Source organism: Dipodomys spectabilis, unplaced genomic scaffold, assembly GCF_019054845.1.
Source record: "Dipodomys spectabilis isolate Male_0828 unplaced genomic scaffold, ASM1905484v1 ptg000058l, whole genome shotgun sequence".
In the NCBI taxonomy this organism is placed as follows: domain Eukaryota; kingdom Metazoa; phylum Chordata; class Mammalia; order Rodentia; family Heteromyidae; genus Dipodomys; species Dipodomys spectabilis.
The window spans coordinates 1,801,813-1,873,901 of NW_024870735.1; the positions used below are offsets into that span (position 1 = coordinate 1,801,813).

General features: G+C 43.1%; 1 non-coding gene and 1 pseudogene across 1 annotated transcript; one reads left to right on the forward strand and one right to left on the reverse strand.

The window, feature by feature from the left end:
• The first annotated feature begins 6,937 nt into the window (after positions 1-6,937).
• Positions 6,938-32,147, forward strand: LOC122108364 (annotated as a pseudogene).
• LOC122108380 lies at positions 10,707-10,869 on the reverse strand. Its single transcript, XR_006147556.1, has one exon. It is a non-coding gene; the product is annotated as a U1 spliceosomal RNA (small nuclear RNA).
• Positions 32,148-72,089: the final 39,942 nt, after the last annotated feature.

Below are 72,089 nucleotides of genomic sequence, written 5' to 3' on the forward strand. Positions count from 1 at the left end.
AATACAAACACACACACACACACACACACAAACATACACACACACACACACATACACCCAAAGTTTCCTGGATTTTGCTTCTTGACCTGGCCTTGAAAGTTGATCCTCAGGGGTTGGGAAGATGGCTCAGAGGTAGAGCGCTTGCCTTGCATGCATGAAGCCCTGGGTTCAATTCCTCAGCACCACATAAGAAAAAAGAAAAAAGCCAGAAGTGGCGTTGTGGCTCAAGTGGTAGAGCACTAGCCTTGAGCTGAAGAGCTAAGGGACAGTGCCCAGGCCCAGAGTTCTTGCCCCGCGTCTGGACCCAAAAAAAAAAGAAAAAGAAAAAAAGAAAGTTGATCCTCAGATTTCTGCCTCCACGATCAACAAGCACCAGGCTTATGTTTCAATTTACAATTGGCCTTTCTTCTCTTTTCCTACATTTTTTTAGCACCAGGAATTGATCTCTGGATCAATAAACAAGTTTTTTTTTTTTTTAGCTTTTTCAACAAATACAATGTTTTACAACTACAGTGATATCTACACTGGGTAGTTGGGTAAAAGAGTCTCATGTACTTTCTTGCCCAGTCTAGCTTTGAACCTTGAATAGCTAGGAATACACATATGAACCAAAACCAATGCTCATTTTGAAACTGGCTTTCTCTTTTCCCATCATTTTTAGTTTGTGTTTTTTTTTGTTTTTTGAAATGTGTGTCTAGGATTTCAACTTAGTGCTTAGGTGCTGTTCCAAGCTTACTGTTTGAGACTACCACTCAACCGCACGAGCCAAAGTACAGCTTGTAGCTTATTTTTGGTGGCAAATTAGATAGATAAGTCTCATGAGTCTCATGGACTCTCCTGCCTTGGCTGGTCATGAACTGTGATCCTTAGATTTCATCCTCCTGAGTACCTCATATAACATGTGTGAGCAACCAATGTTTGATTCATTTCAACCTCTATCACTGATAGAGGTTTTGTACTTCTATCCTCCTTTTCTTTTATTTCTTCTGTGTTTGTCCTGCAGCTTGAACTCAGGGTCTGAGTGCTGTACCAGATACTATTGCCCAGTTCTGCCAGTTGACCACAGCTCAATTCCAGGGTTTTTGTTTTTTTTTCTGTTTTGGTGGTTAATTAGAAATGAGTAGAGCCTGTCAAGATTCATGAGGCTGAAATGAGGATCAACGTTTGTAGCAGCCTGGGCAGGAAAGTCCATGATATCTCCAATTATAACCACTAAAAAGCTGAGAATAGTAGAGTCTTGAGAAAAACAGTACAAGTTCAAGCAACAGGACTCTCACACAGACATACAGACACACACACACACACGTGTCTTATGGACTTTCCTAATTGGTCTGGTCTTTAAATATTATCCTCATATTTTAGCCTCCTGAGTAACTAGAATTACAGTTATGAGCCACCAATGATTGGCTGATTGGCTCATTGAAGCCTCGGTTATTGGTTCTTCTTCTACCCTTCTTTACATTTATTCATTTCATTGTTTTGTGTGTGATGGTCCTGGAGCTAGAACTCATGCAAGGCCTGGCCTGTTTCAGGAGGCTGAAGTCTGACCATCATGGTTCAAAGCCACGCTGAGCAGAAAGTCTAAGATCCTTACCTCCAATTAACTGCCAAAAATCTGGGAGTAGTACAGTTCCAGCCCTAGGATGTGCCACAAAGAACTGTCTTCTGGGCTTTCTTGCTAAGTTTGGTCTTTACACTGGATCCCCATATTTCTGCCTACTGAGGTTCTTGAATTACAGGCATGAGTCACCAGCCCTGGGTTCTATTTTTCTTATCTTTTTTTTGTGATCCAGAGGCTGGATCTCTGAGGCACTCAGGGCACTGTTTTGTAGCTTTCTCACTCAAGGCTGGTGCTTTACAACTCCAATCACAGCCTCACTTCTGTTTTCTTGTTTGTTTGTTTTGCTGGTGATTTTATGATAAGACACCATAATCCTCAGATTTCATCTATCTTAGTTTCTAGGATTACACACATGAAACAAAAACTCATGGCTCATTTGGAAAATTTAATTGGATTTTCCAATACATTTTTTAATTTCTATTTTTTATTTCTATATGTATGCTGGGCTTTGGGCTATAAATCAGAGCCTGGGTATTGTCCCAGTACTTTTTATTTTTGCCGGTCATGGGGCCTGAACTCTGGGCTTGGGCACTGTCTCTCAACTCTTCAGCTTGAGGCTAGAGCCCTACCACTTGTTCCACAGTGCCACTTCTGGCTTTTTTTCTTATTTTTTGCTGAGGAATTGAACCCAGGGCCTCATGCATGCAAGGCAGCACTCTACTACTGAGGCAACTTCCCAGCCCCGTCACAGTACATTTTTAATACTAGCATGCTAATACGTGAGCCACAGCACAATTTGTGGATTTTTTTAAAAAAACTGTAGTTGGCTAATTAGAGATAAGTCCATGGACTCACCTGCCTTGGCTGGCCTTGAACACTGAGTCTCAGATGTGTGACCCTTGAGTAACTTTAATAACAAGTGTAAGCTACCTCAGTTTTTATTTTATCCTCTGAAATTTGCTCTCCCTTTTCTTCTTCTACCTTTCTTTTCATTTATTTATTTTATTCTTGTTTGTACTGGTCCTGAAGCTTATCTCAAGATGTGGGTGCTGTCCCAGAAATCAGTCTCATTTCTGCCATTGGAGACACAGCTCAACCTCCAGCTGTTTTTTTTCTTTTCTTTATTTTTTTCGTGGTTCATTAGAGATAAGAGTCTCATGCAATGCACAGAATACCTCAGGAAGCTGAAATCTGAGGATCACAGTTTTGAAGCCAGCCTGCAAAGGAAATTCCATGATTCTCTTTATCTCCAGTTAGCTGGTAGTGATCCCACCAAAAAGCTGAGATTGATAGAACTCCAGCCTTGAATAAAGTAGAACAAATTCAACTCTCATGACTGGCACACACAGAAAAATGGCCAAAGGATTTCCCTGCTTGGGCTTGCCTTTTAAATGGTATTTTCTGATTTTAGTCCCCTATGCAGTTAATATAACATGTGTAAGCCACCTGTGATTGATTAATTTAAAACTCTGTCACTGGCTATTACTTTTTCTACACTTCTTTATTTCTTTTGTGGTGGTCCTTAGGCTTTAACTTGGGGCTTTGGGGTTTGTCTTTTTATGTCTTCTATATAACTTGTTCCAGTTTTGTTCTAATGTTTCATTTGTTTATGTTGCTTTTTATATCTTACATAAGTAAATTTTTATATCTCACAAAAGTAACTTTTAGCTGGTGGCTCATGCCTGTTATCTTACTCAGGAGGCTGACATCGAGGATCACAGTTTGAAGCCAGCACAGGCAGAAAAATCTTGGAAATTCTTATCTCCACTACACTACCAAATGTACTAGAAGTGAAGATATGACTGAAGTAGTAAATTGCTAGACTTGAGCAAAAAACTCAGAGCCCAGGTCTCAAGTTCAAACCCTTGGACTGGCACAAAAAGAAAACTTTCATTAACTTATATTATACCAGGATTACTGGTGTGAGACACCAGTTGGTTTTAAGAACCAACTTTTGTAGCAGCTGCCACTTTTGATGTTTTCCCTAGGAACTTTTATGTTGTTTTTTTCCATGCCTTACATTTACATTCCATTAAATGGCATTCTTATTTCCTTTGTTTGGAGGGACATATCAATAATTCAATGACAAATCAAAAAAGGCATGTCTTGAATTTTTCTTTAATTTAAATAGGAAAGGGAAACGCTGAGTCTAAACCTAGCAGAGAGTGAATGACGGTTTGTTTAATGTATTCGTGAATGTGGGAGCCTGCCATTTTGGGTGCTTTCGTGGTGGGGTCATCCTACAGCTTCACAATAACTTCTATGATGTCACAACCTCTTTTTCCATCACAACGGATAGGTGTCAGCCACTGATCTCACCTTTATGTGGACTTAGATACACAAGGAGGAAAAGAATAATTAGAATAAATGACTATTAACTACAAGACCACAGCTTGATGAGTTTTCCTGACTGAATTCTGATATTACATGAGCAGAGCAGGCTCACCTCTATACAAGGGTACTAAGCATTAAGGCACATCTCTACACAAAGCTACTAAGCACTAAGGACCAGGCACTGCCGTAGGCAACTGGAGAAACATGTGAATACAGCTATGAATGGCCTTCTCCATGCAAATTTCATGCTGAAGGAGAAAACCAAAAATCCCAATGATAATATCAATGAATCAGAAAGATGGTAATCTGGGGAGACAACTTCACATTGAGGATGGGAGGAAGAGACATATGATCTAACAGCAGGGGACTTCATCCATGCTGGCACCAATCTCAATCCCAGATCTCATCCTTCTGAGTAGCCAATTATAGGTATGAAGCACCTGCAGTGGGCTCTTTGATATCAATATCTAACCAATGTGTGCTAAGTTTCTTGAGAGGAAGGTTCAAAATTAAGCATATTATGTATCCTAAACATTCATTTCATTATCTTCTAATTATTTGAATATGAGCTGTATTCCTCACTTTTTGGAAAAACCAAGACAATTTTTTTTTCATTGTTCAAATCCTGGGGAGGGAAGGAAAATCACAGCTTCTTTGCCAAACTAGAAAGTAATAGTCATTTCAACTTACCAGTTTTTCCAAATAGTATGTCTTGTCCTTGATGGATTTTTCATCTTCAACAATGTTAGATGGATGAAATTATAAATGGGAGAAAAGCAACCACATAGTAGCAAGTTTATCACAATGACATATAATCTGTCCACTTTCTATCCAATGAAAACATTTGCCACAAGAACTAAAAAACTTGAATAAAAACTTGGAGATTCTACTCTTTATACAAAGTTGTTTTTTTGTTGTTTTTTGTCAGTCGTGGGGCTTGAACGCTGGGCCGAGGGGCAGTCCCTTAGCTATTCAGCTCAAGGAAAGCACTCTAGCACTCGAGCCACAGCACAACTTCTAGTTTTCTGGTGGTTATTTGTAGATAAGCTTCATGGAGTTTCCTGCACAGGCTGGCTTTGAACTGCAATCTTCATGTCCCAGCCTCCTGAGTAGATAGGAATACAGACATGAGCCATCAGCACCTAGCCAAACTTGTATTTTCTTCAGTTTTGCTGGCTTGAATGATTACCAAGGAAAAAATAGAACCTAAAATTATTATTTTGTGCTAAAATTTGCAATAGTTTTACCACGAAGAATAGTGAAATATTTAGAATTACATATTTTGAGAAAATGTAGCTTATTAGCTTTTATTGTTCTAAAATAATAGAATCTCTTTTTTGTAGACACTGTACTCTGAGTTCAGAACTTGTACATGTTGACAGACACTCTATTCTGTGAGCCACATCCTTCTCATTTTTAAATCAATCATCACTTAAATAATTTGAAGCTCACAGGCATCTTTTGTTAAGATTAAGTAAAATAAGCCTAAACTCCTGCCTTTTGAGTAACAGAAGAAATCCTAATATCTAGAATATATAGACAAAAAATGAAACACCCTAAGAACAAATAATCTAATCAATAAATAGGCAAGGGAATTGACTAGATAGTTCCCCAAAACTGATGTAGGTATCTAAGGAATACATGAAAATATTCAACACCGTTAGTAATCAAGGAAATGCAAATCAAATCTATGTTGAAGTTCATGTCTGCCTAATCAGAATGCCTATTAAAAAAGAAAACAGAAATACTTGCAATGAGGTGGGGAAAGATACCCTACACAATGATGGCAATTAAGTGAATCATTACAGCCCCAACAGAAATCAGTGTGGAAGTTCCACACAAGAAATCCTACATATACACCTGAAGAAATGTAAGTCAGCCTTATAGTACAGCTATTTGCACACTCATTTTTTACAGCATGATTCAAAATAATCACATTCCAGAATTGGCCACCACAGGCAGAAAAGTGTGTAAAACTATTATCTCCAATTAACAATTAAAAATCTGGGAGTAGGACTGTGTACCAAGTCGCAGAGTACCAGCCTTGATGGAAGGAAGCCAATCAAGAGATTAATGTCCTAGGTTCAAGCCTCAGGACTGGCAAACACACACACACACACACACACACACACACACACAATGCTTCCTATATTTTTTAGCCAAGTTTCTTATTCCCCTAAGATTCATACATCTATGACAGATCTAAATGTAATGGGAAAGAGATATTTATAATGATAAACTTCTACTGAAGAACCCAATTTTTTCTTGTTTTTTTTTTTGTGGTCTTTGGACTTGAACTCATGGCCTGAGTGCTGTCTGTGTCCATTTTCCCTCAAGGTTGGTGCTCTACCACTTAGATACAGTGCCACTTCCAGGTTTGTGATAGTTTGTTGGAGATAAAGAGTCTCAAGAACTCTGACCTCCACACACTAATTTCTAATTGCAATTCTCAGATTTCACATTCCTGAATTGGTAGAATTAGAGGCCTGATCCACCAATGCCGGGCTAGAACCTGAGTATTTTCACCATTGCTCATTGGAAGAGTTCAATTCTTTTTCCTCCAGAACACTTACCAAGCACAGTTCTCTCTGGATGGTAATCAAGCAAATACAGAGGCACCAGTAGCTCACACCTGTAAATCCTAGCTACTGAAAAGTCTGAGATATGAGGATAGTGGTTCAAGGCCAGCCCAGACAGGAAAATCTGGGAGACTTTTAGTCCCAATTAACCACAAAAAAATGCCATATGTTGAGTTGTGGCTCAAGAAGTAGAGCTCTACCTTGATCAAATACCTCAGGGATAGACCTCAGGCCCTGAGTTCAAGGCCCAAGACCAGTGCACATGCAAACACACACAATTTAATAACATGGTTCTCAAACCTAGCAAGGTGCCATCCTAATCCATTAATGTCATGCTTTGTTATGAGAACTGGAAAAGTCTAACGTCTGGCGTGGGCTGGTAAACAGCATCTGGACATAGTAATTAGCTCACAGCCAGTCAGACCAACCCAGACCGGAAGCAAGATTGAGGTGGTGCAGGCACATGGCCCTTACTCCCCTATTCACCCAGACTGGAATCAGGAGTGAGGTGACACAGGTAAGCAGCCCCCACTCACTAAGACCGGAAGACAGAGTAAGGTGACAAGGGCACCAAGCCCAGACTTATCCAGCCAGGAAGCAGTAGTGAAGTGATGCAGGGACATGGCCCCTACCCACCCAGACCGGAGGCTGTCGTTAGGTGACACAGGCAGCATGGCCCTTACTTCCCCACTCATGCAGACCAGAAGCAGGAGTGAGGTGGTGCAGGCACACGGCTCCTACCCACCCAGACCAGAAGCAGGAGTGAGGTGACACAGGCATGCGGCCCCTATTCATCTAGCCAGGAAGCAGAAGTGAGGTGATGGTCGCATGCCACACCAGAGGCATGATCCTAGCATTCCATGGCAGCTCTCTTCTCTCCCAGCCTTTGTGAAGGGCTGCTAGGTTCCATGATGCACTCCGGAGGTCAAGGGGCTGGAGCCAAGGTTGCTGCTGCCTCCCCCAACTGTTACTCCACCTGCTGCAGCTATGGTAGCAAATTTAATAAGTTCTAATTCACAGACCATATACTATGAACTATTAGTGTCTTCATGTACCATGTTCCACTTGCTAGTCACTTAATTGTATAGTTGCCAATGTCTTAAGTGTTCACTGACTTATAAATATGCTGGAATGGAAATCCTAATATCACTGATGTCTTTTAATTTCTAGGAATGATGATTTTGAAATGACCCTTTCTGAAGAGAAGAGGAGGGGACATAGACTCAACTGTTCAAGAGTGCCTTTGGTTGACACTGTATTGGCCCAAGAATGAGTCGACACAGCTGGTATCCAGTTGTTTTGTGTTAGTCTTTGGGTCATGTTTTCTGTTTGGCCTTGGAGTCTTAGGCTTCTCTTTGTAGACACAGAAGATGGGAAAGTAATTGCCAAGGCTTATATAATCAGGAGCCATTTACTTCCTGCCCTTCTGAAATGGCATCTCACTACATAGCCAAGATGGCCTTGAACTTATTTTGCTTCTGCTTCAGCTTCCCAAGTGATGGAATTACATACCATGCCGAGCTATCTCTCATGGACCATTTGAAATAGAAAAATCATGACATGTGTGCTTTATCTACTAAGAGACTTGTGCAAAGACCAAATAATTTACAACACTGTTGTTAAGAATATAGACTCATATTCAACTGAATTTCAAATTCAATTTTGGTTTCTTACCTGCTTTGGGTTAAAGAGGTAGACACTACATCACTGAGTTTTATTCACTTGTACAGAAAAGTGGATGGTGCCAGGGACAGGTGGCTCATGCCTATAATCTTACTCAAGAGGCTGAGATGTAAGGATTGTGTTTTGAATCCAGCCCGGGCAGAAAAGTCACCATTAGAATAGGAGGACAAGAGCCAAACTGATGAGCCAGATACTCTACTGAAAAATGGTTTAATATGGTACATTGTTTCCCACATGTCAGTTTGTCATTCTGCTTCTAGTCAGAAAATTTATAAGGCTCAGAAAAGGATTCAAGCTCTCTGTTAAACCATACTGTAGCCATTTTGATTTTTATTAAAGGAATAATCAATTTAGACATTGGTAGCTCATGCCTATAATCCTTGCTGCTTACGAGGCTGAGATCTGAGGAACATGATTTCAGGCCAGCCCAAGCAGAAAGTCCATGAGACTTGTCTCCAATTAAGCAGTGATAAACCCAGAAGAAGAGGTATGCCTTAATACAGTATTATTCCTAAGGAAAAAGCTTTATTTAAGCTGCCCTAAAACTTCGGGTCATATGTTGGGACATTGCCACGTACAATGCTGCTGGACCCTGCCTTCCTTTGGTGTGTTTGCCTAGAGCCTGGCTTTCACTCCTGTGGATATAGGCTGTTTATCCCACAACCTTGGGGGTGACATCATCTGTGTATGGAATATACTGCCCAGACAAAAACCTATGATGGAAGCAATGATTGACAAGGTGTTAGTCCAAAGTTACAATGGTAAGGATGTATTCTGTTTAGCTTTTTTCTTTAGTTAATTGCTTTTTAAAGTTTATCTGCTTATTTAATGTACTCTAGGAAATCAAAAGTTAATATTTGGAATTTTTGGTGCAATTTGCAACTAGGCAAGTAAGAGCACCCATTGCCCCCAAATTCACATTTAAAATTATTAAAACTCTGTTCAGATGTTTTAGTCATCAGAAATTTGAGCCAGGGATGGGAGCTCACACTTGTAATGCTAGCTGCTGGGTCTTGACAGATACAGAGAGGATTATGATTTGATGTTAGCCCAGGAAAAACATTCAAAATATTGGATCTCAATCAATATTGAACCCAATGCATTGTGCTTCTTATTTCATCTACTCAGAAAGGGTAAAAAGAAGGATTATGGTCTATGCTGGCCTGTTCATAGACATAAAACCCACAAAAATAGCTAAAGCCAAGCCAGGCGCAGGTGGCTCATGCCTGTAATCTTAGCTACACAGGAGGCTGAAATCTGAAGATCACAGATCAAAGCCAGGCCAGGCAGCCCAGTGAGACTCATATCGCCAATAAACCACTAGAAAACCAGAAGTGGTACTGTGGCTCAAACAGTAGAGCCTTCACCTTGGGCTGAAGAACTCAGGGACAACACCCAGGCACAGAGTTCAAGTTACATAACCAACAAAAGAAAAATGTGGACTGGGAAGGTGGTCAGTGGTAGAGCGCTTGCCTTGCATGCCTGAGGCCCTGGGTTCGATTCCTCAGCACCACATAAGCAAAAAGAAAAAAGCCAGAAGTGGCGCTGTGGCTCAAGTGAAGAGTTGAGGGACAGTGCCCAGGCCTAGAGTTCAGGCCCCACGACTGGACCCCCCCCCCAAAAAAAAGAAAGAAAGAAAGAAAAATAACTAAAGCCAAAAAAAGCAGGTGTATGGCTCATCTGGTAAAATACCTACCTAAAATGCATGAGGCCCTGAGTTTAAGTTCTAGGATAGAAAGGGGGAAAGGATGTGAAGGAATAGAAGGAAGAAAAGAAGGAAGGGAGGAGTTATTCTGTATATTGTACTTGCCTAGCTATTTCATTAAGGTGGCTTCTCATTCCTTTTTTTTTTTTTTTGGTCGGTTGTTGGGCTTGAACTCAGGTCCTGGATCCTGTCCCTGATCTTTTGTGCTCAAGGATAGTGCTCTAACACTTTGAGTTACATTGTCACTTATGGTTTTCAGTGCTTAATTGGAAATAAGAATCTCATAGATTTTCCTTCCTAGGCTGGTGTTGAACCTTGATCCTCAGATCTCAGCCTTCTAACTAGCTAGAATTACAGGTATGAGCCATTGGCTCTGGTCACTCATTTGTTTTCTTTCTTTTTATTTGTAAGTCATGGGACTTGAACTCTGGGTACTGTCCCTGAGCTCTTCAGCTCAAGTGAAGTGCTCTACCACTTGAGCCAGAGCCCACTTCTGGTTTTATGGTGGTTAATTGAGGATAAGAATCTCATGAGCTTTCCTATATGGGCTGGCTTTGAACTGCAATCCTCAGATCTCACGATTACATGTGTAAGCCACCTGCACCCAAATTCCTCATTTATTTTCTCATGGTGAGTTCAAGCTGATTTCTCTACTCCTTGTAGTTCCTAGCAACTACAAAGTAGTCCTAGAGGTACCTCATCGTTTATAGTAGTCCTTAGGACCAAGTGACTGCTGAGTGCAGGAAAGCAGATGAGGCCAATATAAAATACAATGCTATCTATCTATCTATCTATCTATCTATCTATCTATCTATCTATCTATCTATCTATCTATCTATCTATCCAGTGGAGAGAACTAACACAGTCCCCCACTACCACAAATTATACAGTCGAATTTCCCACATTTGGGGAAATCTCAGGGGTCAGCACATCTGAAGTGCAATAGATAAGCCTGGCCCTGGAAAACCATCTTCATGATCATAGTATCTCCCCTGCCAGGTAAGTAACAAGTGCCAGGTAAGTAACAAGGCTGACTTGGTATTTAAAAAACTAACAAAGACATGAGAGTAGTTCACATTTGTAATCCTAGCTACTCAGAATGCTGAAATCTGAGGATTAAGCTTTAAATACTAGATAAATTTTGCTGAATTTTTATTAAAGCTCCTTTGGTGTTTTTAATTGAAGGTTTTATTTATTTTCTTATTTTACTGTTTCTTACTGTGACTACCAAAAACCTGAGTGACTTCCGTGGCTTGTATTCCTGGATTACTTTGGAGGTGCTCTAAGACTTCATCAGTGGCCAGACTTGTTCTACTCAGTGGAGTAGCCAGCCACAAAGTTGTAAGTGACAATACTTACAGTAAGCAAAATTACATAAAATTAAAAATTCAGACACACAGTTACACTAGCCATATTTCAAATAAAAATAGAATTCAAGTTTCAGTGAATGTTAGTAAAGTTATAATGCATTCATTTTATCTGTGTCCCCTGTCACACTGCCACAGAAGAATGGAATACTTAGGACATATCATGTGACTCCCAAAGCCTGGATGTACTTACTCTGTTCCTTTACAGAAAATGTTTGCCTGACCATGTACCCTAGTGAATATCATTTATTATGCAGAGCTACCCTCTTTTCTATATGCTGTTATTTCTCCCTATCCTTTTCTCCCTCCCTCTCTCTTCCCTCACCCAATCCCTCCCTTTCCTTGTTTTAGGGATCAAAACTCATGCATGGTAAGTTGCTAAGCTGAATCTCAGCCCTGTGTATGATTTTGTGTTTGGTGAGGGGGTACTTTTTCAGGGCTTGAACTTTGGCTCTGGACACTATCTCAACTTTCTTCCTCCCTCCCTCCCTTCCTTCATCCCTTCCTTTCTTCCTTCCTTCCTTCCTTCCTTCCTTCTTTCCTTCCTTCCTTCCTTCCTTCCTTCCTTCCTTCCTTCCTTCCTTCCTTCCTTCCTTCCTTCCTTCCTTCTTTCCTTCCTTCCTTCCTTCCTTCTTCCTTCCTTCCTTCCTTCCTTCCTTTCTTCCTTCCTTCCTTCCTTCCTTCCTTCCTTCCTTCCTTCCTTCCTTCCTTCCTTTTTTTCTTTCTCTCTTTCATTTTGTCAGTCATTGGGCCTGAACTCTGAAATCTGGGCCTGGTCACTGTCCCTCAGGTCTTTAGATGAAGGATAGTGCTTTACCATTTGAGCCACAGCACCACTTCTGGCTTTTTCCGACTTATGTGGTGATGAGTAATGGAACTCAGGGCCTTATGCATGCAAGACAATCACTCTACCCCTAAGCAACCTTCCCAGCCCTCATTTTATTTTAAAAATAAAATTCAAAACATGCCTTTTATGAATCCTCATTCAATTTATTGAAACATAGTATATATTCTTTAAGCTGTTTTTAAAATATTTTTAGTGTAAAAATATTGTACAGAAGGTTTACAGTTACATGAGTAAAGTAGTGGGCACATTTCCTAGTGAGCATTGTCACCTCCTCCTTTCTTTTTCCCCAAACATCCCTTCCCTTCCCACCTTCCCAACACCTCCCATCCACCACAAAAGTTGTAAAGTTTGTTTTCAACATAGTGTTTTGTACATCTCATTGTTACAATGGGTTAAACTGTATCCTTATTTAAGCATCTTGTTATGTACATATAAGACGCAGGTCACCAGAAACAAATACAGTGAATACAGAGTAATACCCTGGAGGAAGAACATACCAGAGAAACAAAAAAAATCACATAGTACATTATAAATATGTTAAAAACAATAGCAAGGAAGAAAAAAGCACTTGAGTTACTATCTTGAGGTTTATTTCACTTAACATCATCCTATATGGTCATATGTACATAGCTTTTGATTTTTTCTTCTTGTCCTAGACATATACTAGTTATTGAAAAAAAAGGGAAACTATAAGACCTACGTTTTGGGGGGGCCTGGCCTACTTCACTTAATATAATTTTTTCCAAGTCTTTCTATTTCCTAACAAGTGGGGTGATGTAATTCTAATGGAGGCATAGAATTCCATTGTGTACGTGTGTGTGTGTGTGTGTGTATAAATATGTATATATATATATATATATATGTATATGTATATATACATATATATGTCACATTTTCTTGATCCATTTATCTACTGAGGGACACCTGGGTTGGTTCCATATCCTAGCTATGGTAAATAATGCTGCAATAAACAATTGTGCTGGTAGCTTTAATATAGTCTTGTTTGCGATCATTTGGGTAAATGCTCAAAAGTGGGATTTCTGGGTCATAGGGAAGCTCTATGTGGAGTCTATTGAAGAATATCCATACTGCTTTCCAAAGGGGATGAACAAGTTTACACTCCCACCAACAATGCAGTAAGGTTCCTTTTTGACCACATCCCCTCCATCATCTGTTATTATTAGAGTTCTTGATTATAGCCATTCTAACTGGGGTGAGGTGGAATCTCAACATTGTCTTGATTTTCATTTTTATTCTTCATGTGTCTATTGGCCATTCCTATTTCCTCTTCAGAGACCTTTCTCTTTAAGTCTTTAGCCCACTTATTCATGGGGCAGTTGTTTCTTTGAGGATTTGTTTTTGGGGAATTTAATTTTTTGAGTTCTAAATATATTTTAGATATGAGACCCTTGTCCATTGTATGGCTAGTGAAGATCTTCTCCCAGTACTTGGGCTTTCTATTGATCTTGCTAGCTATGTCCTTTGCCATGCAGAAGCTCTGCAGTTTCATGCAATCCCATTTGTCCAACTTTTCTATGATTTTATGTGTTTCTTGGCCTTTATTAAGAAATTTTCGGCATGTGCCAAGGAGACCTAGAGGTTTTCCTCTTCCTTCCTGTAATGGTTTCAGGCTATCTCCTTTGACTCCAAGGTCTTTGATCCATTTGGAGTTGATTCTGTTGCAGGGTGCTATATAAGGATCTAGTTTTAGTTTTCTACAGGTGTGAAATATAGTATATATTTTATAAGTCTTTGTCCATCTCTCTAGAGGCCTCCACAAGTTTATATGTATTTGTAGCTTGGGAAGGGAAATAAGATTTAAATCAGGACAGTAGGAGGCTATGGTTTATAAGGCTCATTTGAGACCCTTTTGGAAGGAATGTTGACTTTTTCCATCTGATATCCTACAGATGACAATCTTGGTACAGGTATTGAGTAGACTGTCACAGGATGGGAAGCTTGTACTGATTTCTCCTGACTTTCCCCTGGGGACAAAGAAGGTGAAGTAGCCATAGGCATGAATCTGTAGGGGGATTGCAATTTATTTGTACTGACTGTGTATTTCTAATTACTGTTGCCACAGGCCAGTGGGTGAAAGGTTTTTTTTCCTTTCCTACTTTAGCTGTAACTAGTTATTTTTCATTTTTTAAATTTTATTTTATTGTAAAGAGTCTATAGAGGGGTTAGAGTTACATAAATAAGGCAATGAGTACATTTCTGGTCAAGCATTGTTACCCCTTCCCTTGTTTTTCTTCCACTATCCCTTACCTCCCCCACCTCCCACACTCCTCTCCTCCCCACCCGAAGTTGTAAAGTTCATTTCCAACATACTGTCTTATGGGTGTCATTGTTGCAACGGGTCATCCTGTGTCCTTGTTTTAGCATTTTGTTATTTCCCTTCCCCTCCCCAAATTAGAAAAATGTATCTACAAGATGCAGGGTATCAAAGTCAAGTACAGTGACAACAGGGGATATACCACAGGGGGAAGAATATACAAAGGAAACCAAACACTTACATAATAAATCTAAAACAAAAACAACAAATGAACCCCAAGATATAGTAATTTGTTTTTATAGGACAGTTATTCTAAAACTCCCTAGACATCTTAAGTTTGGACTATTTCTTTTTTTTCTGCCAGTCCTGTGGTTTGAATTTAGGGCACTCTACTGCTTGAGTCCCAGAGCACCACTTTGAGCTTTTTCTGAGTAGTATATCTTATATAGAGTGTCATAACTTTCCAGCTTAGGCAGGTTTCAAATAATGATCCTTAGTTCTCAGCTTCCTGAGCATCTAGGAGTACAAGTATGAGCCACTAGGACCTGCCTTGAATAATCCCATAGTTTTAACTACAGCTGTTTTCATATCCCCTACCAACAATGCTTTCTCATACTTTTTAAAGTTATCTCTAAATAGCTTAGGAAGGAGTTTGAGCATTGCTTAATCATTTTTTCACTTTCATTAGTATATACTAGTTGAACACACTGAGAGGTTTGATGGAGTTACTTCCACACACGCATATGATATACTTGCTCACATTCATCCTGACATCCCAGTGCCCAGCCCTTGAATTCAAGGCCCAGAACTACTGTGTACATGCAAACATTCACGGAGACACACACACACACACACACACACACACACACACACACACACACAGCAGAACAATTAGCAAAGGTTGTACTATGGATCAGGAACTGCAAGGAAACATGGGAAGGTAGATTGTCTTTTCCCAGTTTCTCTGTCTTCCTCCATTCTCTGCTTTTCCTCAGAACAACTCAAGCCCTCCACACCTCGCTTCTGTCTGTTTGAACACCCTGAGCCTGGCTTCCAGTATGCCATTCATAGGGAGCTGCCCTTGCCTGAATAGATGGTCCTCAAAGTAAGCAGACGGTCTCAGGTTATATTTTATTTTTCCATTTGGAGTGTGAATGCAGGCCCTGAGACCATAAGCAGCATCTTGAAGTGTATGGACAACTGTTTTGAGCTACAAAACTCACCTCAGAAAACAAGCAGAGGAAGTGGGATGCAAAATACACAACCTGAACCAATAGATCTATAGGTGACTGAGAGCCAATTTCCACATTAATGGCGTGAATATAAGGGTGAGTCCATTTGAAGACAGGTCTCCAACGATTTCATGGGACCCCATGGACAAGACACGTGTGTGTGTGTGTGTGTGTGTGTGTGTGTGTGTGTGTGTGTGTGTGTGTGCCTGAAGGCTGGGCTGAGGCTCAGGCTGAGGCTGAGTGCAACCTGCCCTTATGCCTTTTTTCCTGCTCTACCACTTCATCCACAGCTCCACTTCTGGCTTTTTTGGTAATTGATTGGAGATGAGATTCTGATGGACTCTCCTACCATGGCAGGCTTCAACTATGATCTTCAAATCCCAGCCTCATGAGTAGCTAGTATTAAAGAAGTGAGGCACTGGAACCTGTCAGGAAGCCTCTTAAATAACAGAGCTATTTTTAGGGAGACAGGAAACACCTCAGTCCAAAAGATGGTGTTGAGTTTTCATGTTTTAAAAGAAAAAAATGCACTCAATAGTGAAGTGTGAAGTAATATTGAAGGAAAGAAGACAGCAAACTTTCATAAATCTGGTGTTGTGAAAGCCCATCAGACATGAGTGTTTCATATAGGAATCAAAATAATATCTATGTGGCAACATTGAGACTCACCCATGTGGTCACGTGAACTGGTTGAAGACCTATTCTCAGACCGACTCACCTTCAAAAGTCTGGGATTCTGCTCTGTGGAAGATGTTTCCCAGTCACACTTGTAAGTCTCTTAGTTCTGTTTTTCACACTTCTCATCCCTCATTCTTAGTATTCACCAAGTATCTTTTCCATTGCTGCTCCAGAAGATGCTTTCAATGTCACTGTAAGAAGTGGCGCTGTAGCTCAAATGGTAGAGCTCTCGCCTTGAGCTGAAGAGCTGAGGGACAGCGCCCAGGCCCAGAGTTCAAGCCCCACGGCCAACCAAAAAAAAAAAAAAAAGAATCTTTGGGGCTGGGAAGGTGGCTCAGTGGTAGAGCACTTGCCTTGCATGCTCGCGGCCCTGGGTTCGATTCCTCAGCACCACATAAGAAAAAAGCTGGAAGTGGCGCTATGGCTCAAGTGGTAGAGCACTAGCCTTGAGCTGAAGAGCTGAGGGACAGCGCCCAGTCCCAGAGTTCAGGCCCCACGACTGGACCCCCCCCCAAAAAAAGAAAGTAATATCAATGTCACTGTAAGAATTCATCTAATAAGAGAAACTTGTTTGGAGAACTTTAATACTTATATTAATAATATCATTACTAATAAAGAGTATTATTCAAGAACTACTTTAAGATAAATAAAACGATTCGGAGCAGTTATGTAGTTTGGATATTAAATCTGATAACACACATATATTCCTAGGCCATTACAAATCTGTAGTTACTTCAATCTTACAATACAAATGTTCTTAAGAAAGAAAGTGTTGATAATATAAGCAACCCAGTAGTTGAATGAGATAAATATAGTGAGGACTTCTGTTGAGCTAATACACACTGGTTCTTGCTCTGAAAGCATCACCTATCTGTTCTGAGAGCCAGTCAGGCTTAAGTAGGACACATGCTTCCGGATGACAGACCTGCCTGGCATTCACTGCCTAAGTCCATTCAGGCCCACAGCCCATAGGCAATATAGAACAATCTTCAGAACAGTCATCCTGACTTTAAAGTTCAAGCCTCTAATCCTAGCTCATCAGCAGACTGATGTCTGAGGATTGTGGTTCAAAGTCACCCTGGGCAGCAAAGTCTGGAAGACTCTTACCTCCAGTTAACCACAAAAAAGCCACAGTGGAAGGGATAAACTGAGAGCAAGGGAAGGGGTGTAATTGTCCCGCAAAAATGTATTCATTACCTGACAACTGTTTAATTTAACTGACTTAACTGTTACCCCTCTGAACATCATATTCCTAATAATATTTTTTTTAAGAAAAGGAAAGATGAGTCTGTGAAGGTGGCTCAATGGTAGAGTGCTTTCCTTGCATTCATGAGGCCCTGAATTCAATTCTTCAGTACCATATAAGCAGAAAGAAAGCTGGAAGGCACACTGTGGCTCAAGTGGTAGAGCACTAGCCTTGATCTGAAGAGATGAGGGACAGTGCCCAAGCCCAGAATTCAGGCCCATAACTTACAAAAAAAATAAAGAAAAGGAAATAAAAAAGGAAGAGTATTGCTGCCAGGCTCAGTGGCCAAGCCTGTAATCCTAGCTATTCATGAGGCTGAGGATCAGTGATTGAAGCCAACTTGGGTAGGAAAGCCTGTACGACTTTTATCTCCAATTACGCACAAAAAAACCTAGAAGTAGAGTTGTGGCTCCAGTGGTAAAGCAGTAGCCTTGAGGGGAAAAACATAAACTACAGGGATAGTATCCATTTCCTGAGTGCAAGCCCCAGAAAGGCACAGAATAAAAGAAGGAAAGACACTATGAACTTGGTTTATCTGTACCTGAGATGTCCTTGTTAGAGACGATTATGGACTGAAACTCTGAACAGGGCATACTAGGTCTGGCATTTTTTCTGCACAAACTGTGTGCACAACCATCTTAACTCCTTCGCTATTCTATAGTTGCAGGTTGCATTATCTTCTCACCATGGAAGAGGTCCAGTATTTACTTTCCCTAGGGTACCTGCTTCCTTGTCTTCTGCTCTTTATTCATGGACAGCAGGATTTTAACTGAGAATGCAAGGAGGAGGATTGGCAAGGCCTTGAAAAAGAGAATTTGCTAGAAGTGGGTGAGACGGTGGTGATAATGCCCAGGACCAGGTGAGCATTTTGGTGATGATTGGGCATGGTGTGTCATTCTTTATCAATATGCTGAGGGGCCATGGGCATGAAGAGGAGGCCTCAATGCCTCCTGGGGTCATTCAGATTACACAGATATAAGCCAGCTAATCTTCCTCTCACTTTCCCAGCATGGAGTTATGGGCCCTGCCTGGAAGGGGACTCATGCCCAAGTACTGACAGCTATCCACACAACATCCAGTTGTGTCCTCTGCGTTGTTACTACATTGAGAGCAGTGCAGCACAAATCACATGGAGCATGTCTAAATCATTAAAGGGATGGGAAAGTGGTTCTATGTTATATGGACCAAGACAGACAGAGAACACCATATAAGTTCCCTTTCAGAGTCCCCACTTCTGTTCAATGGCCAAGAGAACATACAGGAAAACCTCCAGAAGGAGGAGCTATGTTCCTAACCTGGACCCTTCACTGCATGATTTCCCACAGCTTTTGGATACAATAAAACTAAATCTCTCCAAGATCAGGCATGAAGTCTCTCAGAGACCATTGCCCACATCTGTGAGGAGAGCATAGGAGGTAAAATGGACTGTCAGGGAGGGGAATAGCCACAGAGTGTCTCCGTGACATCTCTGGCATCCAGTATTCAGATAATTAGGGAAAGGTTATGAAAGCATATTTGGTGTGGATAATGAATCATTGCAGCAGGTAGCACAGAGGATGGGAAAGCTAGTTGAAGAGTACATGGGTCCCATCAAGTCCCAAGATGTGCAGATCTACCATCAAGAGAGCTGGACATTATGTTGGATATGTTACATGATAGCCTTTGCTAATGCCAGGTCTTAGACACGTGTTATACTACAGCGACTCTGCTGTCTACTACCACAAATGCATCACCAAGATCATCCTAAGGAAGAACTTCATAGACATTATCATCTGATTGTGTGTGGGGTCTGGGGTGGGGGGGGTGTATGTGTGGACACTAGAGATTCCACTTTGGGTCTGGACAGTGCCCCTGAGCCTCTTTTGCTCAAGGCTTGTACTATAGCTCTTAAGCCACAGCTCCACTTTCAGCTTTTTTGATATTTTATTGAAGTCTCACAAGTATTTACTTACAAGATAAACTTTAATTATGAGGTGATATGATTTTAAGGATGATATACTACTATGCAAATGCAATAAATAAAAATGGGAGGTAAAAAGACACTCTAAGGACTATATAGGAAGTTTTATGAAAGCCATGAAAGTATATCTTAAAAAAGTGTTATTAGTGACTTAAACAGCAGTGCTAAATTTTTTGTCCTGTATAAATGAATGAAGTCAGTTATTTCTGTTTAAATGTATAATGTTATTTTTCTCTTTTTACTGTTTGTAATCCATACTATTAATATTAATAGGTGTAGGAGACTCAAGCTGAGCTGTTGAACCTGGAAAAGGTTTGAGAGGTTGGAACATCACCTGAATAGTACTCAGAAAGCTGAGAGCTGACTATGCAAAGGTTAAAACACAGCTCTGTGAAGTAAGCCAGGCCCAAAGAAATATAAGTCCCATGGTTTCCCTTATTTGAAATAACTTGTATATGTCTGAGACAAACAGAAACTGTCAGACAAGTTGATGTTAGGTGAAATGAACCCCAAGATAAGGATTCAAATGTTTTTTTTTTTCTTTCTTGAGATTGTTTCCAACATATTTATAAAATGATTTCTTTGTTGCTTTGTATGTACCTCCCCATGGAATTAGCCCTGCTTTCACTGTAGTTGATGTTGGTATAATTTGTGGAAAGGAAGGAAAAAAAAACAAATTGTTTAAATAGGGATACTGGTGGACCCATTGCAAGAATGAGATGTACAACACGTTATGTCGAAAAGCGAAATTTACAACTTTGGGGGGGGTAGGAAGAGCTGGAGGGAGGGGTGGGGGGCACGACATGGGGAGGGATGGGAGATGGGAAGGGATAGGAAGGGAAAACCAAGGAGGAGGCAGCAATGCTTGATAAGAAATGTACTCATTATCTTGCCCACGCAATTGTAACTCCTCTGTATGGTATTTTCACAATAAAAAAAAAAAAAAAAGAAAGAAATATATAAATAAGGTTACAGGTGACCTCATTAAAACAATGAAATGTATAAGATGTTATGTTGAAAAATGAACTTTACAACTTCGGTAGGGGGTGGGGGGAAGGAAGGGGGGTTGAGAGGGGAAGGGATGGTAAGGGGAAACAAAGGAGGAGGCAACAATGTTTGATAAGAAATGTACTCACTATCTTGTCAATGTAATTGTAACTCCTCTGTATGGTATTTTCACAATTAAAAAAAAAAGCACAGCTCTGGAGAGTGTTAAGCTATTGCCCCCTTCCATAGTGCTTTAAAGGCCTTGAAGCCTGGGAGGTAAAAGAATTGACAACTTAACCTAGGAAGCTAGATAAAATAGACCAAATGTCTGGATTTTCTCTAGGTTGCATTCTCCTTTCTCAAAACAAAAAGGGAACCAGTGTTTCTCACTCACTGTGGTGGCTCTGATTGCCATATAGAAGCTTCATTTTTGCATGTATCCATGGTAACCTTCCCAGTGTGAATCCAAATAAATATGATTGCTTGTATGACCTGGGGCCCAAGTGCCAGTAAGCCTTGGGACCCCAGGTCCTCATTGATTTTTTTTTCTTTTTCTCTACACCTGTCCGTGTATTTTCTAATTTTCTTCAGCTTGGTATCCTATTGCACTGCCTTGGGTTGCAATTAGCAACAAATATGAATATTCTTGAGTTGTAAAACATAAAGGCCTTACAAACTTTCTTATCCCAGATGGCTTCACACCACAATCCTCAGATCTAAGCCTTCTGAGTAGGATTACAGGCATAAGCCACTGGCAACCAGCATGCATCTGAAGACTTGATGTCAGTGAGATCTTTCTTGGGGAATGTCTGCACATCTCAGTCCTCCTCAGCTCTGTTCCTTCCTGTTACCCAAACAGAGTCAAACACTTTCACTCCTTTATGTTCAAAATCCTTGAGGTTAGTGAACTGACTTGCCTGTCATGTAGCTCCTTTCTATAAATACAATAGTAGGTTTTACTCCTTACCATCGATTAACTAAATTAACTGGGATCCACACAGAGGTGACATGTCCTTTTCTGTATTGCACACCGTACACCTATGTTTTACTTTATCTAATAAAGTTAACATAACTTACCTTGTTTGAGGGTTCTTAGTTCCCATATTTCTTCCTTCTCATCCCTCTTTCCCTTGCACAGAGGGAAGAACCATTTGGAATTGTGAAGAGTGAGTTTTTAGTCATTTTCTGAAAAGCTTTGCCAATGGATCCTGATTTCCAAGTCCTGAGTAACTGGCCTGTAAAGCCTTGTTCTTTAATCTCTCCTCAGCTGACACAAATGACCATATATATCTAAAAAAGGCTTTGGGAAATGAGTTCAGGTTATCAGTTAGGAATCCTTATTACCTGGTCACTGTGCATAAGTTGTTTTTGTTTTTTTGTTTTGTTTTGTTTGAATAGTGTACAATTAGTACCAGAATTAGACTTCCAAGTATTTTTTTTTAATTCAAAGCTAGCAGGCTCTCTTATTTGAACCACAGATCAACTTCTGCCCCACACTCTTTATCTTTTGGTGGTAAATAGGACAGAAGTTTCCCACAGGAAGCCAAGGGCACTACACAGTATCCTCAAACCTGAGGACTGTGGTTCACAGCCAGCCTGGGCAGGAAAATCAATGAGCCTCCTATTCCCAACTAATCAGCAAAAAGAAGTGGAACTGTGGCTGAAGTGGTAGAGCAGCAACCTTGAGAATAAAAAAAGCTAAGAAAAAAAGTTTTAAAAAAGGTAAGTGAAAAACAAATCTAGCACTAAGACAACCACAAAATAAATTTTTTTAAAAAGTGCAAGAGAGCACAAAGAGTCTTAAAAATGATAAAAATTAACAAGAAACTGGTGGCTCACACTTGAAATTCTAGCTACTCAAAACACTGAAATTGAGCATTACTATTCCAAGCCAACCAGGACAGGAAAGCCCATAAAGCCCATTGTGTGTGTGTGTGTGTGTGTGTGTGTGTGTGTGTGTGTGTGTGTAAAAAGCCCATTTTGTGTGTGTGTGTGTGTGTGTGTGTGTGTATGAGTGTGTGTGATCCTTTCTGGGATATGATCTACAAGTTTTTGCTTGACCATTTCCAATCTTTTGGAGGTTAATTTGAGATAAGAGTCTCATGAATTTTCCTTGTCCCCTGACAATGAACCGCAATCAGTATAAGTCAGGACCTTGTGGGAGTGTCTATACTTACCTCCTACTAACCACCAAAACTAAAAAATGAACCAAATTGCAACTGTTACTAAAGTTTTAGAGCATTCTATCCTTCAGCAGGATTGGTGAGGCCCTAAAAACAAGACAGAGAACCAACAAATAAATAAATGTATTTGAAGAAGAAAAGAGCCAATTAGTTTTTTATAATATAGACTCATATCTTTAATCCAAGCTGAAATGTAAAGATCACAGTTCGAATCCAACCTGGGCAGGAAAGTCCAACTAACTTCTTTTTGAGTGTGCCAGACATGGGCTTGAACTTGAGGGTTTTTACTCAAGTTTAAAAATACTACTTCCTGTATCATGTGCTTAATTGGAGATGAGACTGATGGACTTTCTAGCCCAGGCTGGCTTTAATCTGTAATCCTTAGATTTTAGGATACTGTGTAGTGCCTTGGTTCCCATGGGACTCTTATTTACTATTAACCACTAAAAGAAAAATAGAGGCGGAAGTTGAGCTGAGGCTCAAGTAGTAGAGCCTGCTAGCTTTGAAATGAAAAACAAAATACCCAACACAAAACAAAACAACCCTCAGCAAGAGTCACTAGGCCTTGAATTCAAGCCTCCCCCCCCCCAAAAAAAAGACCTCAGGAGTTGAGTTTTTGTTCCTGCTAGCTTTGAGCAAAAAACAAAAGGCCAAAAATCTCATGGACAGTGAAGTAGTGTGGCCTAAATGTAGAGCCTGCTAGCTTTGATCTAAAAAAAACAAGCCAGGTGCCTCTGGCTCATGCCTGTAATCCTTGCTACTCAGGAAGCTTAGATCTGAGAATCACATTTGGAAGCCAGCCTCGGCTAAAAGGTCCCCTGGTGACTGTTTTTTCCAACTAAGTAGAAGTGGCACTATGTCTGAAAATAGTAGTGTGCCTGCTGTGTCCCTGATGGACAGTTCCTAGGCATTGAGTTCAAGCCCCACAACTGACAATATCAATAAATTAATTAATTAAATACTGAGCATAAATGAGTAGGCCCTAATAATAAAGGACATGAACTTTGAAAAAGGGGGAAGGGACAATCAAATAAATGAAAAGGTGGAAAAGGAGCATATTAAGGCCTTCTAAATCAAAACTGTAATTCTACCTGCTCAGATTACTGAAAACTGAGGACTTTGGTTCAAAGCCAGCCCAGGCAGGAAAGTACAGGAGACATATTTTACTGTGTTCAGTATGGGGGCTTGAACTTGCTATGTTTTGCTCATGGCTACAGGTCTACTTCTTCCAACCTCTCGGTGGTTATTAGAGATAATTGTCTCATTGGTTTTCTTGCCCAAGACTGGCATTGAAACATGATTCTCAGATTTCAGTCCTTTCTGTAATGCTCTTGACTTTCTGTTGATATTCTAATCCCCTATTAACCACAAAAAAATGCAAAAGTTGAGCTGTGGCCCAAGTAGTGAAACCAGCTACTATTAAGGTAAAAATAAATAAACCTCAAGGAAAGTCATCATGACTTAATTTCAAGACCTAAGAACCACCACTCAATTAAAAAAAAATAGAACCTCAGTCACTGTGACCTGAGTTTAAGCCCTAGAAAAAGAGCTGCAAAAAAGAAAAACAGCCTGTAGTTTACCTGTGGTCAAAGTTGTAGGTCATGGTAGTTTCAAGGGAAACAAAAAAACAGCATAATAGTTAGTGCCTAATAACAAATGCCAAAAAGAAAGAAATAATAAATAACTGAAAAGGTGAAAGAAGAGGTAATTAAAGATTTGTAAATGTTGACTCACACTTATAATTCTGAATGCTAAGGAAACAGAAATCTGTAGGTCATGGTTCAAAGCCATACTGGACAGGAAAGTCCATGAAACTTGCTTCAGTGTGTTCAGTCGAGGGACTTAAAATTGAAGTGTTTTGCTCAAGGCTACAGCTCTACTATCTTCCACCTATTAGGTTGACTGGAGTTAAGAGGCTCATTGACTTTCCTGCCCAGGCTGACTTTGAACTCTGATCCTCAGATTTCAAGCCTCTCTGTACTGCCCTGGACTACCCATGGAATTCTTGCCTCATATTAATCACTTAAAAAAGGCAGAAGTTTAGCTGTGGCTCAAGTAGTAGAGCCATCTACCCTTCAGTTAACTAAGTAAATCAATAAAACCTCAGAAAGAGAGGAGAGGAATGAGAGTGAAAGACAGAACATCTTACAGTAAGCAAAAGGAAAGAAATGTATATATCACCTGGAAGAAATAATTGTATTGTCAAAGCTTATAGAATTGTATTGTCAAAGCTAATAGAATTCACAAACTTTATCGACCATAATAATGACAATTTGCATTGTGAAGGTTAAAATATGTTTGTGACTTCAACTAAATATCACTATTCCACAATATTCTGAAATAAGAGAAATTTAGGTAATCACCTAATCTCAATAATAGTAAAAATCTCAGAAAGAGTCACCAGGCCTTAATTTCAAGCCCTAACACCAACGTGCCTAACTCCGGCCAAACACACACACACACACACACACACACATACACAGAGCAGGAGCTGAGTTCTCACGCTTGGAGCAGAAGCCAAATGAAACAAAAAGTAGACTGTAGTAGACCTATGGCTTAAGTAACAAAGCAAGCTGCTTTTAAGAGAAAAGAAAAGAAAACCTGAGTATGAAGGCAAGGCCCTAAGCCCCTGACTCTTCCCAGAATGGAAATCAGTCATGGAATCCAACAGAACGTGCCCCTTCAGTTCTAGGCCCTCCTATCAAAAATAGATGGTAGGCTTGTTCTTGGCTTCTGGCACAAGTACCTTGTGTAGAGGAAGCCCCTCCTCTTGCTTCCTGGATCCCAGGGTTCAGCCTCTCTTGTGAGTCAGGGTGGGAGGTGGATGGCAGTGTGGCAAGAGGTTCCAAATAGAGTGGCAGCTGTGCTAATTGACTTGAGGCTGACAGCTGGATGCCAGGGTTAAGTGATAACAAGTAGCTATCTCTGATTACCCAGCAGTAGGCAGACTGAGTTGGAACACATGCTGGCTCTGCCTATCAAGTCCACACCATCTCCTCTGCCCCGTAACAAACAGACTTTTAAATGGGGATCTGAGTTGGCTGTGTCAGATTCCTGCTCCCCAGCCCTACCTGTTTTCCTCTGTGTACACCACTGCTGAGGACACACATCCAACTCTTTGCAGCCCTACACCGTGAGGGAGATCGTGTACATACAGGCAAGCCACTGTGGCAACCAGATTGGCGCAAAGGGGAGCATGACACTGGCCTAGGATCCTAGTCTCAAATTTAGGGGGATGAGGAGGAAGAGGATGGGGTTGGAGGGTGCAGGTGGTGGTGGTCATGTCTAGGCTGAGGTAGGTGGGGCTCCATAGTAGTCCCTAACCTCCTGGAAATCAAGTCTCCCAGATAGTTTCCCCAATTTCCCTAATTTGTGTGGCCCAGGTGGGTGTGGTTTTTTAAGCAAGGCTGGGGTGGTTTCAAATCCCTTGCATGTCTTAGTCTTACCTGAGACTCAAGTCATTGTACTTAGTTTCCTGGGAATAGACTAATGCATTTTTGGTCTGATTTGAATGAAAGGAGTGCAGTGTCTTTGAGCTGACAGATACAGAGGATTCCCTTTTTGTCAACTGATGAGTATTAGATAATTGAGAACAGTTCATACACCTTAATGCAAATTTCTCTGAGTTTTCATGCCCTATCTCAGTTCCCTTAAGTGGGTGTTTTCTAAATCAGTGGTTGTCGGTGTATGATCTGAGGACCCTTGGGGTTCTGGAGACCCTTCTAGCTGAGTCTTCAAGTTACTGCTTTGGCAATTTCATGTCCATATAAGGCCAGGTTCTCATCATAGAATCCAAACAGAATATGGTATCCCGTAAGATGGAATAAACATAGGAGAACCCAGATGTCTTCTATTCAGCCAGATAGCAAAGAGATTAACAAAACTAAAATATCATCAATTTTTGTGCTTTTTTTAATTTAAAATATCTAATTTTTTTACAAAAATATTTGTGTCAACAGGACTTGGGTTTCTTATAGTTATTTTAAAATCCATTGTTTGGACAGTTAACATTCTAGGCCATAATACACTTCTAGTTCCATCTCAGTTTGGGGAAATGCTAAGCGATGAGCACAACATTGACTGCACTGGCAACTATTATGTAGACAGCAGCTTACAGCTGCAGAGAATCGAGGTATATTACAATGAGGCAGCTAGTGAGTGTCTCCTGTCCGGCTTCCAATACTGTGGCAGAATAGGTCCCTGGGGAATACTAATGACAAGGAAGGAGTTCCTGCCTTTCTTAGGGTGGTATTGTAGTTCGAATTTGGGGCCTCAATCTTGTAAGTCAAGTGCTGTATCCACCTGAGCCACTCCACCATATATTTTGTTTTAATTTTTGAGTATACACTTGTGAATTTCCTCAGGAAAGCCTTTTACTGAATTCCCCCTACCTGTACTTGCTGACTAGCCACACCTGGATTTTTTTTTTTTTTTGTCATGGGGCTTCAACTCTGGGCATAGGCATTGTCCTTCATCTCTTCAATCTTTCTTTTCCTTTTATTATCAGGGGTTCCTTTTTTTAGAACTCTCTGGGCTTCTGGGATAACTCCTTCTAGCTTAGTTTAATTCATTAATTCTGCTTGTTGTAACATATTTGCAAATTTTAAGTTTTTATGTTTACTATGCGTGAGCCGCAAAACCGCTTGTGAAGTTGTAGGAGTTTTTGGAGGCAGCGTCACATCAGATGATTGATTGGGGCATCGCCCACATTTAATCTTTGGTCCTAGTCTTTATTATTTAGAGAAGTCATCTCTATTGGACTGGAAAGAAACAACATGCTCTGTTCACGGATCAATAGAAAAATAGCCAAAACGAGAATAAAAGCAACGAATGTACAGCCAAGAAGAATATAGTAAGAATAAAGGTAGAGGCTATAAAGGTGCAGCCAAGTGTATGGGAAGCCTTGAACCAACACCCCCTTCCTGCAGGCATGCTTCCTTAAAGCTCTTTGTCTAACGCGATCTCATGCAGACTCCGCAGGAGGTGGCATGACACCAACTATTTCAGGTAGTTTCTTGGAGATGAGAGTCTCCCAGAATTTCCTGCCCCAGCTGGCTTCAATCTGCGATCCTAAGATCTCAGACTTTTGAGTAGCTAGAATTTCACCCTTCAGCAACCAGAGCCCAGTTGCATTGCCCTCTTTAAAATACAGATTAAATTTCTAAAAATAAAATTTGAAATTGAAAATTTTAAAATTTTAAAGAGGGATGTTCAGTCACTAATATATATGTGAATAGTCCAAATCATAAAGCATAAATAAAGTGTCTCACCTTGAAATCTATAACACTTCTGGACTTCAGCATTTTGAATATGAATACTTAGCCAACAATAAATTCTTTTTAAGGTTTTTAAAGTAAAAAACATTGTTGTGATGTAGAAAAACCCAATAATAATGTGTAAACACTGCTTTTAAATGATATATATTGTCTTTCCTAATACAAACAACCTTACTGAAGTCTACAGAGTAGATTGTCAGTTTTTGTAACTGTCAATGTGAAATTCATTTAATTTTATATAAAGAGTTTCCATTCTACATCATTGTATACAAACAGAATCGTAGATAATTGGTTTTCCTGTGTAATAAACCAATGAAAAAGTGCAAACAAAAGGACAGAGCTATTTAATGTATTTGAGTTTTATAGATCTACATTTGGGGATGTCCTCACCTTGGTATTTTGTGTTGATATTGCTTAAGTAAGATATAAGACTTTAATCTTGTGGTTCCTTGGTTGAGAGTCATTGTGTGGAATTGTGTCACTGCTATGAACAGTATTTTATGTTGTGTCTTTATTAGATCCTGTATATCAGGCAGGATGGCCAGTTTTCTTCATGTCATTGTTTAGGAAGGGGGCAGTCTCAAACTCATGTTTATATCATTTTAACTGATATCCCTTTTGAAAAATCAGGTTAAATGGCAAATTGCAAGTAATTGCCCAAGGTTGCTCTGAGTATTTGAATACAGGGAAATGTGCTATTTGATAACAATTATTGAAACATTATAACACAAGAAATATGAATTTTATGTATTTTCCCCAGGAAAGCATTATACTTGAATTCCCCCTACATCTACTTGCTGAAGAGCCACACCTGGCTCTTTTGTTTTGTTTGTTTGTTTTTTTTGTCGGCAGTGGCACTTAAACTCTGGGCCTATGCACTGTGCCCCAACTCTTCTGTTCAAGAGAAGCAGCCCTACCACTTAAGCCACAGTGCCATTTCTGGTTTTCTATTAGTTTATTGGAGATAAGAGTCTCACAGACTTTCCTGCCCAGGCTGGCTTTGAACAGTGATGATCTCCAACTTCAGAGTTGCTAAGATTATAGGCATGAGCCACTGGTGCTCTGCACCTAGCTACTTTTAATTGGGGAAGGGAAGGGATAGTGGGAGAACAACAAAGGAGTGGGTAACAATGTTCGACAATAAATGTTCTCATTTCCTTACTCATGTAACTGTAACTCCTCTATACAGCACCTTTACAATAAAAATAAAATTAACAAAAAAGAGAAAGCTTCTTGCTGATAGGCAATGATGACTCACACCAATAATCCTAGCTACTCAGGAGGCTGAGAAATGAGAATCATCGTTCAAATCCAGCCTGGGCAGGAAAGTCCCTGAGACCCTTATCTACAATAAACAACTCAGAAAACTGAGAGTTGGACTGTGGCTCAAGTGATAGAGGTGCTAGCCTTGAGCTGAAGAGCTGAGGGACAGTGCCCAGGCCCAGAGTTCAAGCCCCACCATGAACAACACAACAAAAAAAAAGGTGTTGTCATCTTTCTTTTGCCCCATTAGACTCAAAGCCTGATGCTCATCTTTGCCTCCTGAGTAGCTGAGATTTCAGCCACCATGCCCAAAGCAAAGGAATAAAATGCATGGAAATAGACAACTGCAAACGTCCTTAAAGTTGCTGAAGCCTCTTGCATGGTGATTCATTCTCAAGATATCTTTTCTGTTTCCATGTCTGAAATGCTGTAATTTCTATAATGAATGCTGAGAGCCACTTAGAATCATAAGCTCTGCTCCTAAGTTCCTTGTCAAGTATAGGCCCAAGTCAACTCTTGTTCCCACAGGCAACAAATATGTTCCTCGGGCCATCATGGTGGACCTAGAGCCTGGCACCTTAGACTTAGTAGGATCGGAACCATAGAGTTTCAGTCCAGACACTTCATATTTAGTATGTCAGCATGGTCCATAGAAGATGGCTAACAGGCACCCCTCCTTCCTAACATCCAGACACTCCAGTTCCCAGAGCTGAGCTGAGCCTTTATTCATCTAGATATCATCCTCACCTAACCCACCTATTTCAGTCCACAGGAGTCATGTCCCTGTCCACTCAATCAGCACAGATAAATACCAGTCTGCAAACAGCCTCTGAAGGGAATGATCAGCGAGCATGGAACGCCTCCAACAAGGTTTCAGTGCTGCTGGCCATTTCAAATACCTGGCAATAACAGGGAACCATTTCAGGACACCAGAAATCAAAGCACAGCTATGTGTGAGCAAGGTGCAGACAAGTGCCTGCAGCTTAGCTTCCCTCTGACCATTCTGTTCTCTTGTTCCTCCTGTGAAAGTAAGTACTTTTCCAGTATTGAGGCAGGCTCTGTTCATTTTTTTTGGTCGGTCGTGGGGCTTGAACTCTGGGCCTGAGCACTGTACCTCAGCTCTTCAGCACAAGGCAAGCACTCTACCGCTTGAACCACAGCATCCCTTCTGGCTTTTTCTGTTTATGTGGTGTTGAGGAATCGATCCCAGGGCCTTGTGCATGTGAGGCAAGCACTCTACCACTGAGACCCCTTCCCATCACCAGGCTCTGTTCATTTTTAGAAGTACGTGGTTTGGGTTAAAATGTATCTTCCTCCACATTGTCTTTACTTTCTTTAGAACCTGGGTGATTTGTAGGGTCCCAGATACATTGAAAACATTTCCTGGGGGCTAGGAAGGTGGCTCAGCAGTACCGTGCTTGCCTTGCATGCATGAGGCCCTGGGTTCGATTCCTCAGCACCATATAATCAGGAAAAAAAGCCAGAAGTGGTGCTGTGGCTTAAGTGGTAGAGCACTAGCCTTGAGCTGAAGAGCTGAGGGACAGCGCCCAGGCCCAGAGTTCAGGCCCACGACTAGACCCCAAAAAAGAAAACATTTCCTTTATTTCACCAGTGTATCTAAAATAATAGCCAAAGTTGCTCAGAGGAGCCTATAGTCTTCACAATGCATATAGCAAAGTCATTATTCCTGGAGTATGTGTCTCATCATGTCTTTGTGTCTGATAGGCCAGAACAGAGCAGGCAATAACTGGGCCAAGGGCCACTACACAGAGGGAACCGAGCTGGTGGAGTCTGTGCTGGAAGTGGTAAGCAGAAAGGTGTGTCTGTCTCCAGGGTTTCTAGCTGGCCTACTCCCTGGGAGGTAGCACCAGGTCAGGCATGGGCACCCTGAGTCTCAACAAGATCCGAGAGGAGTTCCCAGACAGCATCATGAACACCTTCAGTGTCATGCCCTTGCCCAAGATGTTGGACACTGGCACCTTAGACTCAGTGAGATTGGAACCATTTGGCCAGAGTTTCAGACCAGACAACTTCATATTTGATATGTCATCATAGTCCATGGGAGATGGCTAACGGGCACCCCTCCTCCCTAACATCCAGACACTCTAGTTCCCAGTGCTGGGCTGAGCCTTTATCCACCTAACCCTATCATCCTCACCTAACCCTACAACACCATCTTGTCTGTCCACCAGTTGGTGGAAAATGTAGATGAAACATTCTGCATTGACAACAAGGCCCTGTATGACATCTGCTTTTGCACCCTGAAGCTGCCCTTGCCCACCTATGGAGACCTGAACCACCTGGTGTTGGCTACCATGATCAAGGTCACCACCTGCCTGCGCTTCCCTGCCCAGCTGAATGCAGACCTGCGCAAGCTGGCTGTGAACACGGTGTCCTTGCCCTGCCTGCGCTTCTTCATGCCTGGCCTTGCACCCCTGACAAGCCGTGCCAGCCAGCAGTACAATGCTTTCTCAGTGCCCAAGCTCACCCAGTGGATGTTTACACCAAGAACACGATGGTCACCTGTGATCCCCGCCATGGCTTCTACCTGACAGCGGCTGCCATCTTCTGAGACCGCATGTCCATGAAGGAGGTGGATGAGCAGATGCTCAACTTGCAGAACAAGAACAGCAGCTACTTTGCAGAATGGATCCCCAACAACGTGAAGACACTTGTGTGTGACATTCCCACACATGGCCTCACGATGTTGGCCACATTCATTGGCAACAACACGGCCATCCAGGAACCCTTCAAGCACACCTCAGAGCAGTTCAGTGCCATGTTGCAACACAAGGCATTCTTGCACTGGTATACAAGCGAGGGCATGTATGAGATGGAGTTCACTGAGGCTGAAAGCAACATCAATGACCCGGTGTCCAAGTACCAGCAAATCAAAGATGCCACTGCTGATGAACAGGGGGAATTTGAAGAAGTCTTGTGGAAGAAGAGGTTTAAGATTTCCCATTGCTAGCAGTGCAACAGGAATGCCAGGGCCTGCCTACTGCTTCTCAAATAAATGGTGCTATCCTGAGCTACTGTTGTCCTGCAGTGGGACCTTGCTATGTATCATCATGCTCAGCCTTCTCTGTCAGGAACTCACTGACAGTGAATGTAAAAATGCAGATTTCTTTTAAATATGATTGTTTTAAAACCCTATTTGTATAAATAAAGAAGTATACATTTTATACCCTGAGCCCTTATTCTTCTTTAGAATCCTTTTTATTCTTTCAGTGTATTTGAAATATAAATTTGGACAGAAGGATTTAATCTTAGCAATATAGGATTGGTGCTCAAGAGGAGTATTAAATTCATGGTTTTTCTGCTATTTTGAAGAGGAGGATGACAAGTGCCAATGTTGTTGTTTTTCCTCCTGGCCCAGTTTTATAGTTTTCAATCTCTCAAAAGCATGCAACTAGCAAAAAAGCAGTTTGAAGAGAAAGAAAACTAGATCCAGATGCTACTTCTCCTTCAGACAACCACAGGTTCTTGTCTCATGTCCCATCAGAGGGATTTCAGTCACATTCCCCAGAAACAGTATCAGGAACACTGATCCCTGTGTTTAGAGTTCAGTTGGCAATGAAGCAGCACTCACAGGATGAGTGCAAGTTCCTGGTTGCCAGGGTAGTTTCTCAAGGTGTCTGGCAGCTTTAAGTACAGAAGTGATTCTAGATGTTTGAGGGAGTGAGAGGCTGAGAAGCTGACCAGTCCCATAGTGTATCAAGAACTGCTTGACACAGTACTTCCAAGTCAAGGAGAGGAGGGGAGACATGGCCTGTCCCAATGACCCATTCTCATGTTCATTTTTCCAGCAGTCAAAGCTGTCTGAGGCCCACAGGGTGTTATAAGGATATAAGGGATGGATGGATCTAGCCTGTTGGGTATGTTTACTTTACATGAGTGAAACAGAAATCTCAATTGCTTAGAACCTACAATGGCCAGGAAGAGGGTGAACACTTCTGTTTTCACTGGAGGCCAAATCAATCACTGGTTCTTTTTGCCAGAATCTTTCACTCTTCTTTCAGTGAGGCTCCAGGCAGGTTGTCTGTGCCAAGCATTCCTCCATGGCCACCAATAACCTGTAAGAGTACTTTTTTCTTCAGAAAAAGGGCTATGGGAATACTGCAACTTATAGAAAGCTCTAAGGAAAAGGTACTTCTGGGTGAGGTGCAAGTACCTTGTTGCTAGTAAAGTTGGGAGATGGTAAGTTCCGTAAGTTTTCCTCTACCAGGCCTGAGGTTGGGGTAGGGTAGGGAGGGGTGGGATAGAGATCTTTAAGCCAAGCTGGTCTCACTCATTAGAAAGTAAACTGTCCCAGAGAGTGATCTGTGACTAGAAGCAGGTTATTTTGTGTCCTTGCCCCAGGGAGATCAAAGTGCAAATAGCTTCCATTGTGGGAGTCCTATGGAGTAAGTATTGATACCCCTGGGTCTCTAGTCCTAGAACTGACCAGGTTGGATGAACCCAAATCTTCTAAGGCTGCTGGGTCAGAACTGAAGGCAGGCCTGGCCAAGGCACTCTCATTCCTCAGTGGGTTAAGGATTGAGGCCAAGCTGTGATGGAGGCACCACCCATCCTATCTACCAGTGTTTGACTAAGAACATTTTTGTTTTCTCTTAAGTACCCATTTATGAGTCTTTTCATGAGTCTTTTCTGGTGGCTTTGGCTTATTTCTTTACACTTTTGAAGAAGTAGTTCTTGGTTCATAATTAATGACTCATGCCTCACTCCTTAGAAAACTCCTGTTGATAATTTTACCAGTAGACCACCATGTATTTCTCAGGCATGACTTTTGTTTTCTCCTAGCCAGAGCTCTGCATTCATTGCCACACAAGCTAATGTGGAGGTGATTCCTATAGATCGGTGATTTTTTTGTCCAATTGCTAAGTGCAGCATCTCCCTTATTCTCATGTACCTTAGTAATTGTATCAAATACTTAATAGAGTTCTTGACAAGTATGATAAACAAAGTTCAGAGGTGAAGATGCAGCTCAGTAGTAGAGTACATCCCTGGCATGCACATGACTCTCAGTTCAGTCCCCAGCACCAAAAGGAGGAAAGGCAACAAATGTTAGGCTCAGGAGAGGATACATTAGGACTCATAGAACAGCAGCACCTAGATTGGCAATGAGGAGTTGTGAAATGAGGGAACATTGGTAGAATATTTGTAGAGGGAAAGAAGAGAGCCCCTTGATGTGTGTACCCTTTTAGAAAGCAGAGGTAAAAACAGGGAATGAACCTCTGGTAGTCAGCCTAGGCCGTGGAAGGAAGAAGCCATGACATGTATGTTACTCTATTGGGACCAGAGTGTAAAGTGGCACCACCATACCAGGTCATGGCCCAACAAGAACAAGTTTGTCAGAAACACATTCTTGCATTGGAGAGATGTCTTTTGACCACTTTGGCCATGTTAATATTTCCTTATGCTGCTTCTTTTTCCTTCCAACTTGTCATACCTATAGCAGATCCTGTCCAGGAGACCCATTCTCTCTAATCTTATTCTCTAAGTCTCCCAGTTTATAGCTCCATATATCCTAGACCAAAAAAGTAGGGGGTAGATACTCTGTCAGACATAGATTGAAACTGAAAGGTATCTTTGAAGTAGACTTTGACAAGGTTCAGGTATTGACAGTCTTGTGTTGATATGTGCTGTGATTGCAACCAGCTTCTGGTCTAATTCTGAGATGACAGTGGGAGAGAAATGGTGATAGGACATCATGGACCACTATGGTTTCAAAACCTTCGCAGGTACATCTCCATTCATGGATGTGCTATCAGCCAACATACAGATGTCTGTTAAAGGGATGATGGCCGGGAAAAGGAAATTTATTGGCCACAGATGAGACCAGCCTTTGGACAAGTGGTTGCCTTTCAGTGTGAGGCAAAGAATGCCTACCTATACAGAGATATTTTTCAGGAAGCAAGATGATTCACTTACATCTTCTTATCCACAAAATAATCTGAGAATAACTCTGGAAGACCAGGGGTGAGAGTCATGTGCTTTGTGTTTCTACATGACTGCTTTGCTTCATGGCTCTTTATGCTCTTCTGAAACCTCCTTCTGAGCTGGCCCACAATGTGCCCAGGAGGCAGGAATCAAAGGGGACTTGGAAGCTTGGCTGCTAATCACTCTGGCCACACTGACTTGGGGCTGTAGGCATGTGCTGGGAATCTGCTCCATTCTAATGGTATGGGCTCCAGTGGGAGCTTTGGTTCTTACCAGGAGAAGGTAACAGTGCCTCTGTTTTTGAGCCATCTCCCAGGTCAGGATGTCTTTATCTGCAGAGGCTGGAGCTTTGCCATATCTCTCATCATGACAGGTTTTTTTCTTTCGACTTTTTCTTTTTTCTTTCTTTCTTTCTCTTTCTTTCTTTCTTTCTTTCTTTCTTTCTTTCTTTCTTTTTTTCTTTCTTTCTTTCTTTCTTTCTTTCTTTCTTTCTTTCTTTCTCTCTCTCTCTCTTTCTCTCTTTCCTTTTTCCCTTTCTTTCTTTCTTTCTTTTACTTTTTTTTCCTTTATTTTGTCAGTCATGGGACTTGAACTCTAGGCCTAGGGGCTGTCTCTCTGTTCTTCAGCTCAAGTCTAGCTCTCTATCACTTGAGCCACAGTGCCACTTCCAGTTTTCTGGTGGTTTCTTGGAGATAAGTGTCTCAAGGCCTTTCCTGCCCAAGCTGGTTTTTTACTGGCATACTCATATCTCTGCCTCCTGTGTAGCTAGGTTTACAGTCAAGGGCCACTGGTGCCCAGTTTGACAGGTTAATTATTTGCTAAACATAACAATGGCCACATTCTGTCCTGGGAGAAGTTTCCCCATCATCCTACAACACTGATGGTCTTAGTGTTGTGGCAGAGCACACAGCAAGGGGGCTTTCTATGCATGCATATTGACTAATACCTGAAAAGGCAGCTTGCAAAGGCCAAGGAGATTGTTGTTGGAGAGATTGTTGTTCAAAAGCCCTTAGTGCTAGGAAGACTCTAGAAATGCATACATCTCAACTTGCACTGGGCATTTCCAAATTTTAAGTTCTAGTGTTGTTTCTTTTCCTTTGTACACAGCTTGAGTAGGTTGTTCCAGACAAGGAAAGCTACCTACAGAAGGTCTGTGTGCTAGCTACACTCATACAGAACAAGTTCAGGGCTTGATTTTTGGTACATTTTTAGACTGCAATCTGTTCACTGGTGAGGTTTTTTAATGTTTCCAAGATCATTTTAAATGATTTTGTGCCCTCTCACCATATCACTTAGGTTTCTATCCTAAGCTAAATCAGCAACAACAATAACAAAAACAACAACAAACAGACTGGACTCACTTGTAAAGTAGTTAAAAGTGCCACCTGCTGTTCAAACTGCAGAAATACCCATTTCTTGTAACCTTCAGAGAAACAAAGGCTTTCTTCTTCTTCTTCTTCTTCTTCTTATTATTATTATTATTATTATTATTATTATTATTATTATTATTATTATTGTGAAAATACCGTACAGATGGGTCTTTCTTTTCCTATGCTATTCCTCTTGTTTCATAGTTACAGTGTATTTTGTCCCCAGCACATATGTCTCTCCTTCCAGAAAATAAGCAATGTACAGACTGTTTATTGCTGTTCTATGCAAAGCAAAGCACATCAGTCTGGGCATGAGTTTTCTGTAGTCTAGTTTGTCGACTAGTAAAACGCTTATAGTAGTCTGTACCCAAAGTGGTTCTTATCATTGGAACTTATGGTGACTTCCAGGTGATAAAAGAAGTCCAGAGTGCCCTGAAAACAGCCACTGCCGATGACAGCAGGTGTATCTCAGTGCACTGGGCAGCGTCTTCTATTGTAGCCTGGATTTAACTTACTTGATAGACCATCTCACAGATGATAGAAACAGAAAAGGCACCAAGATGGCAGATGCAATCAGGTTTGCAGAGCCAATGTGTTTGCATCAGGGTTGGGGTTAGTTTTCCAAGTACTAGAACTGAAGATCACAGCCCTGCATAGGCTTCAATGTCAGTCATTTAAGTCAGTTGACTCGATTAACTCATCTGCTCTTTCTGTGAGTCTGATATTAATGACTGCTTATCAGAGGCCAACAACTGAAACCCAGCAAGTGCTCAGCATGTTGGCTAAGAGTGCTGTATAGATAATGTACAGCTGCATGGTACTTGTGCTGTACACTTCTCCTATGCTTCCCCAAATTCTAAATATTTCTAGTAGAGAGGAAAAAAGCTGAATCCAGCTAATGAGCACATCTTACATCTGTTGGGTTGTTTTAATAGTATTATCGTTTGATTGGACTCAAAGCCTCATACATGCTAGCATGCATTCTACCACCTCCTGCCCCCTTCTTGCTTTAAGTATTTTAAGTAATTTTTGGGCTTTGCTCTTCCCTCACGTACACCTCCCACAGAGCTGGGATTTCAGGAATGAACCACCTAGCCAGAAGAATTTGTTGAGATAAGGTCTTCTTGCTAACACTTTGCCTAGACTAGCCTTGGATCTCAATCCCCCCCATCTCTGTTATTCCCCAGAATAACATACCTATGGTTTGAAATATTATAATCCCATTAAATATTATAATCCCATTATTATTCTGAGTTCTCAGATTGGAGTTTTGTGGTGCTAGAAGGCACTGCTTTCTTACTTGACTTGAAATTACAAACCTTCATCAGTGGACATAATTCTGCTCTAGATTATCAGAACCTCATATCAATGTGTGACACTGCTCATTGTTAAATCATAGTTCAGGATATGTTGCATGACTTTAAGCCTCACTTTTTACACACACACACACACACACACACACACACATACACAAACACACACACATGCCATTGTCTTCAGTGGTGACTTTGTACATCTTCTGTGAGACCACCTGAGTCCTCTCCTGTGCATCTTAGAGCTTTTTTTTTTTTTACCAATCTTGCTGCTCTCCAGTCTGCTCCCTCCTCAGGTATCCAGTCTCTGCCCTTGACAGTGGCTGAGGCTTATAGTACTAGTATTAGAGAATGAGAAAAGATAGATACAGATATTTAAGTAGAAACTTCATCTCTTGCACTTTTAGGTGATTTTAGATGCTTGTTTTCATCAGATCCTCACTCCTATTATTTCTCCCAGCCTCACAATGCCATGTCCTTCTCCTAGATCCCACAGAAAGCTCAACTGATATTATAGGAAACCGAAACGTTGTGCTTCTGTGAAACCTGCATTGCTGCTGCTTTGAGTAAATGCATTTTTATCAGTGATAATTTTGCTTAATGGAATATGGGAGAATCAGAAAAAGCTACTTATTTAAAGCTGTTTCACTTAACCTTTCTCTTACTCAGTTTATTTAAATTAACTTCATATGCCTATGAGGGACATTACACAAAACAATCTTTCTATGTATTATATTTTTGCCTGTTTCTGTGGTATCATGACTCAAATTCCTTAAACTTTTTGAGGCAAAACTCTTCATTGTGGCAAATATTCAGAATGGAAGGAAAGGGAAGTGAGAATGGAGATCAATTAACATCTTACATCATCCACTGTCCAGGGCTGCTATTTCCACTATTGGAATTGATGATACCCAGTTTGCAGATTCATTGTCATGAAATGGCCCTTACATCATTGATAAAACTGAGTATCTTGGGTTCCCTTTATAGCATTGGACTTTTGATGTCTGCATACTATGTGTCTGAAGGACCCAAGAGCAAGCTTATCTCCACAGAAGTGAGGTCTCCTCTCATGATAGAGTGAGATAATGTGGGGACTTTCCAAAGGAAGAGGCTATTACTCAGCACTCCTATCTTACAGGATTTGGAGAGAGAACAAAACAAACCCATAAACTGGCCCTAGAACTTGACCTCTTCCTACTCATTCCTTTCTTCTTCAGATAATAAAGCTGAGTAAGCTGAGGAAGGAAGCACATTACCTCCTAATTCAAATTTTGTTGCCTGGTTTCCCCAGACAATTCCTACACCATTCCATGAGGGTTTGACCTAACATCTGATCTTGTCAAGTGTCTTCTCAGAAGGAATTCTATTAAATAATAATGTCTTCAAAAACTAACTTTGTGGAAAATCTTTCCTTCCCTTCCATATCTAAGACAGCCTTTAACTCAGTTCACAGATGATCCAGTGGGAACAAATACAAATTGAGTATGCTGCATTGTACACCTCTTAATGTTTATGGGCTTTCATTTTAAGTTTTAAAGGATAAGTATAAAAACCAGGAGCCTGCTGGTTCATGCCTGTAATCCTAGCTACTCAGGGGGCTGAAATCTGAGGATTGCAGTTTGAAGCCAGCTGAGACAAGAAAGTCCATGAGACCCTTATCTCCAATAAACTACTAAGAAAAAGCTGGAAGTGGTGTTGGGATTTAGTTGGTAGAACACTAGCCTTGAGCACAAAGAGGCTGAGAGACAGTGCACAGGCCCTATATTCAAGCCCCATGGCTAGCAAACACAACCACATGTATACTTACTTAACAAAACTGTACACATTTCCTCTTTAGGACCATCATGATCTCCTACCACTAGCCACACTGCCGCTGGACTTTTGTAGTACATGATCGTACAGCTTTGTGGACCGGAGAGGTCTCTCCTGACAGGTCATTTCTACAAAGATTTGGTGGGTGGCTGTGTTTTAACAAACTGAGTTTCTGTTCAACTCATGTTTACAAATGAGTTTACACATCATCATTGCACCCTTCCTCTGAGCAGGGCTGCTGGTGAATTTAGCATGGACCTCTGAAATAGAGACATAATTTCATTTGACATTATTACCATTCCAGGCAAAAATTGAAATTCCAGTTATAAAACAATATATCAATCCTATTGAAATCCTGGTATTGATTTTCCTCAAAGACTTTGAAACCAGATTTTTTTTTTAATCTTGAAAATGTAGTACAGAGGGGTTACAATTACATGAGCAAGGTAATGAGTACATTTCTTTTTTGGGGGTTGGGGAGTCCGGTCGTGGGCCTGAACTCTGGGCCTGGTCACTGTCCCTCAGCTCTTCACCTCAAGGCTAGCGCTCAACCTCTTGAGCCACAGCACCACTTCCAGCTTTTTATTTCTGCTTCTGTGGTGCTGAGGAATCAAACCAGGGCCTCATGCATGCAAGGCAAGCACTGTACCACTGAGCCACCTTCCCAGCCCAAATGAGTACATTTCTTATCAAGCATTGTTCCCTCCTCCTTTGTTTCCCCTTACCATCCCTTCCCATCTCCCTCCCCATACCACACCAGAGTTGTAAAGTTCGTTTTTCGACATAACGTCTTGTACATCTCATTGTTGCAATGGGTCCATCTGTATCCCTGTTTAAACAATTTGTTTTTTCCCTTCCCCTCCACAAATTATAGCAATATCAAATACAGTGAAAACAGGGTTTATACTGAGGAGGAGGGACATAAAAAACCACAAAGCAATCATCTTATAAATATGTTTAAAACAATAGCAAGAAAGAAAAAATATGTGAGTCCTTATCTTGGGGTTCATTTCACCTCTGAACATTTCTGCTTGTCTCAGACATATACTAGTCATTGCAAATAAGGGAAACCATGGGACCTGTGTTTCTTTGGGCTTGAGATGAGAATTTTTTATATATGTACAAATATATCATGGGAGAAGCATGGAATCGTGGACATTTTTTGATTCTTATGTGTTCATGTACCAGAGCTTTATCGTTAAACTCCATTGTGAGCTTTCGAATAATGCCTTGGGCCATCTCATTTAGAAACCTTAGATATTAGTGCAGCTTGTTCTTTTAAAGGATCAATTCTTGCATAATGCAAAACATTACTTACCTTGGGGGCAATTGGCAAGGCTGAGATGAGGTCGGCCTCACCTAACAGACAACACCTCACACCAATTGCTGGAATCTGCATCTGTAAGCCCTGTTCTCCTGTGTTCCTTACAAACCTCCCAACCTCCCTCCTTACAATATAATCTAGCTGGAAGCATTGACTCACACTTGTAATTATAGCTACTCAAAAGTCTGAGATACATCCAGAGGATTTGTGTTAAGACCAGATCAATTAGAAAAGTCTGTTAAAATTGAGCCTCCAATGATTAGTACAAACAGAACTGAAAGTGTGATTCAAGTAGTCAAGTGCCAGCCAACTAAGCAGAAGACCCTGAGTTCAACTGCAGGACTTGCAGAGGGGTGGGGTGGGGGGAGGGAAGGGGGAGGGGAGATGCAGCACTATATTCCATCTGATAGTATTCAGAGGATGAGGAACTAGTAGCAAGTGCTTCAATAGCTGTTGTCAGTCAAGCCCTGGCTTAGAACTCTGATTATGAAAAGTTGTAGTTATTCTTCAATGGTCAGGCTCAAACTACCTATAAAGAATAACTTTATATGTATGTAGGTATAAGTTTATGCTTTGATCTACTGTGTGAAATCAGAACAAGAAACTGCCTCTGAAAACAGAATCAGCTGTATGGTAGGGAGGAAGAAGCAGATTCCCTATATAGTATAGCATCAACCTCCCTGGAACTACAAAGCCTATAAAACAAATTCCAGCACAGCATTGGCTGTGTTTTATGGCAAGTGCTTGTCCCCTGCAAAGGCCACCCTCTCCCATGTCTGCTTTGCTCTCCAATTTCCTGTGGCAGTAGCATCCACCAACACATAATGGGATACAGGCATTGAGATGCTTGCTGATCTTTCTTTCCAACCTTATGTCTTAAATTAGCTTATCTCCATGTCCATAAGTTAATTTAGTCCAGTTTATAAGACCTTAGAAAATACGTGTTTCCAATTCAATGTGTAAAGTCTCCTTGCAGGGGCAGGTTATATCCCTTGGTCAATAACCCTTCAGTCAGTACCAGACAATCTTAGTGCCAAGTTCACTCTGAATTTTCCTTTTTCTTGGATACAAGAACTCCCTAAAAAAAAAAAAAAAAAAGAACTCCCTGAAATCAGTATGATCTTTGGGTCTTCAAAGAGAAAAAGTTGGAAAGGCTATATGCAATAGTCAGAGTGGCCAAGAGCCACTGTAAATACGAAAGCCGTTCTGGCTATGTCACCTGTGTAATATCCACACAGCCACACCTGTGTAATATCCAGGCTGTAGGTAAGCCTTTACAACCTGCAGCAGGTAGATCCACAGTCTACCTTTTCTGGGAGGAGGCTTTTTAAGAAATCTTAGTTTTTATGATTTGCACAGTTTCTGCTTGGCAACTTCCAATCTAGAATATATTTTTGTCATCTGCTCACATATGCAATGTTTTTACTTGTTCCCTGTGTATTGTTTTTAACTTTAGAAACTTAGTGAATACTTTCATCCAGTCTAAGAAGCCTAATTTTGTAGCAGTAAAGGGCCCAGCCATTGGACTAGAAGCATCCATATTGTCTCTTTGTGATGTGGTTTGGACTAAGGAAAAGGCTTGGTTCCAAATACCCTGTACCCCCGTAGGACAGGATTCAGATGGCTGCTCTACTGGTATCTTTCCCAAGGATATAGGAGGCACATCTGTGAGTACCTTGGTTAAAAACTTATTTTAGACAATGTCCTAAGAACCTGTGCTTTGGGTGTTGTTCCACTCAGGGTATCTTGTGTGTTCTCTGGGGACATTTCATCAAACCTACTTGGTTCATGTAGTGCTGTAATACTTCCAAGGAGAAGGCCTTTCCTCCCATGAGGAGCCTCCAGATTTACCTAAATCACACTGATATCCAGTTTTCAATCAAGAATTTTCTTTTACTCCACTTTAAAAGCTGCCCTTTTAAAGTGGCAGTGGGAGGCCATGCACTAGTTGCTCACACACACCTGTAATACTAGCCTTTTGGGAGGCTGATACCAGAATTGCAGTTTGAAGCCAGTGTAGGCAGAGAAACCCAAGAGATTCTTATTGCAATTAGCTTGGAAAAAGCCACTAGGGATCAGTGGCTGGAATGGTAGAGTGCCAGCTTTGAACAAAAAGAGCCAGGTTAAGAGCCAAAGGCCCTGAGTTCAATCCTATTATACACAATGTCCCCCACACCCGTACCCACACACCTTCCCCAACAAACACACAAGAGCAATTAGGGAGCAAACTTGCACAAATAAAAGAAGCGGGGAGAGGGGTTCAGTATAATTTTGTGGTTCATTTTTTTCACTATTTAAATTGGTCCATTCATGATGAGAGATTGTGTTTGTGGTTTCTCAATTACATATACCTTGTCCCTTAGTTCTAGAGACAGACTGAGAGTGTTGGCAGAGAGGAGAATGCACAGAGATTGAATTCTGTTGAAGGGAGGGACTGGATGTCAGATTGGATAGGGGACAAGTGCAACTCCTCCAGCTCCACCACTGAGTGTCCCATAGTTTGACCTGGCCAATTGGCATGATGCTGTCTTTGTACCCATCAGTGTGGGGAGTGTAGGAAGACCATTGTGTCATGGAAAATGACTGTAGCTGAGGGAGTTGCAGAAGGAACTGACAGCCCACAACTGAAATAACAGGATCTCCCTTTGGGGTTCACAGCTAAGTTTACCTCCTCATGTAGAAATATCCAGTATCCAAAGGTATCACTTCCTTGGGGAGCCTACAATGAGGGGAGATAGTACAATTTCAGGAGCAATCTTGGGAGCAATTAGGGTAAAATGAAAAAGAAAATGCGTGACTCCTCTCTGAAATTCCAGAGGGTAAGAGTAACTGAGGAGAGCAAGCTGTCAGTCACTGCTGAGTTGGTAGGGTTGAGAAGGAAGGCACATTGGAGCTGGAAGTCACATGTGTATTCCTAACTATTTAAGATGCTGAGATTTGGATGATCATTATTCAGGGCCAGCCCAGGCCAAAAACTGGGTGACATCTCCTCTTAAGCTAGCAATGAATATCAACTTCACTACAACAGGAAGCTTAAAATAGGTGAGTCCAGGCCCAGGCATGTACCTGGATAGGAAGCAAGACCATAACTAAAAAATGACCAGCACAAAATAGGCATATAGCTCACCTACCTAGCAAGTACAGTACTCTGAGTTCTAACACGAGTACCATGAACAAGGGTAAGCATGGTGACCTCGGTGCCCCAGTGTGATTCACTGAGATGGCTGCAGCATCTGTTGCTCTGTAGGCTCCTGCCAAAGAGGAACAGTCCGTCGACATCCCTCAATCTATGTCTACCAAGACAGCAAATGCTGAGCAGAACCCCTCACAATGGCCAAGGATGGAGGTTTGGTTGGAACTTTGGCCCCTCAAAGGGGAGGAGAGCAATGATCTGCAGGACCAGATGGCCTCCTGAGTGAGAGAAGGGCAGAAGGAGGCAATGTTGAGGTTGGTATGAGGTTTGTGTTTAATGACTAATATGGCTTCAGTGGAAATGTTCTGACTTTGAATAATATGTTTTATGACATGTGAATCAAGGGAGAGCTAGGGCAGTGAGGGAAACACACTTGTGTAAATTTTCCATAGGTTGAAACTTACTCTAAAGTCTAAGTTGTTTTTGAAAACTGAAATGTGGAGAAGTTGATAAAAGAGCACAGCTCCCCAGTACTGGCACTGTTCTCTGTAGATTTACCTGCCCTATCCATCCTTCTACTGGTGGGTACTTGTCCCCAGGGTGCCTCATACCCCATCCCAGTGTGCTGCTCAATCCAGAACAGCTGCTGTTGGGCAGGGAGGATCAGGAAGCCCTGATGCACTCATGTGCCAACAGTGCTTCCTTCCCTTGGAGGCACAACACAATCCAAAGCTCTGCAGCACCCTATCATTGCTATGAATTGGAGCCACCACCACTTGGGCTTTGCCTGCATTATTCCCCCACACCTCCAGACCAGCCTTTTGGGGACTTCTGAGACCTGGAGAATACGAAAGGGAGGCCTGGAGGCAGAATCTATTCCCATTGGAGCACTGAGTTTGCCACAAGGACCTAACAGGCTGAGAATCTTGGGAATGAACAGTTCAGGGTGGCTAAACCTTGATACTCTCTGCTAACATGTCAGGCATTTACTGACATTTATATTCTAGCCCTCTGTGTCCATCAAACCATGGCCATTTGGGGTGTGTGTGTATGTCTGATAAGTCAGAAAGTGATTGGCTAGCAAACAAGAATGACCAGTGCTAATGGGTTCACATGGTTGACTGTATTGGCCCTTTATGAGAGATCTCTGGTAGATCTGAATGTGATGTTGCAGTTGACAATTCTTTCCATCAACTCATCCCTCTATTTATCATTCAATTCACATCCTACTCCCTACTTTTCCAGCTCTCTGACCAGCAGTCCAGGTTAACACTCAGTATTGTTCAGCCCTAATACTTTGACATCAAGTAGATGACCAGTGCAGTCCCATTTGGGGTTATTTTCCTCTTCTTGTCACTATAGGATGATACTGTAAGGAAGTGGTCAGTCCCCTCCTTGGCTTGCATACCCACACTGTCTGACCACAACCAATCCATTTCTATAAGCTCATAAGTTCTTAGTAAGTATGAAGGTGTCTTCTCAGAAATTGCATGCCACGTTTTAGGCTCCTGTCTTTCTTCACCTGTAGCCTAGCATACCTTCCTTGGGCAGATTACTGAGTTTTTCTGAAACTTCGCCAGCCATTTGAGAAGAGTAAGGGTTGGACTCAGGTCTCAGCCTCCTACTTTCCTGATATCCAGGAGTCCCATAAGTACAAGAGGGTATTCTGCCCTCACCTTGGAGGTCCATGTTCAGCACATGAGGGTATCGGGTCAGGTCCCATAGTGCTCCACCTGGCACTGAAATGCTGTTTTGTCCATTTTACTATGCTGTGTCCACCTATCCCTACCTGATTAAGGGTAGATCTTTAAGCTCATTGTGAGTTATTACTGAAGAAGGTGACTTGCTAACAATTAAATGCTAATTCTACCACTAAAGAATCCTTATTTCCAGGAAAATGTTAAGATCATTGTAAACAATAATCTGGGGGAATGTGTGGAGGTGCAATGGTATGGGAGGATGAGGGTCAACTAGAGGAAAGACTAAGTAAATATGGATAGGTAAACACCATCTAACCAAATGGCATTTTGGAAATGGAATCTTTGTACTGAATGTTTCAGTGGTAGAATTCTTGATGGTTCATTGTGTTTGGAAAGATTCAAATTGGTTTGAAGTCTCTGCAACATAAGCACGTGTAACTTAATATTATCAGTGTACACAACAAGTGCATGAGTATGTGAAGTTGTACACATACACACACATACACAAAGTTGGAATTGAAGAGATGTTATTAGTACAGACCTGGGACTAAAGGGCCTGTGCTACCAGCAGCACAAGGTGACCTACACTATGATAGCTCTTGCTCAGATTGTATGCTCACCGTAAGCCATACTTCCAGCCCTTCTTTTGCGATTATTTTGAAGGTGGGATCTCAAGACTTTCCTGCTTAGGCTGGTCTCGGAGCCACCATCCTCCAGATTTAAGCCTACTGATTAGCTAAGATCACAGGTGTGAGCCACCAATCCTGGCCCACTGCTTGTGTGTTTAAGTGGAAAATGGTTAACAGCCTTGAATCAGCCATGTCATTCACACTCTTGGCAAAATTCAGGAACTCCTTTTATTGTCTTGCACATCCAATAATTTGGAAAAGTGAAAAGCACAAGTCAGGAAAGACTCCCTAGTAACAAACAGATGTGTATGGAGCTAGCTGGGAAGAAGGAAAATGGACCACCATGACAGTGTGCTGGCTAGAGACAGATGGCTCCAGCTAGACCAGATGGAGAGAACCAGATAAAGGCGTGAATAGAAAGTAAATGGAAGAGAGCGATGTTAGAGCTATTGGCTGACTTTCAAAGGGAAGAAAACAAAAAGAAGTAATGAGGCTAGTCATGGTGGTACATGCCTATGATCTGCATACAAAGGTAGCTTAGCCCAAAGTCCTACTTAGATTAGACCCTATCTCAAAAAAGAGAAGAGAAGTTACTGAGAGAACAGAGTGGAACCACTATCACCGAGTTCTCTGGACCTCAACATGTTGGCATATACTATTGAGAATATATTTCTATTGGCTAGCAGGACTAGGCTGTGGCTTCCCTACTGTATGTTGAGAAAGAAAATGATACTCTAAGATGGGAAAATTCAGTGGTCCTAGGGCCCTTCTCCTTTATCCATTCTCACTTTTCTGCCTTGAAGAACTGACTTAATATAAAGAACAAGGTTTAGTGAGATTTCTGATAAGTGTTTACTTATAATAGATCCTTTTCCCCCAAGAAGAGGCTGCTTAGTCAACCTGTGGATTAGCAGAACATTCCACACTCTTCAGATGCTCATGACCTGTCCAAGACTGTGCTCAAATGCCAGCCTCACTTAGGGTGATGTTCAGAACCTTGCAAGGCTTTCTGCTGAGGAACAGGTCCCCTGCCACTGTGTTCATCTTTTTTGACTCTCTTGAAGAGTGGTGAGTCAGCCATACCTGTGCCCTCCAGCATTTGCTCGTGTGCTCTGTGCACTGCGTGGAAGTAAAAAAGCAGTGGAAACTGTAGTGTCCTCTGGGCACTTTTCATGAAGATTTCATCTCTTGAGAAGGGAGACTCTATCCACTGCTTGTTTACCTGAAGCCCAGAAGCTCTGGGTCTGGTTTTCAGCACCGCCAGGGAAACACAGAAGGAAGTCATCATTTCAACCCATTCTCCCCTCTTCACCCTGCATGAGCATCTGAGAGCCTGTTGCTGGAATGGTAAATCCAGACACTTTCCTCTGAAACCAAAATGAAAACCTGGGACAAAATTAAAGTCAATGTAAAGTGAATAAGCATGTATCGATGTATACACTATTACATATTGTAAAAACAAAAGAATGTCCACTTCCTTCATGCAGTCATTCGAAGTCATGTGTCAGACTCACTCAGCATGGCAATAATTTTGGGAACATCAAAGTCCTGGCTGCTTTGTCTCTTATAGTTATATCCACATGGTGAAATGTGATATCCAGCAGTAATAGCTCAGCCATTAGAACATGGGCTCTGTGTCTCAGGAACAAGTCACTTTTTGTAACTCAGAGAGGAAAAGAAACCCCAGACAGCCATTCTATGCCTGGCTGACTTCCATAAGATTAACAATTACTTGGCCTTATTTATGGCTCATTTTCTTGCATATGAAGAGTTCACACATGGGAGCTGGCTTTAGAGGACAGAGTGCAGATAAAGGAAGTTAAAACAATAATCTCAAACACAAAGTAGACCTTTTCTAGTTCACATTTTTGGAGTCCATATGATTCTGAAGGAGGTTATGCCTTTCTCATAATAGCCCAGCCCATCTGCCCATTGGATCATGACTCCACACAATTCATAATTAGTGTTTACTAGCATGTGTGCCACAGGGTCTGGGATTTGTGAGTACCCATCCTCAGTGTTGACAGTGGGGGATGAGGCCCCCTCTGTCTGCTTGCATCATGTTTCACATCTCAAAACTCTCCTTCCTTTCAGGCCAATGAAACGATGCTCAGTGGTTGGAAGCTGACCACACAGGAGACTTGTGGCAAAGGCCTGGTCTCCCAGGTTTCTGGCCAGGGAAGTCATGGTTCTAGTCATGGAGCTTGCCTCCTGTAATACAGTTGTTCATGTAGTTGGTTCTTTTACATGTTAGCTTTTAAAAAATAAAATCTTGGGCTAGGAAGTTGGCTTAGTGGTAGAGTGCTTGCCTAGCATGCATGAAGCCCTGAGTTTGATTCTTCAGTAACCACATACCCAGAAAAAGCCAGAAGTGTTGCTGTGGCTCAAAGGTTAATATGTTAGCTTTAAGCAAAAAATGCTTAGGGACAGTGCACAGGCACTGAGTTCAGGCCCCAGGAATTGCAAAAATGAACAAATTGTTGATCAGCTTTTACCACTTCAGGCCATAAAAAAGGGTAACAAGGCTCAGTACTGCTGCTACAAGAGCTCATGTCTTCCCACAAACAGAGGGTAAGGCTCATGTCTCTCACTTTCCAGTACCCAGAAAACCCTCATATGGTGAATGGATCAATAAAATGTGGTATACATGTATGAGCTTACATATATATATATATATATATATGTATGTATGTATGTATGAGGTTACATACATGTATACCACATTTTATGTACATATATGTATATATAGATATAAATATATACATATATGTGTGTATATGTACATATATATACATATATATAAATGTATGTATAAACACACACACAAACAGAGAGAAATCCCACTCATCCATCAGAGAGCATGATACACTACCATTTGTAATAATGTGGAAAGACTGGGAAAGCATTATATTATGGGAAGTAATCCAGACCCAGAGAACACAAGCTTCATGGTTTCCCTTATTTGTGGCTGCTAGAATGCTCCAATAAACCCAAAAGCAAATACACTCAGTTGTATACTAATAGTTACAGATGAATTAACTGAAGTATAGTAGACTCTATGAAGAGAAGAAATAGTGTGGTATTTTTTCCTCTAAAGAAATGTTTAATGGTTTGCCAAGAAAACAAAAACTCTCAAAATTTGCCTGGCAATCCATTCACTTGTTAATAACTTAGTAATTAAGGATGCTCTCACCAGAGTGGGCAAGAGTAAGCGTAGTAGTCACACACATTTTAGTGACTAAAATTCCAAAGCCTACTGACATCACAAATAAATGTATCATGTTTAAAATTTTAATCTATTTCTATTTCCTAACTTTCCACACCAAGAATTATTGTCTTACAAGGGAATATGAAAATAAAAACATCCATTTGTGGAAATGAGCATGAGGTTAGTTGTTCTTTCTCAGAAGTTTGTCTCAATGAAAACAAAGAAATAAACTTAAATGCTGGGGAAAATAAACGTTATTACTTCATTATACCATAAAAGAATGTAAACTGTGAGCAAGGTAAATATGACAGGCAAAAATAAGGCAAATAACCGAGTTTCAGTGAAGTAAATTTCTTTTTTCTCATTGCTATCTAAAACCCTCCATCTCTGTGTTCTTCTGGTACACAGCTGAGAATCTAGCAGACCTCTTAAGGACCAAAGCAGAATGGACAATCTCCACACAGGCCAGATGAACACAGTGAGTTGACAAGTACCCAAGGAGTGGGTGTTTCAATATGGGAAACTGTTGGAATAATTATTCTTTCCTCATAATCCAGACAAATGTTCATGCCAAGGTCCAAAAATGTCCCCAAATCAGGCTTATAAAGGCCACAGGTGAAAAAGAAATAATCTAACATGAAAGTTAAATGTTTCAAACAGAAATGTGGTTATGCATGACTGTAATCCTAGAACTCTGCAATGTGAGGCAGGAGGATCTTGACTTTTAGTCCAGCTAGGCAATAAAGCCAGGTCTTGCCTTAGGAAGCTGAGGTTTCCTACTATCACTTGCCAAAGAATAACTACTTGCACTAGAAGCACCATCTGAGATTTCCATGGCACCCTGTCCATCTTCACATTCATTGCCTTTACTGGTTTCTTCTCTGTCACCATTTTCTAGTCAATCAACTACAGTTCATCTTCCTTGGCCCTATCTTCTGCACACAAATTGTTCCTGCCAACAGTGCCAATCCTATTGTTTCTCTGTATTTTAAACAGTGTCCTATCTTCATCTGATTGATCATTTTCACTGGATCTCCATGGTATACTTGTGAGCTCAATTACTAGATGTGGTTGTTTCTTTGGTCTTGGAGATAATTCAATATTTCAATAATTCAATATTTCAGATGTCCTGAAATCCCTCTCCAAACTTGAGCCATGCTTCAGAGAGGGAAGCAGCAGCTGTGCCCACTCTCCTAAGACTTGCTCTTCTGACCTGTGGTGGACTCTTGTGAAAAGGATGGGTACTCTATGTCCCACTTCCTTTTCCACTTGGATCTGCTGGTGCCATCACCAGAGACGTGGTATCAATCAATGATAATATACTTGTTTGGAGAGAATAAGACAAAAACCAATAAAGGAAGCACAAGGAAAGTATATGGTGTTCAGTGTGAAAATAGAAAATTCATAGTGAAGCAAAATTTATGCAGGTTAAACCTTCATTTTCAGAGGCCATGAAGGTCAAGCCATCATACTAGTTCTTCATGTCTGTGTGTAACATTTATCCTCATGCTCTTCTGTGGTCATGTAGATCATACTGACCACCAGGAGTCACTGGAAGTACAGGATACATTTGGTGCAGGGGTGGAGGGGTTCTCCTGGAGGCCTTTTTTGGCACTGACAGGCCAGTGATGAGGGCAAGAAGGAGACAGCAGTAGTTGCAGGGATTACTGCCAATTATTAGATATTAAATTATGTCTCCAGCCGGGCGCTGGTGGCTCATGCCTGTAATCCTAGCTACTCAGGAGGCTGAGATCTGAGGATCGTGGTTCAAAGCCAGCCCGGGCAGGAAAGACCGTGAGACTCCTATCTCCAATAAACCACCAGAAAACCGGAAGTGGCGCTGTAGCTCAAGTGGTAGAGTGCTAGCCTTGAGCTGAAGAGCTGAGGGACAGCGCCCAGGCCCAGAGTTCAAGCCCCACGACCGACCAAAAAAAAAAAAATAAATAAATAAATAAATTATGTCTCTATTTAATGATGAGTCCCAGTTGAGCAATTAATAAAGCATTAATTAATAATTACTCAATATCCTGTTCTTGTTTATTATATATGTACATATATACATATATTTACATATTTTATAGATTGAGGCAGATGTCTATATATAATTAAATTATGCATCATGTGTCACTACCTATTATTAGGTATTTAATTATGTCTCCATGTAATTTTTATTCTGGTAATGCTTAATAAAATATTAATAAAACTTAACACACTTCCTATAATTGTTGCATCTAATTTAATCTAGAATGATTCACTAATTCAACCTTTTATCATTTATTGTAGTGACAATTATTCCACCAATGACATTTATTACATTTATGACATCCTATTACATAGCATATAGATTTGCATCCAAATTATACATCCTACCTGACACTGAGCACTTTCAAAGAAAAAGAAAACGTGTCATGCTCAGCTTCTCACTCCAAGATTATACTTTTGGCAGTGCTGGGATCTAAATTCAGGGCCTAGAAGTTCATGAATGAGTGATTGTAAGCACAGCAGCCAATTCAGCTCCTAGGCAATTCCCAGGCCCTGAAATCAAGCCCCATATGTTGACTCCATATTGTGCTTAGTGTATCTATTCACTAAATTTTTTCTTTTATGCATCTATTTGCCATTTATTTTATTGACTGTTATTACACATGGAATATTTATTACATCTATTACAGAGGATATAGATTTGCCTATGTATGAAACTTCACACCTGACATCCAAGACTTTCACAGAAAAGGAAAACATGTGTCACCATGGGCTTCTTACTCCATGATTCAATTTTGTGAGTGCTGGCATCTGAACTCACAGCCTACAAGGCCCAATGCATGAATGGGTGAATGTCAGCACGCCAGCCTGGTGCATATTGAGCCCACAATTAGTTCCCAGCACCTGAGATCAAGCCCCAGGGTTTGACAAAATAAGAACAGATTGACATGCAGATGGTAGTACACAAATAAATATAGATCTTTATAGAGTGCCAGAGATGTCTATATAATATTCAGTTATATATGCTACATTACTACCAATTATTGGGTACTTATTATGCCTCCATGTAATTAATATTGTTTTCATCCTTAATGAATTATTAATTAAATCAACCACTGTCCCAAAATAATTGCGTCCATGTAATTAATAGTATTCATTTAGTGTGCCAAAAATATTCATTAAACTCCATCGGCCTCCTAAAATCACTCTAATTTTATAGTAGTATCATTCAGGAACAACCAATTCAACCTTGACATTCATAACCTTCCATCGGTATTCCTATGAATAGGAACGAGACTCTTAGGGTCTCCTGCCATTGGTAAGGTCAGGACCGGACTTCCCACCCAGGGCCTATGTTGCCATGTTGGCCTATGGCTTCCGTGATAGTCTGCCAGCCTTCAGCAATGCTAGGTTACCAACACTTTTCAACTGTGTCATTCCGACCCAGGAAGGTCACCTTGCAAAGAAAACAAATGTAAAACTTTCAGCCATATGCAAGGTGCCAGGGTTTTTTTTTTCTTGTGTTATTTTTTTTCCTGTCAGCCTTTGGGCCCCAGGAACCCAGGTTCAGCTGTGGGTCCAGTAGCTAGAGTGAAAGAAGCTGAGGCAGAGTTGTCGGACCTGAGTTCAAGCCTTGTGCTTGACAAAATAAAAATGCATACATACATACATACATACATATATGCATACATACATACATGAAAAATATATAAAATATTTTGAGGCTCCTTGGCTTGGAATTCAGGCCATTTTTTCTGCCAGGCCTGGGATTTGAACTCAGGGTCTGGGTAAATCTGCAGCATTGTGGGGAAGGGGAAGCTCACCATGCTGGAAGACAAGAAAGTCAGACCTGTCTCCAGGGCCGGAATTCAAGTCCTAGCACTCATATACATTTTAAATCCATGGTTTATATTTACATACACGTTTACTGCATATTGCAGCTAGTGTAGTTATTCATTTTATTCTGTTTTATTTATTTATTATGTATTTTAGTGAGTATGATTACACATATAACATTTTTTACATCCTATTTCGTAGGACATAGATTTGCCTATGTATTGTACATCATTCCTGAGACCCAGGACTTTCACCGATAAGGAAAATAAGTGTGACAATTGGCTTCTTCCACCAGGATTAAGTTTTTGGCAGTTCTGTTATTTGAACTCCGGACCTAGAAGGCCCACTTCATGAATGAGTCAATGTTAGCACACCAGTCTGATGCAAGTGAAGCTGTCGGGCAACTTTGAGGACCTGAGATCAAGCCCTAGGGGTGGCCAATATATAAACACATAGATGTGTAGATTTCAGTGTGTGTGTGTATTTACGTATGTATATGCATCCATAAATGTATACAGAGACAGATAGACATTTATGTAGATTTTAGTGTGTAACTCTATATAAAGTGATGTCTATATCTTACTTTTATATATTCTAATACTACCAACTATTTGGTCTAAAATTATGCCTCCATTAATTAATCACAGTACAAGACTTAATAAATATTAAATTATCAATGAGCTGTATTTATTGCATACAAACTTATAGAATGACAAGCTAATTAGTAATTCAATTAGCACATTTCAAACATCCTATTAGTGTTCCTATATATAGGAACAAGTTTCCTAGGATCTTCAGCAGTGTGTAGGTGCCAGTCCCAGAATCCAACTAAGGGCCTAGATGTGTGAGTTGAGCTTCACTAATAGCCCACCAGCTTTCAGCCATGCAAGGTCACGTTCAATTTTCAAGCCAAGTCATTGAGACCCAGGATGGTCACAGTGCAAAGGAAACAAAGGTAAAACAGTTATGTAAAACTTCCTGGTTTTTAACTCCTCCATTTGTGTTGGTTTGATTTTTTTTTTTTTTTTTGCCAGTGCTGGGAGTTGAACTAGGATCCTAGGATCCCTGGATCATCTGTGGGTGTAAAAAGCTGCACCCCAGCCTAGAGTAATCATGGTTTAAGACACAATAAAATGCTTCCTTGAGCAAAAAGAGCACAGGGAAAATGTCTAGGTTCACAGTTCAAACCGCAGGACCTGCCACACAAAAAAAGAGCCAGTAACTCCATGTGTCTGTGTATCTATGCATGTATTTCTATTGGTGAACATCCAGATTCTCTATGAACAAAAGCACCCAGCTAGGAAATTTGCTTTGAATAGAATGATTTCATAGCACAGAGAGTGCTTTCAAGACATTGCATGTTCCGGGGCTCCCCTCACTGTTCCCAGTGTAGCCTGAGTGTTTCTGTGCACCCCAGGCAGCTGGAGGAAGTCTGCTTCATTGTTGGAACAGGCAGACAAAAAGCCTCACTCCTGTACAGCGTTGTAGCAATTCATCTGGGGGCAATTGGTGAGGATGAATGTGGGTGGGCTCTGAAGTCCAGGAGAAAAAGGCCTCTTTGTACCCCAAGCTCTTTCTCTCCCCAGTGCTCTGTTTTGACAGGAAGCCTTCATTTGTGCCACCTCCCATGTCAGGCCTGGGTGATGTCTCCGAGCTCTTCAGCTCAAGCTCTACCACTTGAGCTACAGCACTCCTTCAGGCTTTCTGGTGGTTCACTGGAGATAACCATCTCAAGGAATTTCCTGCCCAGGCTGGTTTGGAATGTGATCCTCAGCTCTCTGCCTCCTGAGTAGCTAGGATGACAGGCACGAGTCAGCAGCGCTGGCTTCCACTTCAAGTTGCTAAGTGGTGAGTAGGAGATAATAGTCTCATGGGACCTTTTTTGTCCCGGATAGTTTTGAACCCAGACCCTCAGATCTCAGCTTCCTGAGTAGGCAGGATGACAGACCTCAACTACAGATGCCTAGGGTCCTTGGTTCCACGTGATAGGGCACTAGCCATGAGCCCAACAGGGAAGGGTCACAACCGAGAAAAATAAGCCAGGAGACAACTCATTAGAGTTCAATACATACATAATTTTGGCCCTGATATGGAGACATATTTGAGCTTCAACTTTCTTATGTGCACAATCATCTTATTTGTGGACCAGATGAAAGAATGCACCCCGTGAAAGACAGCACAAAACACCTCATGAAGGTCTCATCGCATAGCTGTATCCCACAAGCTGTCATTAGAATTAGGGTGTTTTCATCAGTATCACCATTCTTTCAGAAACATGTCACAAACTGCACAAAGTTCACATCTAATGGTTTAGAGGGGTGGGTTTTTTTGGGGGGGGAGTTAGCCATGGGTATTGCACTCTAGGGTTGGGGCTACTGTCCTAAGATCTTTAGCTCAAGGCTAGAGCTCTAAAACTTTGAGCCACAGCTCAGACTTTTGCAGACTTCCTGCCAGGGCTGGGTTTTAAACCCACCAGTGTCAGATCTCAGCCCCCAGGTATCTTAGATGACAGGGGTGAATGAGCCAGCAGCATCTGGATCCATGGAGCTAGCTGGGTTGCAGTGGTTTACTTCTGGCTAAGTCAGGTTAGATGGCAGTTGTCAGTACCAGACTCCCAGCTTGCCCTGTGATGAGGTATTTGCAATCCTATCCTTATATCATTGTGCTCAGAACATTCTTTTTTTTTTTTTTTTTGATGTCAGACAGCACGACTTCCGAATTTTTCTGTGCATGTGGTAGTGAGGAATAGAAACCAGGGCTTTGTATGTACTAGGAGAGCACTCTACACTGAGCCCCAGGAGTGACAAGTATATATACAAATAAATGTGTAGATTGGTAGATAGATAGATAGATAGACAGATAGATGTATATGTATAAAACAAGAGAGATGTCTATATATTATGAAATTGCATATATGATAGTACTACAATTGGCAACTAAATTATTCCTTCCTTTTTTAAGTATCATGATTGAATACATAATAAAGTAGTAATTGAAAATTAGTTAATGTAGTATAATTGTGTATAATTTTATAATATGAAAATCATACACAAACTACTAATTTAATTGTTACTTTTATAACATTCCATTTTTATGGATGTATCATCAGAATGGGTTTCTTAGAACCTCCCACCATTCATTAGTGGTAGTCCTTGGGATTTGACCTCCAGGCCTAAGTTGCCAGTTTTGGCTATGGCTTCCCTAATAGTCCACCAAACATCAGCAATGCAAGGTGCACTTTCTGGGCCTTGTCATTTAGACCCAGGATGGTCACAACACAAAGGAAAAAAAATAGTAAAACCACCTCCTTGAACTTCTCAGTTTTATCCTTCTCCTTATTTTTTTTTTTTTTGCCAGCCCCAAGATTTGAACTCGGGTCCTAGGATCCCAGGGTCAGCTGTGGCAGAGGTGCCAAGACCTAAATACTTGGCCAAAAAATAAATAAATAATAAGGCCCTGGCTTGGAATTTGCACCATTTTTCTGGCAGGTCTGGGATTTGAACTCAGGGTCTGGGTAATTCTGTGGCATTGTCCTTAAGACAAGAAATTTAGATCAGGTCCCAGGGCCTGAATTCAAGCCTCAGCACTGGAAAAAATAATATTCACATATGAGATCTATTTACATGCATGGGTTTACTGTGTATGACGTTTACTACCCTTATTTATTTAGTATTGTTACACATGTAACACATTTATTACATCATATCACCTAGATTATATTTGTATATGGATTATACATTATACTGAGACCCAGGACTTTCACGCAGAAGGAAAAAAAATGTGTCAAAGTTGGCTTCATACTCCACGAATAAGTTTTTGGCCATGCTGGGATTTCAACTCATGGCCTACAATGCCCAATCTATAAATGGGGGTAACAGTCTTAGCACACCAGCCTCCAGAAAACTGAGCTGCCAGGAAGTTCTGAAGACCTTCGATCAAGCCACAGTAGTGCCCAATATATACATTGATAGATATGTATATGTATATGTGTGTGTGTGTGTGTGTGTGTGTGTATATATATATATACTGAAAGAGAGGGAATGTGAGGATATTAAATTATATATATATAATTACCAATTATTAGTTATTACATTATGCCACCATTTAATGAAGTATCATGGTTGGATACTTATACAAGCATTAATTAAAAATTAGTCAATATCCTTCAATTAGGGAAATCATACCATAGTGCTAGAATGGAAGATATAAATCCAATAATATTTGTGTGGCATTCTAAAATAGAATCATGAATTAACTGCAAATTTAATTATTATTTCATTAACATTCACACAAATAGGAATGAGTTTGTCAGGATCTCCCTCCAGTTGTGGGTGACAGTCCTAGCAATCAAACTCCAGGGTAGTTTACTTCAAATGCAAACCATTGGAATGACACGGTGAAGATTTCAGATTGTCATGGTTAAAAAAAGAATAAGAAAAGAAAGCTAGGTGTCAGCGGCTCCTGCCTGTAATCCTAGCTCCTCAGGAGGCTGAGATGTAGAGAATGCCAATTTGAATTCAGCCAGGGCAGGAAAGTAGGTTACATTTATTTCTAAGAGATCACAGGAAAAAAACAAAAACAAAAACAAAAACAAAAAAAATATGAGTGGGATCGTGACTCAAGTTGCAGAGTACTGCCCTTGAGCAAAAGGAGCTCAGGGACAGGGCCTAGGTTCATAGTTCAAGCCCAGACCTGGCCCCCCTCCAAAAAAAAAAGGCAGCAGTAACTCCATGTCTCTGTTTATGGATGGATGATATATGAATGATGGGCATTCAGCAGGTTGTCCCTGCTCGGCCCACCCAAGCTGGGCAAGCTGGGACAAGCCCTCAGAGTTCCTAGGCTGTAGGAGTGGTCGAAGGTTCTGGATCCATATTCTCTATCCCTCCGTAGTGTGTGAGCCTAGACCTCTGGGGCCTGGTGGCTCTCACTCATTCATCATTCCTCGTTGCCTAGTCACAGACTGGTCCCAAATCTCAGCAAAGATATGACATAGTCAGCGATTTCTATGTTGAATGGGGTAAGCCAATAAATCCCACCCTCATAACTCCTGTTACAATTCAGCCTTGGGCTGCGAATGTGGCTTAGCGGTAGAGTGCTTACCTAGCACGCACAAAGCCTTGGGTTCTATTCCTCAGTACCATAGAAACAGAGAAAGCCAAAAGTGGCACTGTGGCTAGCCTTGAGCAAAAGAAGCTCAGGAGCAATCCCAGACCCTGAGTTCAAGCCCCAAGACTGGCAAAAAAAAAAAAAAAAAGTGAGCCTGGTGAGACATATTCTTCTGGGACTCAAGTGGTAGAGTGCTAGCCTTGAATGAAAAAAACTGAGGGACAGAGCCCAGGACCTGAGTTCAAGCCCTAGTACCAAGATGCACCCACACACACAGGAAGGTGGTAATGATGAGCTGAGCCAGAAGTGGGGGCAGTCCTGAGGCACAGTCATAGTAAACTCTCAAGCCAGATCATGTGGTTTCTCCCTAAGTCCTTCTTGGGCTGAGGGGTCTGGGCCATGGTAGTAAGTTCCAGGGAACCTGCCCCTCCATCCGTGCATGGGGCCACAGGACCTAGGGGAAGAACACTACGGATGCGCCTTTGTAGTTGGCCCATGATTGCAGACCTTCATTTGCCCCCAAGCACTGGTGAGGAAAAAAGGGCTCTGAGCCCTGGGACTCCACGTGCTGCTAGAAGCAGCAGCCAGCCAGCTGTGGATTTGTGAGCACACAAGTTTTTCATGAGCCCAACTCAACACCCACCCGAGGTGTGCCTGACAGATTTACACTCTTGTGATCCTTAGATGAGTGGGCATTACCTACCCTGCCATCTTGCAGCTTCTGCCCCTCCTTGCCCAGATCTCAGCCTCCTGAGTAGCTAGGAATATGAGAGCTTGAGCTATCACTATCCTTCTTGGCTAAAACCAGAGTACCTCTCTACCAGCCTAGCACCCATCTACAGTTACCCCTCCTACTCCACCCCTACTCCTCCAGGCTTCAGAGGGATCATACCCTTCCCTGAGGACAAAGAAATATGATCAGGTTTGAGCTTTATGTTCTCCACATAGTCAGGGGCTTCTGGGAGCTGAAGTGTACTGTAGTTCAAGTGGTAGAGCACCAATCTTATGTAACCAAGCTAAAGAATACCACCTAGGCTTTGAGTTCAAGCCCCGGTAAATTCACAAACACAAACACAAACACACACACACACACACACACACACACACACACACACACACACACACACACACAAAGCACACACAAAAACATCCTTAACAGATCCCAATGGCTTATACCAGCAATCCTAGCTACATAAGAAGCCAGCCCAGGCAGGAAAGTCCGTGAGACTCATCTCTCCACTAAACTACTAAAAAAGATGAAAGGTGAGCTGTGGTTCAAGTGGTAGAGTGTTAGCTTTGAGCAATGGAAGCTCAGGGACAGTGCCTAGGCCCTGAGTTCCAGCTCTAAGATTTTTTTAAGACACCCTTTGCCACCACTCCACCCCCAATTAGGCCATAAATCCAGATTTTGGTCACCCTGGATCTCACTTCTACTCCTGCCACTTTCACAGCACTGCCACAAGTGGCCGGTGTGGGGCCAGCACTGGATTAAGAAGTGAACGTACAACAAGGGGAGCATAGCCAGGTCAAGGCTAATGCCCCAGAACATTGAGGTATTGGCCATACTGGTCTCTCATCTCCCAGTTGCCTAGACTTAGAATCTAAAGTGTGTGCATCTGTATTCTGGGCATCCAAATTGTCTAGAAGGGCCTGAGCGGCCAAGCTGGGGCGGGGGGTGAGATAGACTTTCCTGCGACAAGGTATGTTGACATTTCCTACACACTGACGGATATTTCCAAGCCACCTTGGCCTCACCACACATGTAGCCCCGGATCCTCCTTGCTTGAGCGGCCTTTGGTCAGCGATCAAGCTCGAGCTGTCCAGAGCCACCAGAAAACTTCCATCCCCCACTCCACTGCCAGCGTGCAGGGAGGGACGTGCAGCCAGAGACCTAGCTAAGGAAAAGGACAGGACATCGCATGACTGAGGCCCCCCAGAGGCATGGAGACCCTATGCTAGCTGGCCATGCTGACCCAGAATCCAGAATCCCCTGGAGGCGCCCAAAGATTTGCACAGGCCGGACTTGGGCCCCAAAGAAAAACTGGAATGCAGGCCTCTGGCAATTTAGGACTCATTGTAGACCCTGACAGGGTGCTAAAGGGCAAGGTCAGTGTGGAGGAGGGGCACCATCCAAGGTCAGAAAGAGGCAGACAGGCACCCAGGGAGGAGACAGAGAGAGACGAAGGACACATCATGTTTACACACACACACACACACACACACACACACACACACACACACACACACACACACGGTAGCCCAAGGCCTCAGCAGTCCCTGAGCACCCTGAACATCCCACACCCAAGAAGATGGCACTACCATTCTCAGACCAAGTGTAGACAAAACTCAGGACATCTCACACATCTGGAATGGCTCATAACACATCTTGGCATTTCCTAAATGTACATACAACTATGCAGAAAACTCAGCTACTTTATTTTTGGGTTTCAGTCATGGGGTTTGAACTCTGGGCCTGCACGCAATCCCTTAGCTCTTGAGCTGAAGGTGGGCGCTCTACCACTGAAGCCACAGTACCACTTCTGGCTTTCTAGTTGTTCACTGGAGATAAAGTCTCACCGATTTTCCTGCCCAAGCTGGCTTTGAACCGCGATCCTCAGATCTCAGCCTCCTGAGTAGCTAGGATGACAGTTGTGAGCCACCGGCAACAATCGGCTTCAGCCACCTTCTAATACCAAGGGAAAACCCAACTCATCAAGACACAAACCACATGTAACCCTACACTTCAGACTTTGTCACCAGCATCCAAAACCATTCTTCCATGAGTGGAGAGCATATAATTGACACTGCCATCCCACCCTTGCTCCCATTCACCCACTCCCTGCCTACCACAGGCCACGACCTCTGGAGTTCTTGGTAAGGCATCACCCACCCTGTTATGGCTTCATACTGGGGCAAAGCCGGGGAGGCCAGCATCTGGTCTCCCAACCATAGCAACCATACTGCTTCAAAATCTCTTGCAAGCAAGGAAGGGATGCCTTTCTTTCTTTCCTGGTTTTTTTTTTCTTTTTTGTTTTATTTTTCTTCTTTTTTTGTTGAGGGGCTTGAACTCAGGGCTTGGGTACTGTCCCTGATGTCGATTTTTCTTCAAGGCCAGTGCTCTACCACTTGAGCCACAGTGCCACTTCCAGTTGGATTGGAGATGAGCCTCTCGTGGTACTATCCTGCCTGGGCTGGGAAATGAGATCCTCTGGATCTCAGCCTCCCGAGTGGCCAGGATGACAGGTGTGGGATGAGAGGGGTGAGCGACTGGCTTAAGGTGTCTAGTCCTTCAGAATTTCCACCTAGTCCTCCTCTAGAAGCTACCACGTAGACACCCCTCTACCTCCTTCAGTGACAGCAAAGGGAGGCTCAGAATCTGAGTGGGGCCATGGGGATTAAAGGGCCCCCTCCACATCACTAGCCCTCTCTAAGCTCCCATCTGCCTCCTCCTGATTGCCTGGTCTTCCAGGGCAGATCAGACCCCCAAGGAGTTCTGGGGCCTGCCCTATATCCTCCTGCCCCACCCAACCGATACCTGAGGATTTCTGGGTCCAGCTGCTCCATATCCCGGTGGAAGACGTTGGGAGGGTTGCTGATAACTGGATCCACGGGTGCCCAGGGCAAAAGGAGTGTCCAGCTCCCCTCTGTCAAAGGAGACACAAAGCACGGATGGATCTACTGAGAGCTTCAGGGCACAGCCATCCACCTGTCACCAAGGTCCCTGGGAGAACTGTTTTGTGGTGACAGCCCTGGGGCCTGACATTGGGACCCCGACGCTCTCCCCGACTTTCTTTGTCTCCAGGGGAGGGCTCTTTCACCTGAGCCACAGTGCCACTTCCAGCTTTTTCTGTGTATGCAGGACCTAGGAATCCAACCTGTGCTTTCCTGCGAGCTTGATGAGCCCTTTACCTCTAAGACACAATTCCAGCCCTGGATAGCTGTTCTTCTATGACCCCTCAGACCTGTCTCAGGACAGTCTCGCACATCTATACCAAGTCGCACATCTATACTGAGTCTCTCACCAGCAGCCCTGGCTGGAAATGAACATGCTCTGATGTGTTGTCCATCATATTCAGCACCTTTGCTCTCTGTGCTTCCTGTCAGATCCTCAATCTTAAGCAAGACCCCCTTTTCAAGTGCTGCCTCCAAGAAGACCATTCCGATCACCTTGGCAGAGCTGGAGCCTCTCCTCTCTGCAGTCTTCCAGCCTTGAAAGGCTCTGCCTTCCAGCCAATGTGGGTTGACAGTGCACAAAGGGAAAGGCCTGGATTCCATCACTGGAGGATCACTGAGGATCTGGGAGCTGTCTTTCTGAGTTTTATTGTTCAAGGCTGGTGCTCTACCACTTGAGCCACAGCTCCACTTCTAGCTTTTCAGTGGTTCCATGGAGAGTAGAATCTCACGGACTTTCCAGCTTATGGCTGGCTTCAAGCTGTGATCCTCAGATCTCAGCCTCCGGAGTAGCCAGGATGACAGGCATGAGCCTGAGCCTGAGGTGATGGGCACCAAAGGCTTTTTTTTTTTTTTTTTGCTCCTATTTATCTCCTGACAACTAGCAAGCCCAATTTAAAATAATCATTACAGGGGATCAAAATTCTCTCCTAGGTCAGTTAATCCAAGGAGATTATGTGTCTTTGGAAAAGGCTAGTCTGAGTTGACTTAGGGGTGTTTGTGTGTTCGTATGTGTGTGTGTGTGTGTGTGTGTGTGTAAAAGTGTCCAGGATACCTACTCTCATCTCTGCGGTGCCTCATTGTCCCAGCAGGGAGTGCATCCAGGATCCTAACCCCAAGGAAGGTGGGGGAGGGGAGGGTACCAAAGGTCACATCCAGGGGGATGATCCGAATTCTGTCCTGCAGCCTAAGCCTGGACAGATAATGGAGAGAAGGAGAGGTTTAGGGGAACATCTAGGGCAGCCCCTTACCATTGGCTACAAGTACCAGCAGAAGACTGTATCCATCTTTCTTGGTAGTCAGATAAAATGTGTACATTGTTCATTTATTTTATGATTGTGTCCTAGGACTTGGATTCAAGGCCTGGGTGTTATCCCTGAGCTTCTTTTGTTCAAGGCTGAGGCTCTACCACTTGAGCCACAGCACATCTGGCTTATGTGTGGGTTTGGGGAGGGAGGTGGTTTATGGGAGATAAGAATCTCCTGGACTTTTCTGCCCGGGCTGCTCTGAGTCACAATCATCAAACCTCAGCCTCCCAAAGAGCCAGGGTGATGGGTGGGAGCCATGAGCTCCTGACTGCCACCATCCATTCATAATCCCTTAGGCCCAGCGCCGGGCCACCCACACTACACCTACTTGTTGGGAGTAGGAAGCTGACATGAGTGGGTTTGATACTTCAACAGCCTACCTATCTTTGAGCATTGTTCTGGGTCAGTCTGATGGAGGCTTCGTTCTTATCCACAGCAATGACTTGGCTCTGTCACAAGAACAAATGTCCCCTGGAAGGTGTCAGGTCTGGAGTCTTTCCTCTGAACCCCACCCCCCTAACCAAAATGACACTCCCCAGCAAAGGGTAGTACACACAGAGTGTTTTTATTGTCTTATAGCCAGGGTCTTGTCAGATAGGTGGGGGTATAGGTCAGAGGCCCAGGATTGTGCTGGGCAGGGGGAAAAGGCAACACCTTCTCATCCACTTTCCTTCAATGGTGTAGCAGAGGGATGTGGGGAAGGACACATGGGATGGACAATGAATAACCGTCACAGTCTAGCCAGGGCACAGAGGGGCTTACCTCATGAAGCTGCTTCAACAGGCTGAGCAAAACAACTCCTAACCCACAGCCCACCTTCAGAATGAGAGGGCCACCTTGGGTTCCAGCCACATGGGGATGCTGGGCTACCTCCTCCAGCACCCATTCAACCAGTTCCTGAGAGAGAGAAAGAGAGAGTGAGAGAGAAAGAGAAGGAGAGGGAGAGCGAGGGGGGAAGAGAAAGGGAGAGGGAGAGGGAGAGAGAGAGAGAGAGAAGACCAGAATTACACTTAAGCCAGGTGCCGGTGGCTCAGGCCTATAATCCTAACTACACAGGAGGCTGAGATGTGAAGATCATGGCTCATAGCTGGCCCTGGCAGGAAGATATGTGAGACTCTTATCCTCAAAGAACCAACAGAAAACCGGAAGTGATGTGGTGGCTCATGTGGTAGAGTGCTAGCCTTGATCTGAGGAGCTCAGGGACAGTATCCAGATCCAGAATTCAAACCCCACAAATGACAAGAAGTGGACTTCCCACCACAAGAAGTGGACTGAATAACACCCACTGTCCTAGGAAGCATGTCAGAGAAATCAGGCCGAGCTTCCTGTCAGCTGGGGGTCATGAGTAGTTCACGTGGCTTCACCATGACTCATTTTCCCCAGCTGCAAGACTGTATACAGTGAAGGATCCCCTTCCTCATGGGAATAGGGTAATGATGAAAGACAGACATGTTTTGTTTCATATTCCCACACCTGTTGCACTATTAATAACAGACCCCATCTGAGCCCTTTCTGGTAACTTCCTGTCATATAATCACAGAATTATTGAGAACTGTATCTGACACCTGCTCCCTCTGTGCCTGGCACTGCTCCAAAGATCCCTCTGTATTAGTCCCTTATTTCCTCACAACTGTCCCATGAGGAGACTGAGGTTCGATTGTCGACATCCAACCCAGAGCTTCACCTGTAGTGAAGAATCCGCTGCTGTGAACTAAGAGTTTGGGACAATCCATCTAAAATGATGACAGAGCAGGCGCTAAATGTCTACCACACCCCCCACACACACACACACACATACACACAAACACACCTCCACCGTCCTTTGCAGGCAAAGATGTTTTACTTTCTTTCTTTTTGTTGGTTGTGGGGCTTGAACTCTGGGCCTCTCCTTGTGTCACTCCTAGGCCTTAAAATCAGAGACTGGGTGCTGTCTCTGAGCCTTTTTACTCAAGGCCAACAGTCTATGGCTTGAGCCACTCATCCACTTTTTTTTGGTAGTTAGTTGTAGGTAAGAGTCTTATAGGCTTTCCTTCATGGGCCTTAAGCCTCAATCCTCCCATCTCAGCCTCCTAAGTAGCTAGGATGACAGGAGTGAAGCAATGGTATCCAGCTCAAACCAAGATTTCTTCATGTGCTGTGGAACCAGCACTGGAACCTTTCATCGTGTATGACCCTCCCCTTTCCCCCTGGGCTTGACACACACTGTAATGGTTTATTGGATAAATAAATGAGCATCTGTCTATGACAATACTACAGAAAAGTCCCATCTAATTCAGGTAAGCATCCTGGGTGGGGGCAAAGCCTGATGTAGTTCTCCCACAGTTCTCCCTCCTCCCTCTTCCCACCCTCCTGGACCCACCGCACTTAACTGTTTTGGTTGCAAGGATGTGAGCCATGGTGTACTCACTGGATTCCAGGGCCTCTGGGAAGCCTATCTTCTCAAAAACTGCTGTCCAGCCACTAACCAGCTCTGTGGCACTCCATTCCCCACTCAGGTGTGAACAAGGTTGCTGTGAGGTGAACGCCAGGCTCATGGGGCCTTCTCTCCACTCCCTGGGACAGACAGGATGGTCCACTATATCTGGCCCCCAAGTTTCATGTTGCAGAGAAAGGATCCTTGAGGCATCCCGGGTCTCTGAATCTCCCAGATTCCAGTGCAGGTGCTGGGAATTGTTTCTGCTCACAGCTGGCAGGCTGCGGATGGCGAGGTCACAATCTCTGCTCCCCAAGACATTCTCAACTGTGGTGGTCACCCTAGAGAGAGCCGGAGGAGAATCAGCAGCTGCCAGAGAAAGGCAGTCAAGGCACGACGTTCGTAGTAGGAAACCATCTGGCTAGGGAACTCTGCCTGTGCCGCTTTGAACGTCATTGTTTGGTGGCTGAAATGGTCCATCTAATTTGACCCAGAATCCCAGACGTTAGTAGAAATTGCCAGCTTCAAGAAAAAACCTTGTAAAAGCTGGCATTTCACTTGTCCCACTCAAACTTAATGGGTTCCAAAATCAGTAGTTCCCTTTTCCTTCCAGACAGCCTACAGCAGGTTACAGAAAATGGCATTCAGAGAGCCTCAGGTAACTGCCATATCCTGATCCCAAGCAGGCTCTAGCAGGGGGAACACATTTGCCTACCATTGTCCAGCTGGAAACAGCCCAAGAGGGACACAGATTGGAGTCTGCAGGACTCCAGGGAGGACTGCCTACCAGTGCACTGCCCTGGGAGGAAATCCATGGCAACATTGGGGGCAGGGAGCCCCCTGCTCAGATGCCCATGGACACCGTCAATGCCCTGGGTAAGATTCCCCTCTCATCCTCGGTCATGGTGAACCATCTGCCATGTCACACCGTTCATCACTTCCCAGACCCTCCTAGCTTCACAGCCCCTGCCCTACACGCCCTATCTCCTTCCCTAATTATGTTTGGCAGACACATTCCCAACTTTGAATTAGCTCCAACTATACACATGAGAACAGAATGTCTGGCTGGAAGATTGCGGCTGTGGTCACAGTAGCCTCATGAGCCTTCTAGCTAAAGACAGAAGGGCAGGTATCCACGCTGGTCTGCGGTGCACACAGGCCTCCTGGGTGAGACCTACGCAGGCCCAGCAGTTACTGCGGGCTGCAGGAAAGGGGGAGAAAATGATGGGAAGGAAGATGTAATGAAACCTTCTCTAAAGGAGCCATGACACTGTGAAAGAGAAAACAAAAATTGTGGCTGGGCTCATACTGGACATTAACGAAAAAAGAACAACAAATACACACGTGCACACAAATAAAATGGTTTGCTCATGCTAGGAAGGTGGCTCAGTGGTAAAGCACTTTCCTTGCATGCACGAGGCCCTGGGTTTGATTCCTCAGCACCACGTAAACAAAAACAAAAAAGTCAGAAGTGGCGCTGTGGCTCAAGTGCTAGAGTGCTAGCCTTGAGCTGAGGAGCTGAGGGACAGCGCACAGGCCCAGAGTTCAGGCCCTACAACCGGACCCCCCCAAAAAAATGCTTTTGCTCTTTTTAGACATGCTAACTGTACAATGAGAAAGATGATTTCTCTCTCTCTCTCTTTCTCTCTCTCTCTCTCTCTCTGTCTCTCTGTCTCTCATACACACCTAAACACACAGACTCAGAGCAGTGCCTCTCCTGAATTTGTTGATTTCTCATCTAGGCAATGTACCAACTCAAACACTGGAGTTCCCTTGCCAGAACCAGGGGCAACCACCCAAGGGGAACAATGCTCTAATAATGCAAAACCACCCTCCCTCCCTGGTTCTCCAGGGCCAGACCCTTCCCCTTGGGAACAACCAGCCTTGACTCCCCATTCACCAAAACCCTAGGCTAGGACTCTGGGTGAAGGAGTCCCGAGACACGTGGCTCCTCAGAGCCTAGACAGAAAACAAAGCAGGGGGTTATGGTGCCTCCAGAGAGGTTCTGACCTGGGGTGGGGGCGTTGTTGGGGACTTTGATGAGGTCCTAAAGGCTATATACATGGATGGAATCCCTACTTCCAGCCTACATACTTCTGGGCGACTTGACAGATTCTTGGGGAGGACAAGGAGACCAGATGGACTGGGAGTACTAGCAGAAGCTGGCAGAACTGGGAAATGTGATCACACAGTCAGAACTGTTGACAGCTGGGGTTGGGGGTACAGGCCGATTGTATGTTTGTCAGACGGGGTGTGTTTTTCTCCCAAATACCCGCATTCTATCTTACCCCAGTGCCCTCACCTCTCTACTGGGCTCTTCTGGGAATGTCCTCAGGTGAAAGTGAGACTGAGCACAGAAGACAAGGACTCACACAGCAAGGGGGGCCTATCTTCTGTATCCTACACCTCCCTCCCCATCAAAAAGGAAAAGACCTAAGAAGGCAGGTGTGGGGTACTGCTCCCCACCTCTGACTAAAGCCACCAGGTTCCCACAAGGGAGAGAAAGGATGCAGATGCAAGGCTGTGTGGCTCCCACTGCTCCAGGCCAGGGGCTCTGTGGTGACCCCTTCTTCCCATCCCTGCAGCTCCCCTTTTCCTGGGACACTGGCCACTAAGGATGAGGGTGGGATCCCCGGGTGGACACCCACCTCCAAACACCACCCTTGGGGTGGATTTGTGGCAGAGCCAGGACAGACTGTGGGGCATGGGGGAGGTGCAGGCAGGACAGGACTTGGAGGGGAGAGGGAAGGGTCCGGGTCCCCAAGGGTGGGAAGGAAGGGTACAGTGGGGGGCAGGGTATACAGGGGGGTGATCGTGGAGTGTGGGAGCGCAGGTCGGCCACACACGTGAGCTGCTGGGAGAAGCTGTAGGCTGCGATTCGGCGTGTGGGTCGGGAGTCTGAGGACCGAGGGCCGGAACCAAATCAGGGCCACAAGCAGGTCAAGGGCGCACCAGCTCTGCCAGGTGACCACTAAAGGCTCCTCAGGTCTGAGCCAGCAGCGCCATGTTTGAAAAACAGCGTGGGCAGTTGGTGGGGCTGCACACAGCTTCTGCTCCTCCACAGGCACCACCGCAGCCTCAGTGGCCTCCTAATCTGAGGCCGCTGCTGAATCAGCAGCCACTGCCTCTACCGTGCTCCCTGCACCGGGACCTCAGACTCAGGGCCACCATGCCTGGGTGCCTCCAAGGGGCTGCATGTGGCAATGTGCCTGCCATGCAGGCTCCGCATGCTTTGCGCTCCTGACCAGGACAAACACTATGGTAGGAGCAGCCTCCAGCCACTGAAGCCATTTCCACTGGTGCTTGTGCTCATGCTCGCTCTTCTCCCAGCTCTCTCTTGGCCTCACACTCCTCTCCTGGGTCACCCCGCCCCTTCTGTGCACACACCCCTGCCCCCTTGGGCCCCAGGCCATTGCTGCCACCAAAGTGCGCTCCTGGGCCCCACCCCCACTTCCCCTGGGCCCCGCCTCCCACCCCTGGCCACAATTGCAGCCCTGACTGGGCCCTGAGGCTTCTAGAAGATGGCAATTACAGCCTTACCTCAGCTCAGCACTAACCCCCAACCCTAGTACCAGCTCAGTGGATCCAATCTCACCTCAGCCTCACCCCTCCATCCCCCTCCACTCCACACACAAAGCAGGTGCATTGTGACACATGTATGTGTATTTGTGTGTGTTTGTGTGTGTGTGTGTTGGGGATAACCACCTCTCAAGGACTCAGAACATAGCACCCTTTGGAATGACTCAGCACACAGCACACTTCCAAAATCAGCACAAAGCACCCTGTGTAAATGAGTCAGCACACAGCTCCTTTTGAAGGATTCAGCATGTAGTATGCTGGGTAGAGTACTCAGCACACAGCACCGTTTGAAGGAGGGAGTCTATAGCCCACAGTGTAAAGGACTCAGTAAAGGACTTTGAAACACACAGCACATAGCACTCTTTTCCAGGGACTCATCACACTCTGTGTTGAAGCACACTGTGTAAAACACCCAGTGCACAGCTTCCTTCAATAAATTCAGCACACAGAACAATTTTGAAGGACTCAGCACATACCACACTGTGGAAGCTCTCAGCACACAGCACCATTTGAAGGACAGTACAGAGCAGGCTATGTAAAGGACTTGGCACACAGCACTCAAAATATACCTCATCCCTCTCTTCTCAAGGGCTCACACATAGGCAGGACTCTTTAGGATGCATTAGCACACCAAACCTTTTGAAGGACTCAGCATACAATACGTTGTATAACGGACTCAGCACAAAGTCCCCTTTAAAAAACCCAGGATGGCCCACTCTTCTCAGGGACTCAGCACATAGCACCCTTTGGGATGACTCAGCAAACAGCACCTTTTTGAGGACTTAGCACATAACTCCCATGAGGGAAGAACCCAGTAAATAGCGCCCTGTGAAGGACTCAGCACATAGCTGTATGTCACAAGTTCAGCTGTCACTAGAATTAGGGTGCTTTCTTCAGTATCACCATTCTTCAGAAACACTGCACAAATCCTACTAGTTCACATTTAGACAAGCTGTGTTTTATGGGGGAAGTCAGCTGAGGGTCTTGAACTCAAAGCTTGGGGGCCCTGTCCCTGAACTCTTTGGTTCAATGCTAGAGCTCTACCACTTGGAGGCACAGCTCCAATTTTGTTTTTTGGGGTTGTTCTTTGACAGGTCTTATGGTGATAAGTAAGGCCAAGTTGGGGTATCTGTGGGCAAAGGCTCTTAGCTCAGCGTGGAACTGACCTATCCCTTCCCTCTGTCCCTGGAAAGATGGGCCTCCTGGAGTTCTCTTGGCCTAGGGTGGAACAGACCAGCTCTGGCATCAGCAATCAGGGTGAGCAAAAGTCAGCTTGGCCCTAGTAACTTGCCCAAATTGAACTCTAGAGGAAAATGGCATGGGATCGCATGTTCCCCGTGTGGCCACCAGGGGTCAGGAGTGGCCCACCATAGGGATTGTACTTGCGAGTTGTGTTTACTCTTGCTTCCATTGGGCACCCATCATGATTCAGAGCCACGCTGGACAGGAAAGTCATTGAGACTCTTACCTACAATTAACCATTGAAAATCAAGTGGGGCTGTGGCTCAAGTGGCACAGCACTAGTTTTGAGCAAGAAAACTCAGGGATAGAGCCTAGGCCCTGAGTTCACACACACACACACACACACACACACACACACACACACACACACTACATGCATGCAAAATCAGAGATTTCTACACTGCAGTCTTTGGGTATTCTCTACTTTTTCCCCCACTAAGCCTGGTGGCTGCTGGCCTAGGTGTTTGGTGCATCAACATCACCTGGCACCTTCAATTTTGGGGGAACAGAATAGCTAGAAGGTCAACCTTCCCCCATCCAAGCTCCTTGACTGGGTCATGGTCTATCCAGGCGCTTTGGGCTCCTTTACAGACTCGCCAAGATTCCTTCAAAAGGCATCACACACTGGGCACTGGTGGCTCATGCCTGTCATCCTAGCTACTCAGGAAGCTGAGATCTGGAGGATCATGGTGCCAAGCCAGTCTGGGCAGGACAGTGTATGAGACATGTCGTTGAACCATCAGAAAACAAAAGTGGCACTGTGGCTCAAGTGGTAGAGAAAAAGAGATCAGGGACAATGCTCACTGCCAACAACAACAGGGAGAGGCATTGCATGCTGTCTTTGGGATTGGCATGGGCCAAATATAATTGGAATTAATTTTAATTGGAATTAATCAAGTCCTCCAAGACCAAGCAGTACCTCTTTTTGTACTGTGCTCCTCCATCTCGTCTCACCCCCTGGCCTTGTCCGTTCTTTGGGTCAGCATGGGTCTGGCTGGAAGGGAGGGCTCCAAGGAAGATCCCAGAGCAATCACCACACTTCTTTCTGCCCTGCTCACCCTGCTGCTTCTGCTCTTTGCCATAGATCTTCTTCCCGGAATCCATCCATGAGGTCGTCACCACCAACATAGTGGTGAATGGTGGGTCTGGCCTAACTAGGGGCAGTCAGAGGTGGAAGTAGGTCTGGGACTAGGAGCTTCCACTTTGGGCTGACTTTTATTTCATCCTGAGCCTTGCAGTGGTGGGGAGACAGTGTAGACTTCACAATGAGTCAGGTAAAATCACAATCTGGAGGACCACTTGTGTGGGGAAGGATGTGGGACTCAGGGGGCCACGGTTTTTGG